The sequence below is a fragment of the Dipteris shenzhenensis genome, chromosome 26 (assembly GCF_047967505.1).
Source record: "Dipteris shenzhenensis isolate YYH24624 ecotype China chromosome 26, Dip_SZ_1.0, whole genome shotgun sequence".
NCBI classification, from domain to species: domain Eukaryota; kingdom Viridiplantae; phylum Streptophyta; class Polypodiopsida; order Gleicheniales; family Dipteridaceae; genus Dipteris; species Dipteris shenzhenensis.
In genome coordinates, this window is record NC_141621.1 from 41,822,715 (window position 1) to 41,894,803 (window position 72,089).

At 42.5% G+C, this 72,089-nt stretch overlaps 1 protein-coding gene across 2 annotated transcripts; it reads right to left on the reverse strand.

The window, feature by feature from the left end:
- Positions 1-2,795: 2,795 nt before the first annotated feature.
- Positions 2,796-26,965, reverse strand: LOC147885094 (Thioredoxin superfamily protein). 2 transcript variants are annotated; one of them, XM_087397762.1, is made up of 3 exons: positions 26,898-26,965; positions 26,474-26,755; positions 2,796-3,168 (listed from the first exon to the last, which is right to left on the reverse strand). In XM_087397762.1, the coding sequence occupies exons 2-3, from the start codon at positions 26,610-26,612 to the stop codon at positions 2,921-2,923; spliced, it is 387 nt and encodes a 128-aa protein (XP_087253888.1). In that variant the 5' UTR covers positions 26,613-26,755; positions 26,898-26,965; the 3' UTR covers positions 2,796-2,920. The 2 variants fall into 2 exon arrangements, with proteins under 2 accessions (XP_087253888.1, XP_087253887.1); XM_087397761.1 differs by having other exon boundaries at positions 26,795-26,963.
- Positions 26,966-72,089: the final 45,124 nt, after the last annotated feature.

A 72,089-nucleotide genomic window follows, 5' to 3' on the forward strand; every position in this document is an offset into this window, starting at 1 on the left:
GGATTTATTTGTAGTAGATGTTCCTGACTTTCAAGACTTAATGTATAAAGACACTTGTGCTTTTGGAGGATCTATCCTCGTGACTCTTGTAAACGGACCAACACTTTCAAGAGGGGATTCTTGTGTTTTTCTTGAATCTTAGACTTTCTCAATATACTGTAGGATTAGAGGTTGATATATACGATAAACATGAACAACCTGAAAATAATGGTTTACACATTATTAAAAAGCCTCACATTAACTCAAGCATTCCTGATTTAAGAAAATATGGAGTCATCTCTTTCCAAGATTTTCCCACCTTTGTACAACTAAGGAGTCTTTTATCACTCAATGTGGTAATTCGATCATTTTACTAATACATGAGAAATAATCCAAGAAGAATAATGAAAAAAGTACACACAAACTTAGATATGAAGTCTTTTATCTATGATATATCGACCTTAGGTATGTTTAGAATGGTTGAACATAAGCTGAAAACAAAAAGCAAGCGCTGAATAGCATGTTTTTCTTTTAATTTCAAATGAGAGTTTGATCGAGTATGCATGTGCTTTCCAAGTTAGGAATGCAATTTTGCATCTTTGTAAGAAGTGATACATAAGTATAAAGGATCCATTTAGTTTTTAATGTTTTAAAAGAGAGAGAGAGAGAGAGAGAGAGAGAGAGAGAGAGATTTTAGTCCTATTTTTTAAATGATTTTGTTTCTTGATTTGCTTGTTTATTTTTGCTTTGTCACCTTCTTCCTTTTTTCTTAAAAGTTTGTTTTCTCTCTTTTGTTTATTTGACATATTTTAGCAAGCATCGGGTTTTTCTCAAGAGACTACGCAGGTCTTTAGAAACCCAATATATTTGGTTATGTGAGCATTAATGATGATATAAGTATTGCTTTGCTTTCTAAGTATGTTTTCTTTTTGTTTTTCAACAAGGTTTTTGTTACCTCTTTTTTCTTTTCTTTCGTTTTCTCTTTTATTTTTTGTGTAGATTTTTGGACTTTAGAACACCAAAAATCGATATTTGTGTGATTGGACATATTCTAGTCTTACAAAGCTATATATTAGAAATCTGTCATTGATATTTGCAAAAAAATGTAAACCAATCACAATGGCCCCCATAGGGCCTAAATGTGACTCACGCACATACAGGCCATTTAATAAGTGTAACTCGATTGCAACCTTTGGAATCTTGTAGCAAGAATACGAGATCTCTTTCACTTTTGGGAGCTTAATAATTTGTGGCCAACATCTTAGCATACCCTACATAAAGACTTTCAGCAAATGCAACAAGCTCTAAGAAATTGAGATCTCAAGAGCGCAAATCTAAGAGCATATAAAATAGCCATCAATTTTTGACTACTAGGAGTGATCTCCATGTTGTTAGCCTCATCAGTAACAAAGTGATGAGCCAAATGTTTGCCCATTGATTTGTAAAAACGGAGCTAAGTAAGAAAACTGCCTTCAACGTAAATGAACAAATTAATAAACATTCAAGCAAGCATATAAACTAGAATGTTTGAGAGAATTCAATAATGTTGGGACATAAGCCATTCGTATGATATTCAAAAAAGCATACTAAGAATCTTGCCATTTATCATAGATATTAATTTCTAAACCTAAAGAAACGATTGATTGATGCTAATATCTAAGAGATTAGAATAACAAATTCACAAATTCAGGAGGATGACTTCCTCCACCAAATAGAAATTATACATAAAAACTTTACTTTTGGACTCTGAGATGAATGTCATCCATGTGTAAGAATGATCCAACAAGTCTCAAAAGAGATTAATGGTTGCACAAATTCAAGCTTCCACAACCTTTGTGCACCTTTCCTTTTCCAAAACTCAGTCTAATTTTTAAATTTTAAGACTGCTTTGTGTGCTACCCTTGGCTTCATATTGGATGGGGGAGACGGGAGGAACTGGAGGAAGCTGCTTATTTAAACATCAGTGTCAATTAGCCACTCTATAAATGCTATTACTTCAAAAGTCAACTCTGAGTTAAATTTGTCAATATCTTAAATAACGTGACAATTGGCACCACAACTTTCTTTCTTGCTATATACCTAGATGAATCCAGGAACATTCCCAAACTCATCCTCTAAAAACACAACATAGTGCAGTTTCAATCTCATGATAGTCACTCACAAGGTTGAAAACCATAAACTCCATCATGCATAGCAAGGACTAGCTACTATGACATCCCCACTGACGTCATCAGCGCCCAACAATGGGTGTAGACCATAGTATAAAAATATGCTCTCACACATACAAATCCACACACCCACACATACTCGAGCATCCATTTATACAAAGTCTTCGTACTAAGTTTCTGTCGGCACTCCGGAGGTGAAGGGAAGACTCAGCCATGATGAAGGCTAGCACTAAAGGAGAAGGCTAATCAAAAGGTAGTCCAAAATCTCTTCATTCAAGCTACAACTGCTTGTGAAGTCTAAACATTTTCATTTTAGTCTATCCCCAACGAGCATCTAAATCTAAATCTAGCTGATAGGGCAACGCACCATTTAAGATAGAAAGAATTATCACAATACCAGCAGGCCGCAACTTGGACGAAAACTTCACAAGGTGAAATTTGCATGTCCGCTAATACGGCAGAAGCATATACCTAGATGAATCCAGGAACATTCCCAAACTCATCCTCTAAAAACACAACATAGTGCAGTTTCAATCTCATGATAGTCACTCACAAGGTTGAAAACCATAAACTCCATCATGCATAGCAGGGACTAGCTACTATGACATCCCCACTGACGTCATCAGCGCCCAACAGTGGGTGTAGACTTTATTTACTGAATTAGACTCAGAAATTCATATTTACAGAATAGCAGAGCTGCCAGCTGCTCCTTGTGTTATGACTGCCATACCTGTCCCAAAACTCAGACTCTATTCAGACAATTTTGCATCAGTTCAATCTAGAAGCTTCTGAATCCGATGCTCCAAATGTGCTTCATTATCCTCTAGCCGGGCATATACACTCCCATTCTCCCACCGAATGAGTGTGGGTACTCCCTTGAGCATGAACCTCTTATCCAGCCTCCAAGGATGTGCTGGAATTTTCCATGTTGGCCTGTCTCCGACGTATGCCCTCAATAGTGTCACTTTCTTGTCTGTACCCTCCAGCACTTTGTATATAACTGGTTCTGCCCTAACACAATCTGGACACAGGAGAACCAAATAGACAACACTGAAGCATCATACTTTTCTATGCAAATAGAGTTCAAGAAGCTTGACAAGTCATGATCTGTCTCTACAACACAGGAGCTGAGCAAGAGACATACTAAGGGGGAAGGAAAAAGGTAAAAATAGTGGAGCAAGGAAGATAATAAAATAGACAACACTGAAGTGTTATCTTGAGCTGTCTCTGCAAAACAGGAGCTGAGGACACGCCATACTAGTGAAGCAAGACATGAATCAAAATAAAAGTTGTTATTAATCTTAATCTCTCTCTCTCTCTCTCTCTCTCTCTCTCTCTCTCTCTCTCTCTCTACACTGCCCCTGATATGCACACATCAGAGACGATCCTCCAACCAGAACAAATTGTATATCATACAAAGAAGAAAGGACCCAGATGCAAGGTTATCCGTAGATACCTTGTCAAGTTTAAGAATTATTCAGCACTTTTGATGCAAAGTGGGTAGATGAGGAATTCTTCTCAGAGTATCCTCAAGCTCTACAGTTGTATCAAGAAGCTTTTCAGTTGAGGACAACTGTTTAGAAGCCGAGGGGATGCCACCATTTGGGACTTCTACTAAGAAAATAAATAGTAATCTTTATTAGAATTGACTTCGGTCAAAGAATGGTGAAGTTGGTTAACCAAGAATAAGTTTTATTGTTTTTACAGATACTGGCAGACACCACTCAGATCTCGTCAATTCTCTCCACTGCCTCTCCGGCAGCGTTGGGATCTTTTGTCACTCGTCTTTTTTTGTACCGTCAAGAACTTGAAAATTCTTGACCCCTCCATAGCGGAGGAGATTTTTGTACTGAGGATTAGGTCCCATGGGTCATTTTTGGCCCCCACAGGACGATAATAAAATTCTACTTCTCTCTCTCTCTCTCTCTCTCTCTCTCTCCCCCCTTCCTTTTCTTCCTCTTCTTCTTCTTCTTCTTCTTCGTCGTCATTGTCTTCTTCTCTCTTCTTGGTCCGACGGTCCGCCGGGGGGGTGGGGGCGGGGTGCGGTATTTGCATTAAAAACGAAATTTGATGCTTTTTGTCTTACGGTACAGACTTATGATCAATCCAAAAAGCTGAATAGAATCAAGTCAAGACTGAACAATGAAGACAAAGATATGTGCTCATGAGTCGAGTCCTCCGTCAATGGTCATGACTCATGAGTGACTAAGTCTCCCTCAACATCCTTGTCATCCTCCTCATCGTCGCTCTCACATGACTCCTCAAATGTGTCAGACTCGTCATCTACTGCAGGTGGTGCAACACTTGTACTAGCATTAGATGCAAGTGGTGCAGCACTGGTACTAGCCCTCTGAGAAGATCGTGTCGCATGAGATGGAGCTGTAACCTCCTCATAGAGCATGGAGTAAATGTCTCTCTCCTCTTGAAGAATGTCTGGAATGTCCTTAGTTTTGTTGATGTCAATTTTATCCGGATTGACTTGCTGTGGCTCGATGAAATTTCCCTTCTGCTCTAGCAGCCGCAAATTGCAATGACAAAAAACAAGTCTCTCCAACTATGCACTGGAGAGCCTGTCAATCAATTGGAAAAAGGTGGCAGAGCGTCATGTGAGTATACCCTGATCCTCATTGTTGTCATTTGAGTATCATCGTTGTCTTATGTAATTGACGCTCTTATCTTATTTTCTAACTTGTTTCCTTCTTAGGGACACAACTTCGACCCATCCAGAGATCCAGACTGGATCTCAAGAAGAAGATGCAAAGAGGCTCGTAGGTCTGGAGGAGGGCGAGGGATCAGTCCTGTGCACAGCGCAGGAGGAGGGCAAGGAGGATGAGGAGAGTCACATCCTAGGTCTTCCAAGTAACAGCAGATTCTGTCTGAGGGTTTGCAATACTATCATAATTGAAGCTGAGCATCATTGCAATAAAGAAATATACTTGGGATCAGCCCAAGTAGGGTGTGTACCTCATTCACACCCCATGGGTGCCAGATTCTTCTTTCTTCCTTCTCTACCCTCGTGTGAGAAATTAGAATGATATGAGTGTGATTCATTCATTGCTAAATAAAGGATTCTAAGTTTACTGAGTAATTTAACTGGAAATTGTGCTTCTGCATAAGCACGATTTTGACAGAATGTGAGTGTGAGACTCCTTAGATGTGACACAAGCATCTACAGATGCCCACGATTTGGGCCTCTAGATGCTTTATGAAAAGGTACCAAGGCTGCTTCACATCAATGCTCCTAGATCAGTCATTTTGACCTCCTTCATCAAGATTACTTGACCAGCACAATCTTCCCCTTGGGATTGAAGTTCGAAGCCTCCACTCTTTTCCACTTTAGTCTCTTTTTTCCCCTTCAATTCTAAGTATAACACCAAAAAATCATTTACAATATTTTCATAGTGAAGACATGAAAAGCTCACCTTGGAAAGGGTATTTATTGTCTGCCTACATTATTGGTGAAATGCTTCTCGAGCAAAGTTGGTGTGAGTGAAACCTCTCGCTTATAAACTACTGCAAGAACACTCTCATAAGCGCTCTCTCTCTCCCTCTCTCTACAAACAGCTAGGGCCCAGGACAACATGTTGGGCTGGACCCCCCCCCCCAAAGGTATTTTATTTCTTGAGAAAAAGTGAATACACAGTTCAGCGTAGAGCTGCTCATACATGATTCCAAAACGTGAACCCATATTACATGAGCTCTTAGGCTCTCTTTCTTGGCAACAAGCCACTTGTCAATTTCTACATTACTTTCCTAATTACATGCCACTAAGGGCAACTCTAGAGTCTTCGAAGCACTTGGTCACGCAAACCGCCTCCTAGACTCTTGTTAGGCTCCATTGCGCTTAGGAAAATAACTCTTCCTAGTACCTGCAACAATTAATTAAAGCGCACCACCATGGTACCCATTATTTGTTAGCGCTTTGCATGCAAATAACACACTGTGGACTAATTCTAGTCACGGTGGGCATCCCCACTGAACACATGTGCACACATAACAAATATAAAATATATATTTATTCTCTGGTTGACCGAAGTCAACGCTCTTAATCATAATTAAGGGACTTTGACCAAGGGTCGAGGCGCCTTAATTATAGTCAAGTCTCTCCAACCGAAGTTGGCACAACTCTCCAACCAAAGTTGGCACATCTTGGTTAACCGCAGTCAACCTTCTTGGTATAAACCAAGTCTTCCTGACCGAGATCAAGCTTACTTGACCAAAGTCAAGTATCTGTGACCGTAGTCAATTCTTTGACCAATAGAGAAACTATTTTGACCATAATTAACCCAGATGGAAAAACTCTTTAATTATGATCAAATAAATGGTCAACTGTACGTTGACTTAGGATATTTAGATTGTGGTGACATCCCCTCGGCTTCTATTCAGTTGACCTCAACTGAAAAGCTTTCTTGCAAACATCCAAAAGCTGTGGATGATCAGACAACATGTCTTCATCCATCCACTTGGCATCCAATGCAGTATAATTCTTGAATTTTACAAGGTACCTGTAAAATTCTTTGCCCTGAGGACCTTTGCGTACGGTATGGTACACGATCTGCTCTATCTGAAGAACCTCCTCCAACTCATCCACTTCTGGTGGATCCTCTGAATATTGCTTCTGTAGGCTCTGGCCCGTGAAATTTATTTAGAAGACTCACATGGAATGCATTGTGAATCCTCCAATGCTCTGGCAATACTAACCTGTATGCAACCTCATTTATTCTTTCTGTAATCCTGAAAGGGCCATAGTACCTGAGAGATAACTTTGCATACACTTTTTGTTTGCCTTTAAACTTGCAGGGCCTAGCTTTCTCGAACTTTAAAAGTATCCAATCCCGTTCTTTGAGATGTAATTGTCTTCTATCTTTATCTGTAGCTCTTTTATGCTTCTCTTGAGACCTTTCAATTGCTGTCCGGACTTGGCTGTAAGCTATCTGGAGGTCTTTCACAAACTGGTCAGCTGCAAATATTTCGTCTTTGGTCCACAGGATAGGTGGCAGAATCACCTTCCCATAGATGACCTCAAAGGGGGCTTTCCCTGTAGAGCTGTGTACTATATTATTATACGCAAACTCTACCAATGGTAGGTACTTTTCCCTGTCTAAACCTTGGTCACCCACGTAGCATTTGAGCATATCCAACAATGAACTTAGGCATACCATGATGCTTAAAGATCTGCGCCATGAAAAGCTTAGCCATATGATCTGCCTTTATGGTTTTACGATTTTACAAACCGGAATGAAATGAGCTTGCTTGCTGAATCTATCAATAATAGTCCAAATCCCATCTTTCCTTGACTTTGATCTTGGCAAATCAAAAATGAAGTCCATTGTAATACTTTCCCACGGTCCCTGAGGCACGGGAAGAGGCATAAGTAGGCTAGGTGCCTTCCGTCCATCATACTTCACTTTCTGACACGTAAGGCATTCAGTAACAAACTGATGTATATCTTTCCGCATCTCTGGCCAAAAGAAATACCTCTCTAGTGCTAGAGTTGTTTCTGTAATTCCTCTATGTCCAGCATAGGGAGGTGCATGGCATTCCTCCAAAATCTTTTTCCTCATCTCCTGGGTGATGCATAGGCAGTCATCTTTCATTAGATAGCCATCTTTCAGGGAATAGTAACTGGTGGACTGCCCCTCTTGCATTTGCCGTAAAATCTCGGCAAAATCTATATCATTAGCATATTGCTCCATCATGCCTTCCAGAACCTGATGATAAGCAATAGTCACATTGTTGACTTGGGATCTTCGGGACAAGGCATCTGCCACTCTATTCCGAATTCCTGGAGTATGGACAATCTGAAAATGATACATTGACAGCATATTTACCCATTTCATATGCTTCTCGGAAAGTTTTGTCTAAGTTAGAAAATATCTCAGACTTTGGTGATCTGTTTTAACAGTAAAATATGCACCCAAAAGATAATGCTTCCATGTGTTCACAGCATGAACTACAGCCAACAATTCTTTTTCATAGATTCCCAAATATCTTTTAGCATCACGCAATCTTCAGCTCTCGTATGCTACTACATGTCCATTCTGATGTAATGCAGCCCCAATACACTCTCCACAGGCATCGCAATCAACATCAAAAGGTTGATAAAGATCCGAGACTACAAGAATAGGCTCTATAGTCAACTTCTCCTTGAGTGTATTGAATGCTTTCTTCTGTGATATTCCCCATGTGAAGGCTGCATTTTTCTTAGTAAGGTCATGTAGTGGAGCTGCAATATCAGCAAAATGCCTGATGAATCTCCTGTAATAGGAGCAAAGTCCCAAAAAACTATGGACTTCATGCACACTTTTCAGCTCAAGCCATTCTTGGATGGCTCGGATCTTTGCAAGATCCATTTGTATCCCATTCTTGGATATTATATGCCCCAGATAATGAATCTCCTCCAAAAAGAATTCACTTTTCTTGCTATTGGCAAAAGGCTGATTATTTCGAAGTTCTTGAAATACCAAAGTAAGATGTTTCCTCTGCTCTTCTTCTATCTTTGAAAAGTGCCCCAGATAATGAATCTCCTCCAAAAAGAATTCACTTTTCTTGCTATTGGCAAAAGGCTGATTATTTCGAAGTTCTTGAAATACCAAAGTAAGATGTTTCCTCTGCTCTTCTTCTATCTTTGAAAAGACTACGATATCATCAAAGAAAGTACCCGTGAAATGCCTGTACTTTCGGAAGATGCGATCCATCATTCTATTGAATGTGACTGGAGCATTTGTCAACCCAAAAGGCATCACTAAATATTCATACAACCCGAATGTAGTGCGAGAAGCTGTCTTATGCACATCTTGTGGTTGTATTCTGACTTGATGATGGCCACTCTTCAAGTCTATCCTGTTGAAAACTATTGCTCCTCCGAGCTGGTCAAGCACATCATCTATGCGTGGTATTGGAAATCTATTTTTGATAATCATCTTATTCAAAGCACATTCGAAAAGAACCATCTTTCTTCTGTACTAGAAGTACTGGTGAGCAAAAAGGAGATGAGCTAGGCTGAATCAACCCTTTGGACAGCAAGTCCTACACCTGAGCCATAATCTCATCTCTTTGAGTCGCACTGACTCTATAAGGTAGTCTATTTGGTGGCTCACTACCACGGTCTATCTGATGATCTTCTGGTCTCTCTGGGAGTAACTCCCCTAGCAAAGCATCAGAAAAGCAATCCTTAAAGTTTACAAGAAACAGAAATTTATCTTTGTCTGCATCATTCATTTCAGTATGCATATCATTCTCTTTTTCTTTTACAAAAACCATGTACGCGGAAATTGCAGACTTTATTGCTTTACCACATGTAACATCAAATACAATGGGGATAGTCTCCCCTTTATTCCTGACAACTAAACGCTAGTTTTTCCCCCTATGGATAAAACTCAGCACCCTCTCGGGGTATTCTATCGTTACTTCCTTTCGATGCCACCACGACGTACCAAGTACAACATCATGTTGCTTGAGAGGAGAGATTAAGAAGTCCTCATGATCTACATAGCTCTGCACATGGACACGAAGCTTTCCAATCAAAGGAGTAACTTGCACTAGATTCCTTGGAACATTTGATCAGCATCAAGAGCTCTGCCTAGCTCTTCAGTTTTTATCCATAATCTCAGGGCTAAATCTTCAGATATGAAATTGTCCATAGACCCTGGATCAAATAGGATTAATACTTGCTGATCTCTTATCTTTCCCCATGATAGCAAAAGCTCTTTTTCCTTTGGGTCTGAGGTACTACCCAAAACATCTGGGACTGCTCCCACCATTGGCCTCGGTGGTACTTGTGGCTTTTTCTACTCCTTAGAACCCGCAGGCTTCTCAGGATACTGGGCAGCCATATGCCCCTCTTTCCCACATCTAAAGCATTTTCCATCTTTGCGGAATTCAGCTATATGTTCAGGAGTGAATGGGGATTTGCCTTTATATGACTTTGAAAACTGAGTAGCCCTCAGCTTTCGAGGTTGAAACCCTTTCTTTTCAATCTTGGGATACTCTTTTTGAAAATTCAGTTTTCTTCCTTTCAGCACCTCCTGCATGCAAGGATAGAACCGTGGATGGATCTTGTAACGCACAAGACTAGCTACTGAAGCTGAATGCATAAGGTCTTGAATGTTCTTTGCCTCCAAAGCATTCACTACTGCCTAAATTCTTAGACTGAGACCTGCTTTGTACTTTCTGAATGTTCTTTGCCCCCAAAGCATTCACTACTGCCTAAATTCTTGGACTGAGACCTGCTTTGTACTTTCTCATTTAGGTTCTTTGGGAGATCTTTTTGAAAGGTGCAACCCGCAAATAAGCATCCCAAAACTTTTGGTTGTACAAATCCACTGTATCTCCTGCATCCATATGCAAACTGTCCCAATCTTGAAGAACATGATCTCTAAACTCTTTAGGCATGAACTACTGGTAGAAGGCTTTCTTGAACCCCTTCCACCTCTTTGGGGCTGACCCATCTGTGGTTTGTGCACTCCACCATGCACTAGCTGTCGCTGTCAAGTGCAAACTGACCATTCTTAACTTGGAGGATTCCTGAAAACTTTTATGTACTGAATGCAGCATCAAACTACTTGATGAACTGCAATGCTTTGTCTGTATGACCATATTGTCCATTATAGGTCATAAACTTGACAGATTTACCTCCGTCTTTGAATTCCTTGGTCTCTCTGGAAGACTTGCTCTTCCTAGACTTCTTGTGTTTCCTTCTTTTCCTAGATGGTTTATCTGATAAAGAAGAAGATACAAAAGTCGAGCTTGAGGTAGACGGTGAAGAACTGGGAGATCGGTGATGATGCCTCGATCTCTTCCTACTATGAGACCATCTCCTATGAGATCCCTCTCTCTCGGGCTGTACACGAGAGTGTGCCTCTGGCATTGGCACATCATAAGCTGCATTAGGCATATTTTCTGCTTGAAACAAATGCTGAGCTCTTGGATCCCTTCTGAGATTTTCCATCTCCTGCATACGAATGCGTACCATCTACTCAAATTCTTGCTGAGTTTGCTGCGCACTTCTCTGTCTTGGATGTGCATCCCTATCTTGTAAACCCCACTAGGTGATTGAGCCATTCTCCTTCAACTTGTCTGAGATCTGCAAGTTTCTCACACACACTGTGTATGCAACTGATGCACACAACCTTTGCTTTTCAAAGAGAAAAATTACCTCAACAAGAGATGTCTTGCATTCACAATCTATGCCAGTACCGGGCTGTCAACTCAAGGCATATACCCACAAAGTGGCCAAAGCATCAATGACTCTGTTGCCCCTTTCCTAGTTGCTACAAAAAGCACTCAGAATGCATTTGATTCATCTTTCCAGTGCACAAAGGCATGCCTTTTCTCTTTTCTGCAAATCTCTGATTTTACTGTGTTTCTGCTTTTTTTCTCTTACAGTAAATACTCTCTCAGGTAAGTGAAAACTGCTAGCAGAAACAGTCTCTGCAACTGTCCTTTTTTTTTTTTTAACAGTAACTATATGGGTAACTGCTAGTTACACTAACCAGATCAGTCCTGTTCTGGTCTGGTTACATTGACAGACTAGTTCGTCTGTAACTTGGCTACTAACTTAACCAAACTGGTTAACTGAACCAGTCTAGTCTGGTTGGGTCAACTAACTGGACCTCTGACCAGGGTTAACTAACCAGAGTTAAGTTAACCACTGGTCTGCCACATCAGCCGACCACGTGTCTTGCCACATCATCTGTAAGCTGGCTGCCATGTCAGCATCTGAGCCAGCTGCCACGTATACTGTCACCCTGTCTGCCACATCAGCATTCTTGCATGTGCTGCCACATCATCACGTGTGCTGCCACGTCACCTCTGAGCTGCATGCCACATCAGCTCTAGCTGCCTTGCCTTCACGACGTCTGCCCACCTCGTATCTCTGATATGATCCTTCCGTCGAGCCACGGACCTGCTCCATGTATGCCTTCATGAAAGGCTCGCTGATCGTTGCGTAGATAGATAACGGGACCGCCCACGCAATCCATAAAAGAAGTGCCTCATTTGCTCTTAGACCGTTCGTCTTCGCGTTAGCGTCAGCATTCATCTTCCGTTGGTCGTTCACCCACAAACCTCGACACAATACATCACTTCCCCAAAATACACTTAACGAGTCGGCATCTTCGTTCAACGCTTTCTCCTACCATTTCAAATGCCTTGCATCCCTTTCTGATGGCACGTCAAACTTCCATCTCCATCGCACCCTCTGCGATCATCTCGTCGACCTTGCAAGCAATTGGGCAGTCAGGCTATGAGCAAAGGCCTCGTTCATTCTCCCATCGTCACACAGGCGCAAACTGTCTTCTCTCATCGTGATTGCCATAGAAGGCAATTCATGCCTTGCTCTGATACCAATGAAACCTCTCGCTTATAAACTACTGCAAGAACACTCTCATAAGCGCTCTCTCTCTCTCCCTCTCTCTCTACAGACAGCTAGGGCCCAGGACAACATGTCGCGCTGGACCGCCCCAAAGGTATTTTATTTCTTGAGAAAAAGTGAATACACAGTTCAGCGTAGAGCTGCTCATACATAATTCCAAAACGTGAATCCATATTACATGAGCTCTTAGGCTCTCTTTCTTGGCAACAAGCCACTTGTCAATTTCTACATTACTTTCCTAATTACATGCCACTAAGGGCAACTCTAGAGTCTTCGAAGCACTTGGTCACGCGAACCGCCTCCTAGACTCTTGTTAGGCTCCATTGCGCTTAAGAAAATAACTCTTCCTAGTACCTGCAACAATTAATTAAAGCGCAACACCATGGTACCCATTAATTGTTAGCGCTTTGCATGCAAATAACACACTGTGGACTAATTCTAGTCACGGTGGGAGTCCCCACTGAACACATGTGCACATATAACAAATATAAAACATATATTTATTCTCTGGTTGACCGAAGTCAACGCTCTTGATCATAATTAAGGGGCTTTGACCAAGGGTCGAGGTGCCTTAATTATAGTCAAGTCTCTCCAACCGAAGTTGGCACAACTCTCCAACCAAAGTTGGCACATCTTGGTTAACCGCAATTAACCTTCTTGGTATAAACCAAGTCTTCCTGACCGAGATCAGGCTTACTTGACCGAAGTCAAGTATCTGTGACCGTAGTCAATTCTTTGACCAATAGAAAAACTGTTTTGACCATAATTAACCCAAATGGAAAAACTTTTTAATTATGATCAAATAAATGGTCAACTGTACTTTGACTTGGGATATTTACATTGTGGTAACAGTGAGAGCTGTGCCCCCCTGGTGATGGGTCCAGATGGCCCAATTCATACATCGTAGGAAGCGCAACTGACTTTCAATGTTAAGCATGGAGACTTTGAAGAGACCGTGAGAGCTTGGATAGAGCTTGTCCCTTCTGTGGGTATTTCTGTTGATGTCAATAAGATTGTTGATCCGGTTTAGATGTATGCCAAAAATGCAGTTATCATTTTCTTTCCTAGCCGCATGCTTGTGATGTAGAAAATTGGTTGACAAGGACTTTGGGGGGCTGTTTGGTACACAAAGTGCATTATGCCGCAAAGGGCTTCTTTGAGGTTATTCTCGAAGAGGAAAAATATGAGCAAATGCTCTTGGAATAGTCTCCTCTGTACTATGGTCAACAGATGGTACATGTCTTGCCCTAGGCTCCCACACACAATTATATCACTGATTAGGCATCGATGTCTTACTTCGGTGAAGGTCATGGACTTCCCTCAATGCTTGAAACAACTATTGCCAAAAATAACAGCTTCATTGTGCAAAGTTGTGTGTCCACTTTGGCAGAATGGCAACTGTAACCGGCCTTCAAAAAACTAAAGGGCAATAATCTTCGTCTACTCGATCATAAACCTCATAAATAGCCACAATGCAAGCTTCAATCACTTAACAACACTTAGAAATAAACTTCAACCACAACAATGATGAGGCTAGAATGCCCCTGCTCGGTGAAAAACAGTACACAACATTTTACACCAGGGGTTCACCCCCGCACTGTTCCTCTCTGCAAATCCTCTAACTGTCTTCTGGGCATCAAAACCAAGTGCACCACTAGAATTCAACTGGCAAGGCAATCTCAGGCATCCACTTCTGAACTGACCCAACTGAAAGGCATCCAAGCATCCAAAACACACAAACTATACCCTAGCAGCCTCAAGGCTATCACATGCATCCACATTGTCCTTTAGCCTTTGCCCAGGACCACCCTTGCCTCTAGGTGCTTGCTAGAACCTGAGAGAGACCAGAATGGACTACAAAACACCAAATGCACTGCAAAATGCTTCAAAGCAAGAAATGCAAACAAATGGAAGTACAAATCCAAATACCCGCTGTCCATAGCAAAGGGGCGAACTCTATTCATTGCGCCTATCCCCTGCAAGCTCCCAACAGGGTGTAGGTGACTTCCAGCTTCAAGGAGATGAGAAAAGGAGCAGACAGAAGGCGGAAGGGAAGTCCCTAGGGGCAAAATCTAGGTGCACCACTAGGTCCTAGGGGCCAGGCAAAGGCACTAGAGAGGGGTCATAAAGTTGGGCCCAAGGACAACCAACGTTGTCCTTGGCAGGAGGGTTAGGACTTTAATGAAGGGTCAAATGGCATGAAAGAAGTGCCATTTGTCATGCATGTGTGTGCATGTCCTTTTCCCCAACCTACCATCCCTCCCACGCTCTCCCTGGAGCTAGTCAGTCTGTAAGTGAGCCCTGCTAGAGATTTCCACGCCATTTTCTGCCTGTACACACACCTGCTGCTAGTTTTTCCACACTTTTGCTGGCTGCACTCTTCCGAAGGCAGTCCGTACAGTGCACGGATTGCAAGAGCTGATTGGTGTGAGCCCTTTGGCACGAGATTCAAGACAATTTCTAGGGCTTGCACGGTTCATCAGAGTGCAGATCGAGTTGTCTTCACTTGGCACGTCTCCCGTGGTGGTTTTCGCCACAGATCCTAAGGCAGAGCTTTTCCTTTGACACCTTGGGGCAGATCTGCTGACCATTACCCTCTATTGCTCTTTCTTGTGCACTTCCTCTAGCTAGTCTCTCTCAGCCAAACCATTACTAGACTTGACCACGATTAAACCCAGGTTAAGCGTAAGTTGAGTTACAAAGTACTTTACATCACTTTTCACGTCCCCGTGACATGCAACTCCAATCGTTTCTGCATTTTGTGGGATATGCATGTAGCCGCGATGGGCAGTGCCTACTACAAGCTCAAGTGGTGCCTTTTTGCTTGTGCATGTTTTAAATGTCACAAATTTGGGCACATAGCATCGCAACGTGCAGAAGATGCCCCTGAAGGTCGTATCTGTGACTGTGAACAACACAAATGTTCCTGGATCATCTGGCTCTAAAAGCAAAGACATCTAAAACAGCCCCGATTGTGGTGCATAAAGGTAAAGAAAAAGCTTCTCCCACAGGCAATGAAATGTCTCTGTGTCTACTGCTACTCAGCCCAAAGGAAAGGAAAAGGTGTCTACTGACGGATGGCAAATCCTTAAAAGCCATCCCCAATTCTAAAGACCCTTCCATCTCATACTTGGACTGGTGCTTCGTCCAATGTTACCAACTGTAGCTGAGAGCTTAAGTGCAAGCATTACTTGGGCTGCAATCACTGACCATCACGTTTTATTCCATGAAGAAGATGTCACATTTACATTGCTGAGGGCAGCCATATATAGTGGCTTTGCATAGCATAATCAGCATGTGTATGCAGGCCAGATGGGGCATTTTGCTGGCTAAGACATTTTTTATGTGAGTACTCATTTTCTGGTGTGGTTCTTATTGTAACACATGTGCTTCAGCTTTCTATGGCTCTGACAGCAGACGGATTGTTCTACAATGCCTCGTGCATGGGGAGATTGTTGAGTTCAGTTCGGTCTATGCTCCACAAGCTTCGCATCAAAGAGCACTGGTTTGGCAAGCCATGCTGCACTATCCTTGGAAACAGCAAGCTTTCATTTGTGGGATGCTCCACAGCAAGAGAATAACATATCTGCTCATACGCACATGTTGGCTTCTAAACATCAGGATTGGACCCAGCTGCTACTTTAGATGTATCTTGCTGACCTTTGGATAGAGTCAATACATTCAGCACAATGCACAATCAGCCTACAAGGCGAGGTTGGATCATTGGTACATGATTAATGCAAATTAGTATGATGCCTATACTTTTTCAAATGTGGGTAGATTATGCATTCCCAACTCGGATCATGCTCCTCTTTGATTGAGGTTGTCTTTTCATGAGATTAAAAAAGAAAGGCTGCCTGATAAAAGGCCTCTTATTGTCAATAATAGTTATTTACAGCATGAGACATATAAGGACATGGTGCGTGTGTGAGAAGTGCAGCAGATCTGGACAAAAATGGAGAAAGAAAGAAAGAAAGAAAGATGTATTAACGTCCGCGGGAGGCCTCACACACACCAAACTGAGAAGGAGAGGAGAGACCACACGAGATTGACCCCCATACTGTAGGGAAAACCTCTGCTCTGCATATATGCACCTGTGCTCCACATGAGATACCTACAATGAGGGAGGGGGGCCTATATTTAGGCTGCCTGCCCCTCCCTAGTCACTGGACAGTAAAATTGGCATGACCCACCTCCAAACCACAAGGGCAGCTCCTCAACCCTATGAGGAGGGCTCCACCAGCCCTATGTGAGGGCTGCCAGCCAACTGGCCTGCCTCACCCTGCATCCCTCCATGTAAACTACTCGGTGCTTTCTATCAATTCAGACAACAAATTTTGCAGAGGCATTTGAATGAAATGATTGTGAGTTGCCAACCACATATACTTGAACTTAAGAGTTTGCAATTAAGCTGGAGTTAAGACTTATACAGCTTAAACACAAAGTGACATCATTGGAAATTGCAATATGATTGAGGGGCCAAGACGGGGCCTCCCCCCTTATCCAGGCTCACTTTATTCTTGAAAATGGAGATACAAGACCAAGGTGCAATGCACCTTCCAAACTGATGAACTCAGTGAAAGCCTAGGACCTAGATACAAGACTCAAGAGCATATGTACAAGGTAGACAACAGAAAGGAGGACTCCAAGCTCAGGTTTCAACTCTTGGCTTGCCCAATCCAAAGGAAGAAGCCTGCAACAATCACCACTTACATCCAACATTAGAGGCAAGCACTAGTTTCTAGAAAGATAGTAGAAACAACATGAAATAGTGCTGTAAATGAGATATACTTGACAATACAGACTCCCTTCGTGACTTGACCCTTTTGTAGAAGAAGTCCTTGATGCCTCTGAAGCTACCTTGGGTGAGGAGAGTGTGGAAATGGGGCTGGAATGAAAACAGCTTAGAAAAACAGCCTGTAGGCTAGAGAGAGAAAGCCTTTATGGAGTGATAGCTGTAGAGAGAGAGTGCCAATGCTGATCCCAAGGGAGGGGATGTAAGAGAGGAGCTGCTGCTGTTCCAAAGGTGCACAGAAAGGCAGATTTCTGCAAGGGGAATGGGCTGGAACAGTAGAGAGAGAAAGTGCTGCTGAGGGGAGAGAATGGCCTGGGGAGAAGCTGGCTGCACCCAAGGAGCTGGAGAGGTTCTGCTGCATCAACCAAAAGGAGGGAGAAGAAAAGTGATGAATTTTCATGTAGGGAATGAAGGGGAGAGGCCTTCTTTTATAGGCTCACCCCCCCCCCCCCCGGCTTAGAGTGGACGGTGGACACTTGTCCCAGATTTTTGGTGGGCTGCAGTCCCAAAGAGGACAGCCCACAACCTGCCCCAAATCTACCAGATTTGGGGCCAGACACTTGGCCTGCATGCCCTGCCACTTGCCATGCATGCTGCCACATGTGTGGGACAAGTGGACTGACCTGCCAGCTTAGATTCCATGTGGCAGTCTGCCACATGTCAGCTGCCACGTCACTCCCAAAAACCCTAAATTTTCAAAGTTGTTGATCGCACCCACGGGTTCCTAACAGCTTGGACTATCTATTGACGTACTCTAAGGTCATAATTGAGCCATACTGAGCTCATTTGTTTGTCGTCTTATCTTGTATCTCCATTACTCTTGGCATGCTGCCAGGTCCACACCCAAAGCTCAGGGAACATTCTCTTGAATGGTTCCTAGGTCAGTATGCAATCTATGCATTTGATTGGTCCCATGTTTGGGTACTCAGGTGGGGTGTGGTTTCCAGATGTCTCTCTCAAAGAGAGGCCATCACTCTTGTGGGTCACTAATGCCCATAACCCCAAGCAAGGGGGTCCACCCTCAAATGCTAGACCTAGTCCCCATTGTCCGTAACTGAACAGTAGGAAAACATTTCACTTCTTAATAAGCATACTATTGAAAAACAAAAAGAAATAGTACCAAGCAAGTGGATACATGTTGAAGCAGGATGGCATTCCCTCCGTCTTTCATTCGGTTGTCCTCAACTGAAATGCTTCCTCATAAGCATCCAGGATTTCAGGACACTCCTGAAATGTAGCTCTGTCCACCCATTGGGTGGATGGGAGCCCTCTGAACTTCAAAAGGTATATCTTGCGAGTCGTGCCTCGACACCCCGTAGTGAAGTTATGCAGAATAATTTGCTCTGGGATCAACAAGATCTCAGTGTCCTCTACTTCAGGCGCATCGTCTAGTGTGGGCTCTTGAGGTGGTTCCCCAATGAAGGGTTTCACCAAGCTTACGTAGAAGACATCATGGATCTTCCAATGCTCTAGAAGTCTCAATCGGGCTAAGACATCATTTATTACCTACAACACCTAAAAAGGACCATAATATCGAAAGGATAGCTTGAAGTAGATGCGCTTTTTGCCTACTTTGGTTTTTAACCGGGCTTTCTCAAATTTCAATAAGACCCATTGGCCTTCTTTCACTGCAAACATCCTCCGTCTTTTATTTGCAGCTGCTCTTTGTTTCTCCTGTGCCTTTTGAATGGCTGCTCGAACCGTGGCATAAGCAGAGTCATAATCCTCCACGAATTGATCAGCGGCAAAGATTTTCTCTTTTGTTTGCATGAGTGGAGTTGGTAAAGATCTACCATATACAATTTCGAAAGGAGATTTTCTAGTGGAGGAATGAATTGTGTTGTTATAAGCAAACTCCACAAGAGGAAGGAATTTCTCCCAAAAGGTTTGCTGGTCATGCACATAAAATTTCAGCAAATCCAAGAGTGTACTATTAGTAACTTCAGTTTGGCCATCCGTTTGAGGATGAAAAGCTGAGGAGAAACTTAGAAGAGTTCCAAGGTTCTCAAACAAAGCCTGCCAGAAGTTGCTAGTGAACTTTGAGTCTCTATCTGATACTATAGACTTGGGCATGCCGAGAATTACATCTGATCCTTGAAGTGGTGCCATTTGTGGAGGTGCTTCCACCTTGTTAACTACCAAAACTGGCTTTTCGGGGGCTTCTTCTTTGTTGCTGCTGTTTTTGGCAGCTTGAGGGCATTCATAGAAGTTGTGGCCTCGCTCGCCACACTTGAAACACCGCCCTTGGGAGTAATACTTTTGCTTCTATTGTGTTTTATATCCTTCCTACTGAATGCTTGAACTTTTAACAAAGTATCCCAAAAACGATCAACATACTCACTGACTTTCTCTTCTTGGCGTTGGCAGAGGATGTCCCACTGCACCATTGTATCTCTCTTAAACTCCTTAGGCAGGAAGTGCCTCATCAAGTTCTTCTTGAAGCGCTTCCAAGTGTGGGCTTGCTGTCCAGTGTTGACCATAGCTGCCCACCAGAGTGAAGCACGGTCTTGCATGTGCAGGACGGCAAACCGGATCTTCGCCTTGTCTTCGTACTCGTCCCCCTCAAAGAAATACTCGAGGTCTCGGATCCAGGCCAGCAAGACCTCGGGCTTGTCCTCTCCCTTGTACTTGGTAAACTTGAAGAGCTTATCTCCAAGAGGTACCTTATGCTTTGCACACCTTCATTTCCGTGGACGTCTCGAAGGAGATGGACTCCGATGACGCCGTCTATCTCAAGGAGGGGAAGAAGAGGATGATCTTCCCTCCTTGTTGCAGTTGTTGTCCACACGACCTCTTCCTTGGGATTGGGGCCCTATGTCATGAGTTTCTGCTTGGTTGCTTTCCAGCACTTGAACCTGTTGAGCGATGTTTCACAAGAGAACACTCAACTCATGCAGGTTAGGAGGAGGGTCAGGTCCATTGGCTGCCATGATGACAAGATAACTCAATGAAGAAGAGACTCCACAAGAGAAAGCACAGAGTACCGGACCACTACCTAAGCTCTGATACCAATGTAAACTACTCGGTGCTTTCTATCAATTCAGACAACGGATTTTGCAAAGGTGTTTGAATGAAATGATTGCGAGTTGCCAAACACATATACTTGAACTTAAGAGTTTGCAATTAAGCTGGAGTTAAGACTTATACAGCTTAAACACAAAGTGACATCATTGGAAATTGCAATATGATTGAGGGGCCAAGACACCCCCCCCGCCCCTTATCCAGGCTCACTTTATTCTTGAAAATGGAGATACAAGACCAAGGTGCAATGCACCTTCCAAACTGATGAACTCAGTGAAAGCCTAGGACCTAGATACAAGACTCAAGAGCATATGTACAAGGTAGACAACAGAAAGGAGGACTCCAAGCTCAGGTTTCAACTCGTCGCTTGCCCAATCCACAAGGAAGAAGCTTGCAACAATCACCACTTACATCCAACATTAGAGGCAAGCACTAGTTTCTAGAAAGATAGTAGAAACAACATGAAATAGTGCTGTAAATGAGATATACTTGACAATACAGACTCCCTTCGTGACTTGACCCTTTTGTAGAAGAAGTCCTTGATGCCTCTGAAGCTACCTTGGGTGAGGAAAGTGTGGAAATGGGGCTGGAATGAAAACAGCTTAGAAAAACAGCCTGTAGGCTAGAGAGAGAAAGCCTTTATGGAATGATAGCTGTAGAGAGAGAGTGCCAATGCTGATCCCAAGGGAGGGAATGTAAGAGAGAAGCTGCTGCTGTTCCAGAGGTGCACAGAAAGGCAGATTTCTGCAAGGGGAATGGGCTGGAACAGTAGAGAGAGAAAGTGCTGCTGAGGTGAGAGAATGGCCTGGGGAGAAGCTGGCTGCACCCAAGGAGCTGGAGAGGTTCTGCTGCATCAACCAAAAGGAGGGAGAAGAAAAGTGACGAATTTTCATGTAGGGAATGAAGGGGAGAGGCCTTCTTTTATAGGCTCAGCCCCCCCCCCCCCCAGGCTTAGAGTGGAAGGTGGACACTTGTCCCAGATTTTTGGTGGGCTGCAGTCCCAAAGAGGACAGCCCACAACCAGATTTGGGGCCAGACACTTGGCCTGCACGCCCTACCACTTGCCATGCATGCTGCCACATGTGTGGGACAGGTGGACTGACCTGCCAGCTCAGATTCCATGTGGCAGTCTGCCACATGTCAGCTGCCACGTCACTCCCAAAAACCCTAAATTTTAAAAGTTGTCAGAATTCAATTCTGATCGCACCCACGGGTTCCTAACAGCTTGGACTATCTATTGACGTACTCTAAGGTCATAATTGAGCCATACTGAGCTCATTTGTTTGTCGTCTTATCTTGTATCTCCATTACTCTTGGCATGCTGCCAGGCCCACACCCAAAGCTCAGGGAACATTCTCTTGAATGGTTCCTAGGTCAGTATGCAATCTGTGCATTTGATTGGCCCCATGTTTGGGTACTCAGGTGGGGTGTGGTTTCCAGATGTCCCTCTCAAAGAGAGGCCATCACTCTTGTGGGTCACTAATGCAAAAAACCCCAAGCAAGGGGGTCCACCCTCAAATGCTAGACCTAGTCCCCATTGTCCGTAACTGAACAGTAGGAAAACATTTCATTTCTTAATAAGCATACTATTGAAAAACAAAAAGAAATAGTACCAAGCAAGTGGATACATGTTGAAGCACAATGACACTCCAAAAGGGGCTGCTGCGCAGCCTAAGGGGGCTGATCCTCTTCTCCTCTACCAAACTGGACTGCGGCCGACCCCCTCCTGCCCTCATGGACTGCCTCATGGCCATCTAAGGGAGGTGAACCCCCCCTGCCAGGCCTACCACAAAGGCAAAGCAGCCAACAAGCACGTCGGCCCACCTCAGCCGACAAGAGGCCTCCACTAGGGCAGCTATCCAGGTCCAGGGACAGCAATGCAGGTCCCCCAACACTGGTGTGCCGCTGGAACAACTGGAGGAATCCATTGTGTGATGCTCCATTGCTGAAGACCGCTGAAGAAGCCCCCTGTTGGCACGAACCATCTCAGCACAATCACTGGAAACCTGGTGTGTTGCTCCGAAGCCACTGGTGCTACATACACTCCTCTAGTACAATAAGTCATCTGGTACAACTACCCAACTGATACTGCCGTTGGTGCAAGGTTTGCTTCCTTGCACCGGTACCCGTATCTCAAAGCTAAACAATCCCTCTGAAGCCCCCTCTCAAGTCGAAACTATAAACGATCCCCAAATCAATGAACCTCAGTGCTCCAATAACAATGGGCATCAAACATCTCACAAGGATCAATCAATTGTGTCTGGATTCCCACACTGGCAATCTTCTGACCCCTCCGGATCCCCAGCAACTCATCATATAATAGCTGCAACATAACACAAGGAAGCCCCCTCTGGAATCATGACGTCCAAACAAAATGCATACGAGTAACATACTGCCACCTAAGTCAGTGGGAACAACAGCCTGAAAACCTGCCTCGATCAAAGACTCTTTCGCCACTACACCTATCTGGCAAGGACCGCTACCACTAACAAGCAAGCAATCCTCCATATGGATCCAGAAAGCTTGCTGGCAGCGCATCCTGCCGGATGCCGCTAGAAGGTTGGAACAAACAACGTGGTGGCTGTAGAGCTACGACTCGTCTTTCTGGTCACTGTCCCCTCACTGACCTTTTGAGGACACTAATGCCAGTAATGACCTTTTTGGCCACATCGGTTACATGTACGCAAGGCCTTGAGTGCTTCCCGTTCCTCAGCTGTCAACTTCTACTGGCCTTTCTGCTTAGCTGCAAAAGCCTCAGGTTGACTCTCATAGGTACGATCTATAAATCTCTCCTTCTGGCCAAGCATCACCGGGACCACTTCCTTCCAGGTCAATGTATTCATCCTTCCATTGGTTATCAAGGACAAATAGTGTTATGGCCATGTCCTCGGAAGATATATGCTTCCCCACTAGAGGATCTCCTGCGGAAGTTCTTGTAACTTGTTGATGTATTTCCGCATCGAAGAAGACTTTTTGGGATCCAACAATCTCATCTAGACTTCCAAGGAGAACCTCTTTATGGGAGAGGTTCGATTGTACAAGGACGCCCAGTGCTCCCGAATACTCTTGGCCTTCGTCATATGCTTAAAGTGATTATTCACTTGAGGAGTACAATTAAGAAATATGAATTACTTTACCCTCGCATTGACACGGTCCCATGGCTGAGCCAAGGTCTCAGTCTCCTCTGCTGTAGGATCCCTTGATTGGACGCAAGGGGATCGCACACATCAACTCCCACCAATATGAAGCCTACCAGATCATAAGACTGTAGCACACACTCTATCATGACCCTCCAAACACCATAATTGAGGCCATCCAATTGGCAGTCGATCAGGAAGGTGGGCAAAGCTTGAATTATTTCCTGGCTCTCCGCCATCTCAGTCAGGGTAGACATGTCAGAGTGAAGAGCAGATAGAACTGGAAGAAAGAGTGGATGGGAAAGAAGAGAAAGAAGGTGAGTGATGGAAGAAAGGAGAGGAGAGGGCTGAAAAGGATGATCCCACAACGAAGGCCCTCACTCAGCCTACCCTAACCTCTTAGCACATCCACAAACAAGCCCTCTCTCTCTACAATGCCATCACCCCTCTTTGGACGTAGAATCTAATTGATGTTGATTATACATGGCCAGCCTTTACTCACCTCACCGTATGCAATATTTTTTTCGTGTGTACAGGGCGAAAATAGAGGTCAAGAACACTTGTCATGAATTGACAAAACTTAGTCATATTCTAGATTTGTCTCTGGATGAGGAAGAACGCCTATGTCAAGCTTGGCATTTCTTGCAATGCAATGATAACAAGAAGATTGAAAATGGGAACCTAAAGCCAAGCAACAAGCCTTCTCTGGTAATCGTTGTTTGTCAAATGAATTTTTCAAAGGATTGCACTACAACAATGTAACAACATTTCCCATGTTAAAGATGCTAATGGTTGTTGGACCTACTCACATGAAAAGTTGGCCCAGGCTTGTGTGAGTCACTATGCATGTAGTTTGGGCATGTCAAATTCCCTTCTTATGATGTTTTGTCAACCAAGCATTAGCTAGCTTCAACATGTGTGTCCGATTGTTTCTCCAAAACAAGCCATGCAAGGCATAGTCCAGCCGATTTTGATCACCTACATTCAGTTCTTTCTGCCTTTGATGATGTTTGGAAAGCAAGACATAGCGAGTTTGATGTCTGCTATTTGCTTTCCATGGAGCATCTCTACTCGCTAAAGATGCATAACATTGATACTATTCAAATACATATCCTTACTCACAAAGGAAAAATGATGCTAGAGTTCTTGCAAGGTAATCAGCCCTATACCATCTTGACTACTACCTTTGGCCATTGGTAGCCATCTCCATTGGATTTTCTTCCTGGACACTTGGATGGCAGAGTTAGAGGATGTCCCTTTGTGACCCACATGCTTCTTAATAGAAACACATACTTTTCCATCTTGAATGGAATATTCGGTCACACTTTATGGAAACTCTTTGTGTGCTGAGAGCTTTGCATTGGTCGAAGGTGTCCCTCCATTCGTTGGCTATACAAAGCCTGAACGTTCACATTTTATCCAATCAAAAGGGATCCATACTGTGGGAGATGTGCTTGATGATGTAGGGGTTGTGCTTTCCTTTCCTACCCACCATTTTAGTAACTTCTTTTCCAAATTCTGCATGACTTTCAACCGGTGCCCTGACTTGAGCTCACGAAAAGGCTGAGTGATTGGGCCCTCTACTCCGACCTTCCAAGCTATGGTCCGTTGCTGTTGGGTGATATTATAGTGGCCAAATTGTAAAAGGTTTTGTTACCACCTCCTTGGATTTCGAAGTATACGAATCGCATCTAGGATGCACTACCCACCATTTTAGTAACTTCTTTTCCAAATTCTGCATGACTTTCAGCCGGTGCCCTGACTTGAGCTCACGAATAGGCTGAGTGATTGGGCCCTCTACTCCGACCTTCCAAGCTATGGTCCGTTGCTGTTGGGTGATATTATAGTGGCCAAATTGCAAAAGGTTTTGTTACCACCTCCTTGGATTTCAAAGTATACGAATCGCATTTGGTCTACAGCACGTGATGCACATTGGTGACGAAGACGCTTGTGATGGCAAGTTATGGTTGGAGTCTTCCCCATAGGCCAGCTTTTGGCACGTCGACATATTGCTCCAGCTACATGTCACAGATGTACGGCCCCAAGTGAGTCCATGGCACATCTTTTCTGGCATTGTCTTGAGACACGAGATTTTATACACTTCTTTTAACAACTCCATGCACGCTTTCCACGTGTCCCTTTGCCAAGCTTTTATGGCTTTTGGTGTCAACCTACCTAGACCGGACTACGCTCTATTCTTTGTGTGGGTTTGATACTGGGCACTTTGGACTCTATGGAAGGACCCAAACCATAGAGTATTTGGTGAGCCGCCTCTAGCAAAATGTCATTTCTTCCTGGCTTCTGAGACAATCGTTCTTAGATCGTCTCTCTACCCGTGATGTAGATTACCTTGCATACTCGTCATACATTGCTATCTTTACCTTGTACTTGTCATACATTGCTATCTTTTGACATTGTAGCTGTATGCCCTCTATTTGAGGGCTGCCTTCTCTAATAAAAATGCAAGTAGATTCCTGGAAAAAAAAATAGAAATGCTTCTCGAGCCCTTGGATCCCTTAACGAACCAAGTTGTCGGCCTTCATGGTTTTGTGGCTATATATGATCAACCAAGGTTTAAATTAAGACTTGGGTTGGCCATTTTGGACGATAGCCTTGACCGAAGTGGCCAAATGCCTTAAATTTTTAAGTAATAGATACATGTCAAGCCTCCGCCTGTTGAATGTGGAAGAACTTAACTACCGGTGTTACAACTCTCCAGCAATGGCACTGCCCGTAAATATACAGAATAAACTAGTGACACTTTTTATTACAAAAGTTCTAGAAAGTAACATCATGGGGATTATCTGCGACCGGGCAAATGCTCGAGATCTTTTATCAAATGCAACAAAGAAACAAAGCCTGCCTCTGCTCTGAGAAACGATAAATGTCACCGGAGCTTAACCAGGGACGACGGCTACGGACGAGACTCTCAAAGCTAAATCAACTATAGCTACAAACAATGGAAGACGTGACTAGACGAAAAAATTCTTCCACGTACCAGGACACCAGCTGTGGCCAACGGCTGGGTCACGGTTGGCGAGAAAGAGGAGGAGAAGCATGCCAGGACCCTGAGCTTCAGCAGCCGCGAGAACTGAATCGAAATCGTGCAGGCCTGCGTCCACAATGGCAGCAGGCATCTCGGGAAGGAAATTGGAAGGGGGATGTACAATTGCGAAATGCAAAGCTCTTACCACTTTTAGTGCTTTACAATTGCGTAAATGCAATTTTAAGCAAAGCTCTTTTTGGCTTTAAAATTGCGTAAATGCAAAGCTCTTTTGGCCTGGGCTTTACAATTGCGCAAATGCAAAGCTCTTTTGGCCTGCCCACCGAGTAGCCTTAGCAGGACTCTCTTTGAGCAAAGCAGAAAATAGTGTTTTTTGGTTTTAGGTTTTACAATTGCGCAAATGCAAAGCTCTTTTGGCCTGCCCTCCGAGTAGCCTTAGCAGGATTCTGTTTGAGCAAAGCTAAAAATATTGTTTTTTGGCCTGCCCTCTCGATACAATTGCGAAAATGCAAAGCTCTTTTGGCCTGCCCTCCAAGTAGCCTTAGTAGGATTCTGTTTGGGCAAAGCAGAAAATAGTATTTTTTGGCCTGCCCTCTCGATAGCCTTAAGCAACGGTTCTACTTTTGCAAAGCTTTGCAATTGGTCCACTAGTTATTACAAGTGCACGTGTTGGAGGCTCCATCGTCGAAGTGCTGTAATGCCTGAGTTGCCCTCACATATTGTTTTCAAACTTGGCCTTTTAGTTGTGGATTTTATGTGGTTTGGGTTGACTTTGATAACAAGGTAGAAGGTTATACCGGCCTCTTTGGCAGTGTCCAAAACGTGTTTACACCCACATTTTCTAGGTCGACATCTGTAGCAAAGCAAGCATAGTCAGAGGCTTGGCATCTTGTTCTTGTAACGAGGCTTCATTTCTATAATGGCATGTTATGTATTGGGTTGTGGGTAAAGCCATCGCAATGTATATTTTCGCATGCAATGTAAACTTCGACAACAATTCAGTGTTTCACTTAAGCAACATTTTGCGAGGCTCTATGTCCATCAACCAAAGTGCCTATCTCATCCTTGTCTACCTCCCTCAGCCAATAGATCCTTGATGATCCTCCGTGGCCTAACCGACGTAAATACAATTGTTTGAAAACCCTCCCCACTGCATTCCCGCATGCATGCATCAATTTTGTACATCAGTTTTGCAAGAAGTTTGGAATAAATAAGACATTGGATTTTCTTGGTTTGCAAGTGTTTGCTTTTTATTTGCTAGTAATTATGGAAGACTTTTTCTGCTTTTGTTGCTAGTAGCAAGTTTTGCATCAGAGAAAATTTCATGTTTACTTTTTTCAATTGCCTCGGTGTTTTGAGGTGGATTGCTTGACAACATAACCTTTGTTTAGGTGTCCCCGCCACTGCTTCTACTTGTTCCTATGCCAAAAAGAATGCATCCCCACCTAGTACAAGGTCAACTCCATTGTTGGTTGGTACTCCAAGTAGGCCCCCAAAAGAGAATCTTTTGAAAAATGTGTAATCAAGAAAACTCCAGCCCAATTGTTGAAAAAATCCATCCAAGAAGTGGCACAAGAAGCGTACGTTCAAGGTGATTGCATTACTTTCTTTTTCTTACTTAACCTTTTGAAGAAAAAATGTTTGATTAGTCTTTCTTTCGTTTGTGTATCAGTGAAGAAGCTTATTCGCAAAAACCTGGAGTATGTTGGCTTTAAATCTACCGTAACCTCTCGCGTGCAATGTAAAAGTATATCTAAGAGTTTGAAACATGAAGAACACAAACCTTTCCCACCCAAAAGAGGCATGAGCGATGTTATTGTGATTGATTGATCATGTTCAGCATTGGAATTGCACTATTTTGAAATTGTGATGACCACATAGTCTTTGAGAGGGCATTATCACTTGAAATGTTAAAATTTTCTTGTTCATGATATGGAATTTTTTTTGTTATGCAATTTCTTATAAATTGGTCCATTGTGAACACATTGAACAATCAAGAGTATATGAATGTTATCATAGCTTTCATTGATATGTTTGCACAATTTAACGAGTATCCATTTTGACTTGTAATGTGAAAATGTGGATATGCTTCGTGAAAATAATAAGCAATGTGGTATTTACATTATAATCAATATCCTTAAAAAACATAATGTCTTTATAATGTAATGAAAGCTAGCATTGTAGTACTTTTTAATAATGTTCCTCTAAATAGTATAGTACCTGACTTGCTCTCGCATTTGTATTTGCAGCAAGCAAACAATTGGTGTGCAAGGAAGAAAATGATGAGGTTAACCCTCACAATGGGCCTAATCATGCTAATAATGTGCAACCATCACCCCATCATTTTCCATCCACAGCAAAAGCAATCATTCCATCAAAGGAGAACTTTGTAGGGGGTGATTTGTAGTGTTGCTTGCAAGTTGCCATAACTCAACTATCAAATTGAACCCCTCAAAGATTTGTTTTTGAGGGAAAGTTGCTTTGCAAGTATGGTACTTACAAAGTAACAAATTCAAAGTTGCTTTGTTTTCGAGGGAAAGTTGCTTTACAAGTATGGTACTTACAAAGTAACAAATCCAAAGTATCCCACATTTTTGAAAGGGGGCTTCATTGATAGGTTTCGAACTCACACAGTCACATTGCTCATCTCGTCTACTTACATTCATCAATTTGTTAATTTCTTGCACGTTGAGGAGTTTTAAAGAGTAGATGGAGCTAGCGTTGTTTTAAGAGGTGCAACTAAAGGTGGAACTTCTAGATTCTCTCTACTTCTTGATGCAACCACGTGCATCATTACAGGAGAAGTAAATGTTCATTTGTTACCCAACCATTTTCTTTGCACATATGTTCCTTGGGTTGCTAAGATGATTAACCATGGCAAATTAAATATATCAAATGTGATGGGAACGGTTGCAATTGTGATCATCAAAGTAGCAACATCAAAGTAGCAAATGAAGAAGGAATGGTAGATCAAGTCATTGTTGCAGATAGACCATGAGATGAGGACAGAGTTACAGTAAGTTTTAGTCCTTCTTATTTTCTTCCTTTGCTTTCATGATGATGAATTGGTGGAAATTTGTCTTACATTTGCATGATATTTGTTGTGTAGCTATCATTTATCAATGAGAGGAAACCCACATTGACACACCTTGTCCAAGAATTTAATGAGGAAGGTGTGGTTATGTACGTCTTGAAGAATGTTTCATTCTTGAAGGCAAAGAATACAATTTGTGTGTTTGACTTCACCATTTTGGCAAAGGTCCCGATGGACGGGTTGAAACTACCTTTCTCTAGCCAAGTTGCTAGGCTATGGGACCAAGGTGCCTATTCTACTTCTACACTTTCTATGTTTGTTCACACAACATATACTTACAAATAAGTTTTTTCAAAGTTGCAGGTGTCCAGGATTTTGTACTTCACAAATGTGAATACTGACCTTGTGGAGCACATGTGTGAGACGTGGAGAATTTCGTGTAAGTAGGGATCCACTTCGCCGATTTTGCTATTCTTGCAAAAGCCCTAAAAATATTTTACAAGTTCCCAGCCTCTGACTGAAGACATAGTGCAGCGCAATGGAGAGCAAGTTCCAGTTCATATTAAGGGGCCATATGTGGACATTGTACTTTGCTTAGGTGTTCCTTTTCTCCAATTGTATGAAGAAGACCTAATGATGGCATGAAGTAAACTTAAAAGTTGCAAGCCTGGTGGAAGCTTCACTATTAACAGCTCTAGCTTTGTCATTGCATTCGAGCCGAATGCATGATGTATGTCTCCATTTTCATAAGATATTTTGTTGGTCTTCTATATTGAAACCAAGCAAGTGCCTTTCAATGTACTTTTGAAGTCATTCATTTGTAGTTGGATATTTCTTTGATGACACTATGGATATACATTTTCTTCTTGAGAAAAGCCAATTAAAAAAAAACCAAGCTTTTATTGCTCAAAATCCTATACACCAATGTTCTTGTGTGTCTTCTACAATTCTTTCCAACTCTAAGTTATGACCAATTATTAAGTACTCTATTTGAGACCATTGTTTTCGATTGTAGGAGTTCTAGCATGCCATGGCACATCTTCCAAACAATTTCTAATGAATCATTGTTCACAATTGACAATGTGCAAAACTTAGTGCAGAATTCTTCAACATCCGCAGCACTAGTTGTTGACATTCTAGAATGCTTTAATTCTGTCTTTAGAGAACCATTTGCTTCGTTATGGTATGCCAAAATTAACCTTCAGCAAAGATCTTAGATACTCCAGCCTTCCCATGTATTTGTTGTGGGTCAATAAAATTCTTCTCAAAGATGAAGAAACTCAAGCAACATATGGCTATATTCTTGCAAAGCAATGGAATAAATATTTCAACAACCTTCTTTGAAAATAATTCCGTATGCTCTCTTTGTTGGAAAGATGTAAGAAAAGAGAAAGTGCCATTACTTAGTTAAAAAATCCTTGCAATGGTTGACAAGAAAACATACACAAGCAACCTGAATGAGATAGAGGCTCGATTGTCTCCATCTGAATACCATTTGCACAAATTCGATATACAAAGGTCAATATGGACTACACAAAAGTGTTGTAAAAGTGTTTGTAGATGTTGATAGAGCACAACATGTGTTGCCAAGGTTCATGGGCCAGAATGACACAGTTGCTGTATCAATTAAGCACAATCTATCAGATAAACATAGTTACATGAGTGATGTCATGTGACCGACTTTGACTATGCTTTCCTTAACCGAGTTGTTAGGCACTCCTCTATACCAACAATACAATGTCAAGGTGAATCCTCTTTGGGAAAACCACATTAAAAACATGTAGCAAAAAGAAGAAACTTTGCAAAAGAATGCAAACAAGTACAATGAAACACAAGAGGAAGATCTAGCAACCGATACTTTAGTCCATGGAATATATGCAAGCCAACAAGTGATTGACTTTGAAGATCAAACTATTGTTGTTGCTCCCTCCAAAGGATTTTCTCCATTAAATATTTTCAAAGACAAATTCTGTGATGAGTTAGCATACCCCAAACTATTCTTTGGCCATCAACGGAACTATAGCATCCCCGAGCACACTTCATACCAAAACATAGCTTGTTGGGAGCTAATGAATGTCGATCGTCAATTCACACTATCAATAGACAACCTATTCTTCAAAACAATGAAAATTTTGGTGTGCCAAGTGCTTTCATATTCTTGGGTCCACATGCGTAAAGCACAAATGAGGGGCAAAACTCTGCATGTAAAGGATGCTCTCTTGGATACAAACATTGAAAAACTTCTACCATCAAACATAGGATTTCGAGACTTCACCCACCTAGGAACTTCCATTGACTATACGTACCATCTCAAAACATATTTGCAATGTTGAGACAACTTGGCCCCCCATGTTTCTTCATCACATTATCAACAGAGCAAAAGAACTATGGCAGCCGCTAATGGATGCTCTTAGATAGCTAAACCCATCACAAGTGCCTAGCAATTTAAACTCAAATATGGAAACACGTAACTTGATTCGATCAGACCTAGTGACAATAACACAATATTACATGGATAGATTCCAAGAACTTAAAACTTTCTATAGAAGGATCACACTATACTAGAAAAAGTGCACAGCTTCCTCTTTGTAACATAATTCCAGAATCGAGGAAGCCAACATGATCAGAGCATGATCATGGTTGCTTTGGGTTGAAAATGTACATGTGTTTGGAATAACATCCAACCATGAGATCGAAGCCTGTGTCGATACATACATCTCAATAGGCATTAATAAATTCCCCTTGAGAGAAAAGACATACAAATGCACAAACATCGAAAAGCATGCTTCAAGAGGAAGAAAAAATATAGATTTGGATTTCCATGTCTACCTATGCAAACTACACAAGTCTTATTACCACTACAAGAAGATTCCCACCACAAAATCCTCAAGGAAAAAATGATTAGCTCGTTCCTGATGGAGGACAAAATGTTGTCTCTGGACTACATGTGCTTCTTAAGTGCATCAAACATATCTGAAGAAGAATACATCCTCCCTATTCAAGCATCTATTTCACAGCTAACATTATTTTTGAAGAGGGACCCTAAAGATATATACACAAAAAACTTCCATCCAACTATGTCCAAGTTATGGGGAGCAAATACAGATGTCCAATTCATCCTCAACCCAGAGTTGCTGCATATTGCACATCATACATAACAAAAGTAGACAAGGAAACCATAGAGGCAATGAAATCTACTCTCATGCAAAGCATTTATTCCAATGCTCTACCTAATGAATGCATTCGTAGAGTTGGAAATGCCATCTTGAACACTCAACATATTAGCTTGCAACAGGCTATGCACTTGGCCCTATCGTTGCCCTAACATCCTCCATGAGATAATTTCAATAATCAATACAAACCCTCCCGAAAAACAAACATACTTGCTAAAACTTTTGAAACAACTACAACAACTCCATTGAGAAAGCACCGACATCTTCTTCGATGACATTATGGCGAAGTACCTGAAGCGCTCTCCACAACATTTGCTTGGCAACATTTGCAAGTGAATACACAATTTCACCATCTAAGCCCAAATAAAGGAAGAAGAACAAGGTCATCCACTTCAATAACTATAGCGAGATGAACGATCCCGAGAATTACTATATAGAAATATACATTTTGTTTCTTCCATATCATAGTGTTCAGACAAAACTTAAGCAAAGTACTTGTACATGGCATCACATGTATAATGACAACAAACACATCATAGAACCCGATAGAAAAAAATTTAACAAAGTCATTCCAAAGCTCCCCACAAGGTCAACTAATACCTCCAAAACATTTTCCTCATCTATTGGGTCTGCATTCTCAAGAACATTGACACTTGCGACATTGGGATTGACATGTAGAACAAACAAAAATCTTCTCAACATCAACAAAAGTCCTTGCTAACAAACAAGATGATACCTAACAATAAGTACTACTCCACGTTAAGGAAGCTAAATGATGAGCAACGTTTGATTCTTGAGGACATCATACTAAAGAAAAGATGTCAACCTACAAAGCCACATCATCTCTTCTTGACAGGCGATGCAAGAACCGATGAAACATTTGTTTTGCTACTCATAGTTTAAGGACTTTTGCGACACTATTCCCACAAACAATCTACAAGCTTGGAGCTCCCAAAAGTACTCCTCCTTGCATACACTGGGAAAGCCGCATTCAACATTGGTGGCACGACAATTCATGCAGCCCTTAATTTACCTCTCATGGCATCCCGTTACATCAGCCTTTCAACATAGAAATTGCAAGAGTTATCACAACTATACAAAGACCTTGAAGTCATCGTTTTCGATGAGGTCTCTCTCTCATTGGCCACAGCACGCTAGTTGTAGCCAGCTGACATGCACTTGCGCAAAATCAGCACAACCATCTAGAGCCCTTCGGAGGGCTAGACATTATCCTATGCAAAGATTTGTGCCAAGGCAGTCCTACAAAAGATTCATGGGTATTCATGGACCAATCATCAAAATCAACAACAATGTCATCCTTCTGGAAAGACAACGCCCTTCTATATAAACTAACAACACCAATGCATCAACGAGATAGTACACACATAGGATTATTCAATCGAATTAGAACTTGGAAACACACTCTCCAAGACATCTCTTACCTTAACAAGAAATATCATTGTCAACAAGTAGAAAAACAAACTGTCCCTCACTTGTTCTACACAAATGCACCAAAATATGTTCACAATCAAGAGGTCTTCACATTGCTTGAATGTCACTTGAACACGATCCACACATCTTAAAAGCAATTGACAAAAAACACAAGACATGTAGCAAAACAATAACAATTCCAAAAAACACTAGGCTTGCAACCAAACCCTACATCTAAAGCCAAGTATGATAGTCAAAATATGTTCGGGTGATTTGGATATTCCTGATGGGTTGTTCAATGGTGCCGATGGCATATTCCAACATTCCTGCACGAACAAGGTGTGGTTTGGGTTTTGTCTAACAACAAAGCCATTGGAGCAAGAACACGGTATAACAACTCATACCTATACCAAAACAATATTCCACCACTTAGACTCCAATGCACCCAATCACAAGAGAATTTCAAATTGGGAAGAACTACTTGAACACAATCTCCAGACATCAATTTCCCATACAACTAGGTGCTGCAAGAACGATCCATGGTAGAACAATCCATCGTTCCTAGGGTCTGCCAATGTATTACCTTGCATTTAAACCCTCCTCCATTACGACACATGGCCTTACATACACCGGACTTTCATGTGTATGCAATCCTTAGATCTTTTCATCATCAACCCAATCCACCCAAAGCACATCAAAGTTGACATCAATGTTTTGCAAGAAATTCAACAATTGAGAGGTCAACGAAAAATGGGTTTTGCAACAAATAGACTTCTCTCACTACACAAAGACACACATGACATTGCAATCTCTAAACACAAGAGCATTGAATTCCCACTATGAAGACACACTTCATGACAAAAGTCTCCTAAATGCTACTATAATCTCCCTCTAAGAGCTTCATTGCAAAGAAGCAGATTCACTCTCGCTACTTGAATTCACATGCTTGCAAAACAACACTAGGGTTGGAATAGCAACATGTTACAAACAAAATTTAATCTTGCAGACACAAGAATACATCCCTGAAAAAAAATGTGATTGCTCTGTAACAACATTTTTGTGTATATCTTATATGTTAAGCTTCCACACTACACTAGAAGCATTAAGAAGAGAAGTTTTTCTCGAATGAAGGAACTTTTTTTGTATGCTCACCTTCCAAAATTAAGAGTTGGGCCATACATTGTTTCTCATACAAAATATTTGGATAACTTGGCTCAAACATTTAGAATATTGAAATATAACTTGAATTATTAGAAATGTTTGAAAATCTACATGTCACTATAGATGCTACCACATAGTAGCCCAAGATCACCAAATACATGGGTCCCACACCCTTCCTCCTAGCCATGTAGTAACCTCCTCACTCCCCAAAAGGTCCCGGGAGGGATGTGAGGAGGGACTTCATTAATCCTTTATATCCAAGGATCCATAATTCTCAAGCTTGCTTATGGGATTTCTCCCTCATTCCATGTGTCATCATGCACCCATTAACCACATTAATCCTTAGCACCCATGAGGGGGTTTAGACCACACCAAGACCCCATTGGTCTCTATTTCCAACACCCCCCCATGGTCCAAGAACCACGAGCGAACTAACCAGCCAAAAAATGATGAGCACTCATTAAGGACCAGATCAGCCTGGAAACCTGACCACCCACACATAGGGCCGGGCTAGCTAATAATGTCGACTACCCACACATTCAGGGCCATGTCAACCAATCACAATTGCCAGACAATTCCTGTGGACTAACATAGACCATCACTTCCCATGCCAAGTGCCATCTTCAACACTAGTTGACACTTTTCAAGTTGTGGTCCACTGTTAGATCAGCTCTGTTCATGTGCATGGGTTGCCACATCCCATGGAGATGCACAGTTAGTCAGATCCGCCACAAAGAAACAATCAATATAAGCCACCATAATCAATAACTCACCATGCAGATGCCACGTGCCCTGCTTTCATACCATGTTAGAAAATATACCGATCACTGCAAATGCTACCACATGGTAGCCCAAGATGCGTCGAGTATGGGGGTCCCACACCTCTATAGTCAACCTCCTCACTCCCCAAAAAGTCTCAATAGGGATGTGAGGAGGGCCTTCATTAATCCTTTATATCCAAGGATCCATAGTTCTCAAGCATACTTATGGAATTTCTCCCTCATTCCATGTGTCATCATGCGCCCATTAACCACTTTAATCCTTAGCACCCATGAGGGGGTTTGGACCACACCAACGCCCCATTGGCCTATATTTCGAGCAAGAAAATGGTGATTATTACTTTTTATCTAAAGAAGACCCCTTCTTGAGACACCTTCTGGTTGAAATATTTGATTTTTGTTTCCAAATGCATCATTCAAATAACAAAGGCCAACATGAAACTATACAAAGTTGATAGTTTGTAAAACCACCAACACAAGAACTGCAGTTGTTTATAAAACATCTTGAAATCTTAAAAAGAAATGCTTCTTTTATTGAAAAACATGCTTGAAACAAGTATAGACATTTCTATAACAAATATGATGCAAATTCTATATAGCAGAATCCCAATAATATCAATATCTACAAATGCAACAAGCCATAGAATTTTACAAATTAGAACAATAAAAACAAGTACTATGAAGAATCATGAAGAGAAGATCACTAAATATAATCAAGATAATAAAATAACTCATGCACAAGCGAAAAAAGTCAATGATATTCCACTAAGAACTACAAAAAAATTAGAACTACAAAATTAGAAATTTAAAAAAAGGAAAGAATAAGCAATAAATGAGTGGATAACTATACAAAAATACTTGAAAATGTTTACAACTTCCTTGAAATATACAACGAGGAATTGCATTACTACAATTAAAGACACTCCAATATTTTGAATTCTTATCTTGTGAGCGTGTACCGTTCAAAACAAACAACATACATAAAATAAGAGATACATAATTGGATAACAAGTAGAAAACAACATACAATACCTTTCAAGATAAAACAACATCAAATGAAGTATTTTCCATGTCCTCAACTTCAAATAAATGATGAATTGGCTGATTTGAAACTCTTAAATGACATTGAAGAATGGTTGGTTAGTCCAAGAATAACATTCAATCAAATAAGACAACTAACCTATGATGGGCAATATGGAGTACAAGGTAGTATCATTAACGTAGTAGTAGCTGATACATCTAAAATACAATAGTTAGTATTAAGAAAAAAATGCAATACAAAATAGAATACTTAATTGGGAAAGTCTAATTAACTATATTTACGCAACCAATAAATGCATTTAATATCCAAACATCATTGTATGGAAGCAATGCTATATGCATTAATGAAAATTGGATTCATAAGCTTTGTTGCACTCAAAAGAAATTGTGTAAGATTAGGAAGAAGGAGAACAACCCAATACAGATAATGCTGATGAAATTTTATTACATAACTTAATTGCTGTAGAAGAAGTAGTTGGCTATGAAACAAAAATTAAATAAGTAGCTCCTTGCGAGAACAATACACCATTAGGAATGTTTCAAGACAATGTATAGAGAAGAGTTAAGCTTCCCCATAGTTTTCTTTGGCTTATAAAGGCAAATTAGAAACTCTAAATTAATGTATCAAAACATTGCAAAATGGGAGCTAACACATAGATCCTCAAAATTCTCACAAAACATATCAAACCTTTTCTTGATATGAATCAAAATCCAAATTAATCATGTAATGCAATCTATTTGGGTACACTTGTGAAAAGGAGCACTACAAAACAAGGTGCTATATGCAAAGTTGAACAACACCTACATTGAAAGAATTTTGAAATCCAAAATTGGATATAGAGAGTTTGAAAATATAAGAACTTCTCCAGACCATAAAGAGAATCTCAAGAAAGAATCTCTCACTGCCTGCCATCTCCCTCCTCCATCTAGCCCTCTTCTGCCTCCTCCTTCCCTCACCATCTCTACCCTCCTTCCCCGCCTCCCCCTCTACCTCCTTCTTTGCTTCCCCTTTGGCCTCCTTTCCTATCTGGCCCTCTGTCTCCTTCTTGCCCCCTTCTCCACCTCCTTCCCTACCTCCCCCCCCTCCCTGTCCTTCCCCTCCCCCTGCCTCCTCACCTCCTTTCCCTTCTCTACTCCCCTTCTCTTCCTCCTTCTCTGCTTGCCCCTCTGCATCCATCTTGCCCCCCTTCTTTGCCTCCATCCCTGACTTCTCTCCTCTGTTCCCTCCTTCTCTCTCCTCCCTCTTCCTTTTTTGAAGGACCTCCTTACAGCCTTCTAACCCTTTCTTCACTCCTCGGGCCTTGGGTGTGTTTAGGTTTGGGTCACAAGGGCTTCTTTGAGGTGCCTCTTTCTTCAAAGGATCTCCCTAGCCTTTCTAGGGAGTGAGGCAGCTTCCTTGCCCACCTTCCAAGTGGCTTTTCTTTTTCTTTTCCCCTTCTTTGCAGTGGGAGATTTTGTGCTTGTTCAGAGAAAGACAATCTTGGTGGTAGTGAACCTTGGTCTAGCCAAAGGGGCTCTATGACAGCACCCTCAAATCCCATAGCCGATAAGGTTATCTTCTCTAGCCATTAAGCAATAGATGCAGCATGCAGTCCAGTAAATTCATGACAAGGCAGTCGTGGGTAGAATTGTGGGCCTCACTCCCACAAGGAGACATGTGAGAGAGTGGATCCAGGTGAGTTGGCACTAGAAGGCAACCACATCTAGGAGGTCACCATCTATTGAAGAGGCATCTTCCTCATCTAGCTGAGCTCTCCCACTACTGCCTTGACACTTATGGGGCAGATCCCTAGCCTCCTTGCCCCACATCTCCTTTGTATCATGGCTTTATAGTGGAGGACATGGGAACGGCACACCATGTTCCCCAATTCCGAGTGACACTTTGCTTCTCAGAGCTCCCAAAGGAATACAGAGCCATTATCCCCTCCATTGGTAGAGCATTTGGCATGGTGCTAGATTCCCCGCCAAATCTAGCAACATCAGTGGTAGCAGAAAAATGGGGTCCCTAGGATCAAATTGGTGATTGAGAGACCAGAGTCCCTCCCAGAGTTGATCCTCCTCAAGACCCATGAGGGGGGTGCACTTCGTCAGAGAGTGGATATTTTCGGTTTACCAGGCAAGTGTCTTTGTTGTAGGTAGATGGGCCATCTAGCTCAAAGCTGCCCTCGTGGTTAAGGTCGGGCTCCTCCCCCCCATCCCCATAGGGCAAGAAGAGTCAGTAGGCCTAGGCCAAGGCCAATACCCCCTGAGAGACAGGAGTAGTAGGAGTCTCAGACTGTGGCTGACACCTTCAGAGGGAGAGTGGACCCAAGTGGGCAAAAAGAAAAAGAAACAAAGAAAATTGGCTCGAAAGCACCATAGGTAATGGGTTCAACGTAGGGAGAGAGAGAGAGTAGGTCGAGAGGCACCCGCAAAGGAGTAGCTATAGGAGCCCTTGGTTGGATACCCCTCCCCCCCAGTGGTAGGGGCCACTATTTAGCTAGGTGATCCTCCCTTAGTGGAGTTCTAGTGATCATAGCCACCCATGCATCAGTAGGGTGCCTCAGGAGCTTCTGACGTTGCAATGGTGGAAGCTACAAAGGGCAACCTAATAGCGGTTGAGGGGGAGGGGATCCAGAGCCCTAGTGCAAGTGATCAACAGGGTGGGCTTATGATCGCCCTCTATCCCTCCTCGCCCCGCTCCCCCCCTAGATCGCTCTCCCTCTCCACTCTCACCCCCTCCTCTTGAGCTCCCCCCACCTCCTCTTCCCCCTCTTGCCCCTCTTGCTATGGTCATCCTCACCACCCTCCCCCCCCTCTACCTCCGTCCCTCCCTTTGCCTCCGCCCTCCCTCCCCCTCTACCCCCCCTCCCCCTCCACCCCCCTTCCCCCTCTATAGTAGCTTCTTTAGCCTCCCAACCCCCTATTAGACCTACTTCGGCTCCCCTCCTAGTAGTATTAACTAGAAAAGAATTCGAGGCGTGAGGCTAGATGCTAGGCATGGCGACGCTTGAGGGCCATGGAGGAAAAGGGAATGTGAGGGAAGAAGTGTTAACATAGGTGGGGTAAAAAGATTAAGGGGGGTGGGAATGAAGAGAGGGACTATGGCACAAGGGGGAAGGAAGAGGGGGAAAAGGAGCATGTACATGATGGGAGGTAGAATGTAGAGATGGAGACATCAAGGGAAGAGAGTCATGCTTTATTGGAAAGATGGGGGGGGAAATCAAAGTACTAGCTAGGTGGCTTTACAAGAATGAGCGTGTTCCATCAAGGAATAGCCCCCTCCTTTTATAGCCAAGAGAGAGGGTCTCTCCCAATAAATGCATCCTCCCACATGCATGGTGTGTGTGGAAGAGTGTCCCATGTGGGCTATGCAGTTAAGCACTCTCAATTGTGTGCGACAACCCTTTGCCTCATTTTTCCACATACATCAACCCCCATATCCCAAGTCTAAGATACTCCCTTGGTCTCTTCCCAATTTTATAATATGTTCAAACATCTAGGAGGACAAGTGAGGGTTGGCACAAGGAATCTTGCCACCTCATCCTACTTTCCCATTATTCAACTTGCATTCTTGGACTTTCTACACCCCCCCTACATGGCCTATCCTACATGGAGGGAATAATCCAATATAATATCCATCTCCACCTATTTTATATTACTTCTCCCATGGTCCTTGGGCCATATCTCACTAAATGTAGGCATGGGACCACCTAGGTGGAGGGATGGTGCATGGAGGACCCATGCCACCTTATCATTTTTTATTATTACTACCATGGATTATGTACAACACACCTTATGGGTCCTCTTACATGGAAGGGTGGCACATGGTGATGCCCTGCCACCTCAACCCTGGGCCTTATGCACACCATATTTTATGATACTATTGCCACACATATAAGCACAGATACATATTTACACCTTTTACTTTGGTTAAATTTATCCATAACAGCTCCCCTCCCCAGGCAAGGAATGCATAGCATTTCCATGCTTGGGACCATCACGCACAAAGAAGGGCTTGAGATAATGCTTGTTGATCACCTTCTTGCCATATGGCTCATGCAGCTCTTGAACTTGTACAGACCCATTGCTACATTCCTTGATGACTTTGTATGGACCAGTCCACAGTGGCAGGAACTTCTTATCCATTTGGTGGTCCAATCTGTTATCAAAGCATAGCACAACATCCCGCTCAGCAAAGTGTCTTTCCCATCCCTTGCAAATTTTAGCATCCAAGTAGGCCTTTTGTCGATTCTTTTGGATCGCTGTTTGATCTAGTGCAAGGTGTGGGGTTTCATCTAACTTCTCAAGTTGTACCAACCTAGCCTCTACATGTTCATCTTCTGTCATCCTATGTTCTTCGTGCCAATCTTAAGCCCAGAATCTCTATCTCTAGTGGTAAAACTGCCTCAGTACCATACACCAACTCAAAAGGAGTGTGACCTGTAGACGTTTTATGAGTGACGTTGTAAGCCCACAAAGCTTCAGTGACCTTTTGATCCCACTAGCTCCTGTTCCCTGTGGCCATTTTTCCCATGGATTTACAAAGGAGGCCATTGGTCCGCTCCGTTTGTCCCACAGATGCTGGATAATAGATGCTAGAAGTGCAGTGATCAATACCCATGCGATCCATGAGCAACTCCACTGCTTCATTTAAGAATGGACTCCCATGGTCAGATACTATTTCCATGGGTGTCCCAAACCTTGTGCAGATATGTTCAAATATAAAATTTGAAACTGCCTTACCATTTGTAGCAGGGAGGGCGATAGCTTCAGCCCACTTAGTGACATACTGAGTGGCTACCAAAAGATACTTGTTTTTGCGGGCAGTCATGGGTAGGGGCCCAACAAAATCTATTCCCCACTTCTGAAATGGATGGATGGACATCACTGGGTGATGTTGCCCAGGACACAAATCTTTCCTACCAAAGAATTGGCATGGTTCACAAGTTTTGCAATACATAGTGACATCCTTGAACAAGGTTGGCTAATAGTACCCAGCATTAAAATCTTCTTAGCTGTATAGTCACCGGCATAGTGGCCTCCACGAAATCCATCATGATAATGCTTCAATACCTTAGGTACATTTGCATCAATGGCCCGTCTTAGTACCCCATCCAGGCCTTGATGGTATAACACCCCATCAAAGAGAGTGTAGCGCCTACTATCTCTATGGATTTTCTTTCTCTCATAGCTAGTACTTTTTGGAAGAAAGGAGAAAGCAGTAAGAAACCTGTAGATACCACCATACCATGGATCCCCAACTTCTATGGCCGCTACAAGGGTTACATCGAGGCACTCCTCTAAATCAATCAAAGAATTCTTCAAGTTGGAACAACCCTCTTTTACAAATTTGAAAGAAAAATCATATTCTTGTAAAACTGCCAACCATTTGGCCAACCGGCCCATGGGATTTGGTGATTGAAGAACCTGCTTTGCAAGACCATTGCTACAGATTATGATGGACTTTCTAGCCACTGATCACAAGCCTCATCCCAAGAGAAATCAACATCTTTTAATAGCATAGTCATGGGTCGCATCAAAGCATCATATTGATCAATGAAGCGACGATAGTATCCTACTAGATTGACAAATGAGCGTACCTCACATTTGGTTGTTGGCAGGGAGAGCTTGAGGATACCTTCTATCTTCTTGGGGTCAGGCTTGACGCCCTCAGATGAGACAATATGTCCCAGTAACCTCCCTTGAGTGGCTCCAATGGTGCATTTATTAGGATTGAGGCTACCATTTGCATCATTGACCCTTTGAAAGGCCAACCTAACCTTCATGACATGCTCCTTATGTGTCGAGAATATACAGAAATCATTTAAAAACACCTCCAAGAAAACCACCAAATAAGGAGCAAACACCATCTACATAAATCTTTGAAAGGTAGCAGGAGCATTGGTGAGGCCAAATGGCATTACTTTGAATGCAAATGTCCCCCAAGGTGTGGCAAATATGGTTTTAAGCACATCCTCCTCAACAATTCTGATTTGATAAAACTCAGAGTAACCATCACAGAAAGTATACATCTCATGACCACTTACCTTCTCAAGAATGAGGTCTTGAAAGGGAAGAGGATGATGGTTCCTCTTGGTGGTTGCATTAAGTTTTTTATAGTCGATGCAGACCCGCCACTTGTTGTTTTTCTTTGGGGTGACTACCACTGGTGAAACCCATTCAGTATTATGAATCGGAACAATAAACCCAGCTTCTACAAGTTTCTGCAACTCTGAGCCCAAAGCATCAGTCTGTAGGGGCCCTAATCTCCGATACTTTTGAGCCACAGGCTTAGCATTAGCCTTCAGCTCTATCTTGTGTTCTATGGCAGTCACATGGCGAAGGTGGTGGTAGCTAGTTACGAAGAGGTCAAGGAAATCTTTGAACATTTCTAGGAACTCATCTTTCTCACTCATAGTGAGGTCAGGGGAAAGCATAGATTCAAGATGTTGAGGACTAGCTATTACCTTTTCTGTAAGTGGCGGGGTTGGAGACACCCCCATCATGTAAACTTCCTCCTCTGAGATCTCCCCCCCGTCTGATTCTTCCATTGATTTAGACACCGAGGACGAGAGAGTATCACTGTCTTGCTCCTCTTCTTCTTTAGGTTCAGTGGCATCTGGTTGCACCGAGATCTTCTCCTTAGAAGCATCAAAAGACATGTGTCCTGTCTTCCAATAGCTGACTGCATCACTCTTTCTCAACCATGGTCTCCCGAGTATGGCTGGGTAACTTCTGCTTGTATCTTCGATGTCCACTACATAGAAATTGATGGTGGTGGTCAACCCATTGATAGTGATTGGCAAATCCTCAATGACTCCTTGGGTGGCGAGTCATCGACCATCTGCTACCTTGATTCGAGTGGAGGAACGCCTTGTGCATTTCAAATTCAATTTCTTCATGATTCGCGGAACCATGATATTACATGCAGCTCCCCCATCAACACACACACTTTTGACATGGCAATCATCTATGATGACATCTACTGTATGTGGGTGCCGATTGATTTCTTCAAAGATAGAAGAGACCTCTCGTACCTTTCCCTTTTTCTTGCTCCTCCTTGTTAAGAGCCCTTGTTGCAGTTCACATCTCACCTTAGGGCTTAATGCTATTAGTTGAGGGAGCGTGATGTTCAAAGGCCGATGAGCAAGGTCTTGAATGACTGAATAGTCCTCTTGCCTCGAGCTGATGGGAAAATTCGAGGGTGACCACTTACTCATGCGAGATCTTTTAGTCTTCTCTATTGGTGGGTCTGCCATCTTAGCATCTAAGGGCTTTGAGAAGGACACATTCTTCCTAGGGTGGCCTGGTCCATGGTTTGGAGAGCGGTCCAAGGTGGTACAACTTCTTTTCTCGAGGTCAAGGATCTTTATGATCCCTGATGAGGGGTGGGGTATGCCCCTGAGTTAGACCCCCTAGGTTGTTGTTGCAAGAATTGAGGGGGTTGTGGAGGGACAATCGTCTTCTTTGGAGTGGGGTCAGACTGAACTTTATCAAAATTTTGAGCAATCTCACGTGCTAGCACCATAGTTTCTGGATTCTCCCATTTAAGCTTGAGGTAGAATTCATCACTTGCTCCTGCTATAAGGTAGCCCAGCACATGTTGAATCATTCCAGCTCAAAATCTAGCATTGTCCTCTTGCGTGGCAATTAAATGGTCTAGGAGCACGGCCGCTTGATTCACATATCAATGCGCCATCTCACCTTCAGGCTGCTTCAAGTTTACCACCTGCAAGTACACATTCTTCAGCTCCTCTTCTTTGCCGAAATACTCAATTATCACTGCTGTTAACCTTGGCCAGCATTGGCAAACATCGTTGGCCTACTTCTCATTCCACACTTGAGCTTTGCAAACCCTCTAGAAATGTGGGAAGAACCAATAGCCATCTATCTTCAGTAAGAAAGTTGAAAGAAACACAATGGCGCTTGAAGGCCACATGGTACTCATTTGGATTTTCTTCAACCCATCCACAGAACACAAGAATGTTAGCCATGCTTGGAAAATGGAAAAGAGAGAGATGAAATGAGGCTTATCTATAGGCAAACAATGGAAAGACGTAGCTTGAATTGAAAATCAGGCGAAGATACATCCACAAAGCACACATAGGCAGGGTAGGGTGTGACTAGTGTATTGTGAAATACTACATGGGAAGAATGTTCAGCATAGAATAGCTTGTAGAAAATCTTAAAAGAACCAACCCTCATGATATCACATACATCTTTATAAGCAAGGGTTAGAGACGCGGTGCTACATGAGGTTGTTCATCAAGGTAAACAAGAATGCCATGACAAATGTCAACAGTTGGAGAGCTTACACATCACCCTTAGCTTCTTCCAGTTCTTGTAATCACCATGCTATTTCTTCAAGGGGTGTGTGGTCTGGCATCCTTCTTTTGAGCAATGTCCTTGAGGACCTTTCTAATGATCTTCCAAAGTTGGTAAACTTGTATTAAATATGCCCAACACTTAGTTTCATGATGACCACAACCTTTGCATTCCTTACAAATGATCACCCTCCATGGCTGGCAGCTTTGTTGGGGCGGTTCTTCCACTTGCTTCATGCATGATTGAAGTACAAGCTTCACGTGCCAAGAAATCAATAACTATATTTTGAGCTCGAGGGATATGCTGAATTTTTACCTCTTCAAATTGTTGGTAAAGTTCCAATGCTTGTTGATGTCATGAACCAAGCCTTTGCTTTGCACCTTCCACCTTCCACTAACTTGTTCACACATGAGTTGAGAATCTCCTTGCAACTCAAGTTGCTTGATGCGATGTTCTTGTGCCTTTTGTAGCCCAAAAATGAGTGCCGAGTACTCAGCTTGGTTGCAAGTGCTTGCTAGTGTAGACTTGCTATAACAATACACCTCACCCCCTAGTGAAGTGAGCTTCACACCCACACTAGTAGCCTTGGTCGAAGGTTTGTATGTGCCATCAAATTGGAGGAGCCAAGATGTCATCACACCAAGACTAAAATCTGGAGATCCCAAGTTTCTCGGTAGTCCAAGCCAAGATAGGTAGAAGGAGAGGGTGGGGAGAATTCAATACTTGAGCAAGACGTTCAACACCAAATTGATAGTTTATCTTTAGACAAAAAAGAATTACAACTTGAAGCTCAAAATGAGGCACAAAAGGTTGATTAGGTACAAAGGGATTCCTATATGAGAGCATGTACATCAAGCCTTTGAAGCTCATATATTCATGTCCAAGTTTGAGATGAAAAAAATCAATTAAGGGCATTTACATCAACTGTTTCATCTTGAGCCAAGTCTAAGGTGCCAAACAAGTCTATCTCCAACTCTATACCGAGTTGATCTCCTATATCATCATTGTACGTACTCTAGCATCGTACGTTCACCTAAAAGTACTTGATCATTGATCATCTTCTTCAATAAAGTGTGGTGTCCTATGGGAGAATGTTCTCTAAGTTCTCTCCCTCCATGTTCATACTTAACCTAGAAAATGACAACAATTAATTTGTAACCACAAACAATATTAGACAATTAAAAAATATTAAACCTATACAAATAATATTAAAATATCTATTGTCGCATCATTTATCATATTTTAAAATTGGACCATCATTTTTATCACATCATTCACTTATACAAATAATATCTAAACATTAATTATTGCATCATTTATCATATTTGACAATTGGATCATCATTTTTATCGCATCATTTACTTATACAAACAATATTTAAACATTACTTATCACATCATTTATCATCTCATTGTAAATATACAAACTTAAACAATGGAGTGGATCCAGACTTGGATGATATACAAAAATAACAATGTTATAGGTATTCATGATCGGTCACTCATATTACAAATTGTCCAAGAAAGACTCAATCATTTACTGGTCTAAGTCCTTGGTTTAGACTGAGCTATATACCACATCTAGGAGCAATGTCAAAAACCCCACAAAAATCAGCAGTACTTGGATGTCTATTCGGTCCAATTGACTTTCCTTGAACCGTAAATCATTGTAGACGCCTGATTAGAGCTTCTGTAGATCCCGTACTTGGTGATGGTGCACAAATGTCCAAGATCTTCAAGATGTGATGAGACATAGCATACAAATCTTGTGCAACATCGAAAGGTGGGGGATTGGTGCAGAGGCACTCTGGAGCAACGTGGAAAAATATAGCAATGAAACTCCACATAGTGTTGGGGCTGTCACTAAGTAGTAATGCAGAATAGTGCTTCCTAGTGCTATATAGGGTCATCATTCCCCACTCACAAATGCCCAGATACACTTCCTTAGATGACTCCGAGAAGTGTAGCATAATGTTTTGCGCATGGAAATCATTATGCAAGACATTGTGTTGGTGCATGTAATGAATAGTGCGAACTAGTGCACTTAAAATATCAAATACATGTTGATGGACCCGTGGAGCTCTAGTAGACATTTTCACATCATCTCTATGAAACACTAGAAATGGTCTCTTTCCGTCATGTCTGAGGTAGGTTAGCCATCTTTCCAAATGATTTTCATTCCAAAAGGGAAATAGTATCATTGGGTTATCATCATGGACTAGACCTATTGCTCGGATGATGCCTAGATGTACGAGATTGCCCAAGCATGTGGCTTCTTCCAAGGCTCTGGCATTCAATGCATCAATGGGCACAAAAACCCTCAGCACCTTACATGAATAAATCTTGTGCGGATCAAAGGGAGCGATAAGAATATTGCACATGTTGATTATTCCTTTCGTGCCTATGCCCATAGCTACACTAGGCGTGAATCAAATGTCTCATCATTGAAGCAGTATGGGTCTTGCCATTACTACATGATCACGCAAACCATGTGATGTGCATGGTGCTTGTGCAGGTGAGAATGGAGTGAGAATGAAAGAGATGGAAATGTATCTACTTGTGTAGATAGATTGTGCATTCTTGGTGCAGGCAAGTATGCAGGAGATGGAAACTGGTCTGTGCATGCAGTAGGAGACACAAATGGAGGCACGGCTAGTGCCCTCAATTTGAGATCCTAAATGCACAGCCAGTGCCCTCGATTCCTCTCCTTGAGAGTATTGATCTACTGCTCAACCTTAGCGAGCAGCTTCTTGTCCTCATGCTACTATAGCTATAAGGTAGTGTGCTCTAACTTAAGCTTTTCATTGCTCTCAGCCAATTCTTGGAACTCAACCCACAACACATTGTAGTCCATTTGGCTCAAGGGGTTCATTACGTGTAAACCCTCCATACCAAGCCCCTTGTCTAGATCTTTTTAATGAATAAAACAAACCCTTTATCTATTCAATCTATAAATAACCCCTTTAATTGGTACCCTTTTCATATGAAATTTATAAAAATGGGAGTTAGAAAACTCCTTCTATTGAACTCATATTCTATGAGCATAAATATTTATGAGTGGCCTCCTCGAGCCATTTACAAGTCTGACTAGCCGAATGCACCTGATTGTTGGCAACCTACTCCCATTGCACAATCTTGGCAAATTGTGGAGGCATTGGGTAGCGTGAGACATGGTACATAGTGTGTATGGCATTGGAAACTTTGGTACCCATTTGTCAACGCATGTCTGCATACTGGTGTGCAACTAGGTAGGACTCATCAACAAAGAAATTTCACTAACTCCCTAGCTCTTTGAAAATCCTATGGAGGAAAGGTAGTCTGGATCGCTAGGATTATTTGGCCCATCTAAGGTGCTCCCCTAGTTGAAGAGGCTAGATGAATGGAGATTCTAGTCCCATAGCCAAGGAACTAATAGCAAGGATTGAACCAATAACTAATGGAACCGCTAGGGGCAAACCCCACTATTAATAATAATTGTAGTGTATGCCAGTTGATTTTCTCCTCATGGTTCAAGAGCCTATACCAATGGAAATCCTTGCCATCTAGTCTTAGCTTAAAGTCATTGACTTTATCTAAGTCTCCAATGTCCCGAAAAGTTTTGCAAATGTGGTCAAATCTCTTCACATGGGACATTGGGTCTCCTTCACCTAAGAATTTTGTGATAAATTTGGAGATCATGATTGGCTTACTCCTCAAAGGGTTAGTAACCATTCAAGTAAACGTTGGTGGCATGGCTCCCCTTCTTAATTCTTGCATTAGGATCCTCGTAGCTTTGTGGTCTGGGAGGATTTACTGGTGGGGGAGGCATTGCCCCATAAGTAGGTTGTCTTGGTGGAATATTATAAGAAGTGGTATGTCAGACAAAGTTAGAACTGGTACTCATTGACCCTTTAGGTTCTAGGGCTAGCATATGTGGCGGGCTCAGTCTTGGTGGTCTAAACATATGCACACTTAAGTTGGGCATAGGTCTATAAGAAGCAGCCATCAGATAGGGGATGTTCTCTAAGCCACTTTCTCAAATTGGATACAATGCGAGCCCAAAAGCCGATATTCTAAACATAGGCACACTTAAGTTGGGCATAAGTTTATAAGGAGTAGCCATCAAATAGGCGATATTCTATAAGTTGCTTTCTCAAGTTGGATACAATGCGGGTCCAAAAGCTGATGTTCTGGGCAATGTATCCTCCCTGGATTCATTCTGCTCATTGGCATCTATGCCATCGGATTTTGTGATCGACAATCACCTAGCATCCTTGGCTCAAAGGTGTCACTAAATGAGGGTCCTCTCACATAGAAGGATACATCTAGTATTGTGGTACTCACTAGTATGTTGGGAATTAGTGCACTCCAGATAGCCTTTGTCATGGTTGGTTGGGGTTGTCCCTATGGCTACTTTGGCACTATTATTTTCCTCGCAAATGGATTTACCATTTGATCTAGTTCTGATAGCCCAAACATTCCTGTCATGTTGGAAAAAGTTTCTTGGAGCCAATAGGTCATGGTAGAAGGAGCGGGGGAACGAGGTCAGACTGAGCAAGAATTGGGAGTCACGGGGTTTCCAAATAGAGATATCAACTCGGAATAGTCCATGCATGGAGTGTGAGGTCAATGCTGAATCTTTGGTTGAATTGAAGTTAAGATAGGCACTTGGCCCAACATAATATGGTTAGAAGCACTATCTTTTGATTCAAGCTCAAATCTAAACCCCAAGGGGGCCACTATGTAAACACCCCATATAGCACGTGTGATCAATGGATATTAAAAAAACCCCTTACCTATGGATTTTTATAACTTAGATACACCCCTTTTGTAAGCAGATGCACCAAATCTCCCCCCAAGTTTGGGAAGCATCCCACCCTTCGAAGAATGTCACCCTTTTAATTACCTCCAATGCAGCAAGTAGCTTGATCACCACACAATGAGTAGAATTGAAATCAAAGTCCTCCCAGTGTATCACTAATTGTTCACCTTGAATCATCCATGGTGTATCATCCCACTGTCGTCTCCTTGAACAATGCATTATATAATCAGTTGTTGAAGATCGACATCAAGATCAAGAAAGAGATCTCTCCGATTGGTAGCCGTAATGAGCGGAGGACCAAGCACCAAATCCTTGAACTCATCGAGAAGTGACATAAATATCCACCCTCATCGTGTGGCATGCATTGAAGGTATAGTTCATGAGATTTCACCATATAAGTAATATCTTTACACTTTCATCACTTCCTATTTGCTGGCCCATTGGTAAATCTTCCTTTTGTGAGTGGGGAGGTCTTGGGTTCAATTCCCACTCCTTAAGAAAAAGAGAGGAGAGGAGAGGAGAAGAGAAGAGAAGGAGGAGGATAGGGGTGCGAGATCTTTTGTAGGAGCCTGAAAAGTTTGTCCATGATGCACAGGTGCGCCAGAAGACGTAGGAACCCAGAAAAACAATCACGATCTATCCGCAACACGCAGATGCACCCAAGATGCAGGAACTCAGAAAACAGTCGTGATTTGTGATTTGTCTGCGATGTGTAGATGCGCTAGCTGCAACCAGGGGGCATGTAGGTGTTGTAGATGCGCATGAGCGGTTTTATAGGCACGGTTGACTAGAAGATGCATGGCACTGCACAGGAACCCATAAGATGCACAGGAACCGTAGGCTAAAGGCACAAAGATTGAGAAGTTTTGCAGCCATAGAGATGGAGAACTATGAGCAAAATATATGTAGATTGGAGGCATAGAAGCAAAGAACTGCACACGGAAGGTATTGAAGAACTACACCCAGCCGTAGGAGTAACAAAATTTACAGCACTAGCTGTGGAGATTTCGATCCCAGCAGCCACACCAATTCTATAAACTAGAAAAGAATTCGAGGCATGAGGCTAGACGCTAGGCATGGCAATGCTCGAGGGCCACAGAGGAAAAGGGAACGTGAGGGAAGAAGCATTAACATAGGTGGGGAAAAAGATTAAGGGGGGTGGGAATGAAGAGAGGGACTATGGCACAAGGGGGAAGGAAGAGGGGGAAAAGGAGCATGTACATGATGGGAGGTGGAATGTAGAGATGGAGACATCAAGGAAAGAGAGTCATGCTTTATTGGAAAGATGGGAGGGGAAATCAAAGTACTAGCTAGGTGGCTTTACAAGAATGAGCATGTTCCATCAAGGAATAGCACCCTCCTTTTATGACCAAGAGAGAGGGTCTCTCCCAATAAATGCATCCTCCCACATGCATGGTGTGTGTGGACGAGTGTCCCATGTGGGCTAGGTAGTTACACACTCTCAATTGTGTGTGACAACCCTTTCCCTCATTTTCCCACATACATCAACCCCCATATCCCAAGTCTAAGATACTCCCTTGGTCTCTTCCCAATTTTATAATATGTTCAAACATCTAGGAGGACAAGTGGAGGGTTGGCACAAGGAATCTTGCCACCTCATCCTACTTTCCCATTATTTAACTTGCATTCTTGGACTTTCTACACCCCCCCATATGGCCTATCCTACATGGAGGGAATAATCCAATACAATATCCATCTCCACCTATTTTATATTACTTCTCCCATGGTCCTTGGGCCATATCTCACTAAATGCAGGTGTGGGACCATCTAGGTGGAGGGGTGGTGCATGGAGGACCCCTGCCACCTTATCATTTTATATTATTACTACGATGGATTATGTACAACACACCTTATGGGTCCTCTTATATGGAAAGGTGGCACATGGTCATGCCCTGCCACCTCAGCCCTGGGCCTTATGCACACCATATTTTATTATACTATTGCCACACATACAAGCACACACACATATTTATGCCTTTTACTTTGGTCAAATTTATCCATAATAGTAGGCAAGGACATGACTGCGTCCTCTTTCACTTCCTTGTCTTAGCATCATGTCCCCCCTCCCCTCTTAGTACCCCCATTTGGGGTTGGATACAAAAGAAAGGGGCTCGTCCTCCTAAGCAGCAACTCTCAAAATCTAGCTGGGCCACCCTCTTTTGAGGAAATTTTGGAGATTGGGGCCCTAGAATTACCTAGAGAACCCGGACTCACCCCTTCTTCCATAGGAGGTGACACTTATGATCTTATAGCCCTGGAAAAGGGGTTCGAACAGTGTGGTGGGCTCCCAGATGCATCCAATTTGGCAATCCTAGTTTTCCTACATAGGGTTAGAGAAGTGGACCCCAGCAATATTTGATGCTATGCTGGGGGATCAGATCTCATGCATGATGGAAAAATGGATGGGTACATAGGGACTAGATCTTTGGCATGCCCATGGTGCTGAAGTGAAATTTTAGTTGAGCTACACGTTGGCAAAGCCGATTTGTGGATTGACAGTAGGGGTTATCAAATTGCCGCTTGAGTAAATGATTGATCAGGCACAATACTAGCCACTCCAAAAGTGTGTTGAGTTGTTCAGAATGGACATCTCCTTCATGTTGCAGTGGGCACGAGAGATTGGCAGAGAGCTGGTGTCCACCCTAGTATGCCGACGTATGGACATGGACTACACTGAGAGTGCTCTCAACGGAAGCAAGAACGGAAGAGGGAGAGAGAGCGAGAGAGAGAGACAGAGAGCCACACAAGTTTTGGTGGGTGCAGAACCACCCTAATCTTCTTTTTCATTCATTTATATATGTGTTTGAGTATTGTACATAACTGGGGTTAAGGCACAGTGACCTTTAACCCCCACAACCTCCCACTTAAAGGACAATGTGCCTTTAAGGGAGAACAACCAGTGAGCATACTATCCAATGCCCATCAATACACGACAATACTCAAACCGCTGACTAGGTAGACTCTTCGTCAGCATATCTACAGGGTTATCATCTGTATGAACCTTGACAAGCTCTATGCGCTTGTCCTCAAGTACCTCCCTGATGAAATGGTACCTGACCTCAATGTGTTTGGTCTTTGCATGAAAGACCGGATTCCGTGCTAGCTGAATAGCACTCATGGAATCACTATGCAATGTCGGTACACCTATATGAATCCCCAAATCTCCACTAGCCGATCAAGCCATATAGCCTCCTTGCAACCCTCTGTGGCTGCAACATACTCAGCCTCTGTGGTAGACAAAGCAACGCACTTTTGTGCGCGAGACATCCACGACACTGCACCACCTGCAAAGGTGAACACATAACCAGAAGTGGATCTCCTACTATCCACATGCCCTGCATAGTCTGAATCTGTGTACCCAAGTACATGCATGTCTCCTTTACCAAAGCAAATGCACATCTCCTTGGTACCCTTCATGTACCTCATGATGCACTTAACTGCCTCCCAATGCCTCTTTCCTGGATTAGCCATATACCGGCTAACAACTCCCACTGCAAATGCAATGTCTGGTCTAGTAGCTATCATAGCATACATAAGACTCCCAACTGCTGATGCATAAGGAACCTTGGCCATCATGGCCCTCTCCTCATCTGATTTGGGACTATCTGTATGACTCAGTTTCACATATGGAGGCAATGGAGTACTCACTGCCTTCCCCCCCTCCATATTGAAACGCTGTAATACTTTTGTAACATACTCTTTTTGTGAAAGCCAAAGGAGTTTCCTACTCCGATCACGCGTGATGCGCATACCAAGAATATGACCTGCAAGTCCCAAATCCTTCATATCAAAGGCCTCATGCAACTTGGCCTTTAATGCATCTAGCTCATAAGTATTCTTGCTAGCCAATAGCATATCATCCACATATAGTGCCAGGATTATCAGGCTACTATCCTTAGCCCTTTTAGTGTAGAGGCAGTGATCAATTTCACTCCTTCGAAAACCCTGGGACCGAATGAAAGCATCAAACTTCTGATACCATTCTCTAGGTGCTTGCTTAAGACCATAGAGACTCTTCTTCAGCTTGCAAACTAAATGCTCTTTGCCCTTTTCTTCAAAGCCTTCCGGCTGCACCATGTAAATGTCCTCATGCAAATCCCCATGCAAGAAAGCTGTCTTGACATCCATTTGCATAAGCTCCATATCCTCTACTGCCACTAGTCCAAGCATGCATCTAAGTGTGGTCATCTTCACAACCGGAGAGAATATCTCATCAAAGTCCACACCCTTCTCTTGCTTGAACCCTTTAGCAACCAAACGGGCCTTGTATCTAGGCACATCATCACCTGTGACCTTCATTTTGTAGACCCATTTACATGGCAATGCTTTCTTTCCATGTGGCAAAGAAACCAAGTCCCAAGTCTTATTCTTCATAAGTGAACTCATCTCTGATTGCATAGCATACTCCCCCTTGCGTTGATCCTCATGCATCATAGCCTCTTTGTAGCAAGAAGGCTCCCCGCAATCAATAAGCATCACATAGTCTACCCCTGGAACAAACCTATCAGGCGGTCTAGACACTCTAGATGATCTTCTCAAGGGCATTTCAGCTTGCTGTCCCACTTGCATATCAGCCACATTTGGCTCATCATTTCCACCAATAGATGATCCATCATCTACCCTTGATTGTATACCTGTGGGAGTACTTGGTTGTACCATTTCTTGCACATTTGGTGCATGGACAGCTTGCTGCCTATCAACATATGCAGGTGGATTCACATCCTGGAAAGTGATTCTCCTCATTTCCACATCCCTCATGGGTGCCTTATGCATCTTCTTCTCATTGAAGACCACATCATGGCTGCGTATGATCTTCTTTGCTTCTGGATCCCAGAGACGATAGCCCATCTCTCCACTTTCACCATAACCTAGAAAGATGCATTTCCTAGACTTAGGATCTAGCTTCTTTCGAAGCTCTTTTGGCACATGTGCATATGCCTCACACCCAAATATATGCAAATGAGAGTAAGAGGGCTTCTTGCCACTCCATGCCTCTTCAGGAATACCACCATCCAAACTCTTACTAGGTGATCTATTGATCACATGCACTGCAGTCTTCATTGCCTCAGCCCAAAAACCACCAGAAAGACTTGCATTGGAAAGCATGCATTGCAACCTTTCTTGAATGGTACGATTCGTCTTTTCTGCAACTAGATTCTGCTCTGGAGTACGAGGGGATGTGAGCTCCCTCTTAATCCCACGTGTATCACAGAAATGCTGAAAGTCATGAGAGAGATACTCTCCACCATTGTCAGTCCGTAGGCATTTAAGCGTTCTAGCTGACTGATTCTCAACCAAGGCCAGCCATTTCTGAAATACCTAGAACACATCACTCTTCCGAGCTATAGCATAAGCCCACACTTTCCTAGTTGCATCATCAATGAATGTCACATAGTATTCAGCCCCGCCTGTAGGCATGGGACCACATACGTCTGAATGCACCAAATCAAGCATTTCAAACTCTTTCTTTTCCCTTCTTTTATGGGCTGATTTAGTCTACTTCCCATAGAGACAGTGCTCACAAAATTCAAAATCAGAGAAACTCAAATGCGGTACATAACCCAAACGGCATAAGAGTTTCATTCCATTCTGGCTCATGTGCCCCAACCTGCAATGCCACAAAGAAGTGCTTGGCTGCTCGGTTACTGCAACAACATGATCAAATACCCCTGATACATGTAAGGGATACAAACTCCCACACTTGGCACCCCTGGCCAAAAGCATAGAGCCCTTTTGAATTTTCCAACTCTGAAAGCCAAAAGTGGTGTGAAAACCAACATCATCTAGCTGACCCACTGAAATAAGACTCTTGGTCAACTTAGGCACATGTCTCACATGTTTCAAAACAAATGCAGACCCGTTTGCAAAAGAAAACTTTATGTCACCTGCTCCCACTATGTCACATGCATAGTCATTTCCAAGATGCACACAACCTGTCTTTCCACTATCATAAGTGGAGAACCATTCCCTATGGAGAGTAACATGGAATGAAGCACCAGAATCCAAAATCCAATCCTGGGAATATGCATCATCTGAAGTGGTAAGCAACTCTGCAGATAAACTAGACATGAAGAGAACATCATTGTCACTATCACATGTGACTGCATTGATCTCCTCGATCTTCACTTTTCCTTTGTCCTCCCTTGGACTCTCTTCCTTTTGATTTGCACCCCAATTTGCATTCTTTTTCTTATCCTTTTGCTCTCTTTTCAGCTTGTAGCAATCCTTTTTCATATGGCCCTTCTTGCCACAATGGTAACACTCAATGTTCCGTGCCCTGGATTTGCTACGAGACTTCCCTCTTTCTTGGGACTTCCCCCTGAACTGTGATCTGCCCCTTTGCACATTTAAGGCTGCATCCTGCTTGTTGCCATCCATAGACTTCCGTCTAATCTCCTCAGCCAACAAGCTAACCACAACATCATCAAATTTCAGTACTCCACCAGGTGCAGAGTTACTGACAGCTGTACGGAAGGTATCCCATGAGGATGGCAATGAACATAAGAGAAATATTGCCTTAGTCTCCGCATCAAAATTCATTTTCTGAGCCTGAAGCTGGCTGAAAATAATATTGAATTCATTCAAATGAGAAGCAATGGAGACCCCTTCCTTCATCTGTAGCTCAAACAACCTCTTCATGAGGTAAACTTTATTAGAGGCAGTTTCCTTCTCATAAGTGGCACACAGTTTCTTCCACAAATCTTCCGTAGTCTGCTCATTTACTACTGTGAAATAAATTGACTCTACAAGATGAAGTCTAATAGTAGACTTTGCTAATGCATCCAACTCATTCCAATCATCCTCAGACATATCCGTAGGCTTAGCTTCAATACCTGCCAAGGGTTTAATCTGCTTCTTTTGAATAAGCACATCCCTTATCTGTTCTTTCCACAAAGAAAAGTTTGTCCCATCAAACTTTTTAATGCTGAAAAACTCCTTTTCAGGCATGGAAGAGGATGCCATGATGCAAATGAAACAAAATCCCAAATGCTAGTCCTTGCAAGAGAGAATCACACCAAATACTAGGTGCACCCAAATGTGTATACCACAATAGAGTGAAATATCACCAAAACTCAAAACTCAAAGCATCTGACTCATGTGCATATACTATGCATCCATATGAGCAAATCTGGCCCAAAAGAAAATGCGAATAAGTGCCAAATGACTCAAGCATAAACACTGTCCACTAGCATATGCATCAATAATGTCTCATCCAAGAGAGCATAGCACTATCAGTGCATCACCAATAATGTGTCAAAGCTGTCCCTCAGCATAAAATAGCATCCATGTGCAAAGCGTCCATAAAAAATAGCATCCCACAAGGCAATTTGGGCCTATCAGCGCATCCAACAAGGACCGCAATGCATCCAAATGGCCTATAAATCATCCACTACAACCCAATGCATACCACAAATGAGCGCACACTGCTCAAACTGCAACCAGAGTGATCTGCATAAGGTATGCTCAAGAAATCATAGTCCCACGGTAATGAGCGCTACTGAAAATAGAACCTGAGATGCTTCAAAACATGGGCGCCATTGCATAATCGGACTCAGCGAGAAAATCTGCAAATATCTCTCTTCTGCCAGAACTCCAAAATCCCAACCGATGAGTGAGAAATGGGAGTCAACACTTATCCACTGCCATGTGGCATAAATCTAAGGTTTCAAAACCTTAGTATGAAAAATGCATAACAGAGAGACGAAATCGAATACACAGAGATTTATAACTCTGAAAATCCTCCACCGAATCACGCAAGAACTGATAGGTAGGGGTTTTTGGGCATCCAGAACGCAATGGGATAGACGGTTTTGGAAACCGTGGTCTCAATCACTGGGTCCAACACACGGACTGAAAAACGTTTTTGGAAACAGAGCTATTTGTAAACTCCACCGGAGTGCGAATGATGAGCAACATAGAAGTTTTAGGACCTCCTGAGTCCACCGGAACTGACAGATCTGCAAATGGTTGCTCCAAACTTGAGTTCCAACACCCGGGCAAAAAACGCAGGAACTGATTCAGTGAGTCAGAAATCCAATGAAATGATCCTAGATTCAAGAATGAAGGTGTTTCCAAGCTCCTGAAGTAATGTGGACACCAAAAGTAAGCAATAGTTGCCTCTACAAGTCAATACGGAGTCTCTGTCATCGAACGGAACAGGGAAAAGCTCAAAAAACGACTTTTTCTTTGAAAGCTCTTAACAGGCTCTCAAAACCACTTCGCAAAGCCAAAGTGATGTTTCCAAAGGTTCCTCCAAGGTCTCTGCACACTCGGATGCAAGTAAAGTCACCCACAAAGCTTCCCACAGAGCTTCTCCTTCCTTCCATAGAGCTGCTGAGCTTCAAGCATTCACGCACGCTCAGCTAGATCACCCGGGCTCTAATACCAGTTGAGAGTGCTCTCAACGGAAGCAAGAACGGAAGAGGGAGAGAGAGCGAGAGAGAGAGACAGAGAGCCACACAAGTTTTGGTGGGTGCAGAACCACCCTAATCTTCTTTTTCATTCATTTATATATGTGTTTGAGTATTGTACATAACTGGGGTTAAGGCACAGTGACCTTTAACCCCCACATACACGCCCTCCAAGCCTCTTCAAAGTCACAAAATTTAGTTGGACCATAGTGAGTTGGAACGTGCATGGGCTCCATGATTGTGCTCATAGTCAATCGTAGTACCTGATCCTTTGGTAGGCATTGCAAAGGGCAGTGGTAGGGCGAGCAGTGGACTAAGCTTGCAACTACAATTAATGTCTCCTTCATCTAGCTCCAGTGGTTTCTATGCAATCTTGAAGAAACTATGGGGGAAAGTATCCATCATGTGACTCTTCAAAATAGCTAGAGCTGCATTGAGTTTTCCTTGCATTCTTGCATCGGGTTGTTTTCTATCAATAGAACGATCGTCGAGGCTCTATGGCCTACTTGTGAGAGAAGAGGTGAGTATAATTGAGTGCAAATTTGGAAGTTAAATATTTGTGTTTTGAATCATGACTAAGTTCAAGAGGTATAAAGGAATTGCATTCATGAGACTTTTGAGGTGAGCTATCTATAAGAGAATAACTCAGGAATGAGTGAGGAAGAATCCATAGAAAGATTATGTTAGTTTGAGCTTGGAATGCCAGAGTGTCATGTTCTATGAAATGACAAAGGATTCAAGCAGATGGTATTTGTCAACTGTTCATTAAGTCTCAAAAGTTGTTGCAGCAACGACAAGAGGCATCTATAGTGTTTTCAACACCCTACATTTGATTTGACCGGACCAACCTTGGCTTTGGATACTATAATAGCAATGAAGTGTTTGTTATATTCAACTCTGAATGACAACCAATATTTCATGACATGCCACATAGGCCCTTTTTGTTAGGCGATGTAGCTTCTATTTATCTATCTTTGTTTACTTATTTTTATAGTACCACATGGTACATGCCATGTGGGACCTCCTTGGGGCGTGATTTGCCTAGCATGCTTCAAGTTATACGTTATGAATCTCCTCAAGTTAAATGCCATGTGGGACCTCCTTGGGGTGTGCTTTGCCTAGCATGCTTCAAGTTATATGCTCTTTTGTGAGTTTTATTAAGTTACATGTTATGAATCTTAAAGCAAAGGAGACTGCCACACGCCAAGGTCATTATGTCATAATTTTATGTTGTGCCAGCTAGCCATAGTTTCTTATTCGTAAGCCAAGGTTCACAATAATTAACAACCTATGTAATAATGTGACTTGCAAGGCAAGATGAAAGAATGTTGTAGGATGAAACTGATTCATTGCCATTTAATACAAGCATAATGCCACACTTTCTTGGACAAGGCTCTATAGTCTAGATTGTGGATCAAGCATGGCTACATGCAAGTTTTGGTGGTAGGGGCACACACCTACATAGATATGCTCAAACGTATACTTAGAATCAATATGTTTGCATGAACTCCATAATAGTCTCTTATCAAAGGAAATGTTAAGGAAAAAATCTAAGCCTATCTTGCTAGATTGGTTGTTCGAATGTAAAAGGTCGCAACCTCTCTCTAATCTTTTGATATTTGGAACGGAGACCCAAAAATTGTAATGTATCCACAAAAGGGCAAGAATAGTGATTGATTCCTAAAATTTTTATATAAAAGTGACTAAGTTTTTGATTTATCATCCGCATTGATAAGATCATGTAACATTCATGTTGTTTCCAAAATCTAAAGTAGGAATGAAGTATGGGACCAAAGGTACACAACTCGATTGAGGTGGTCCTTTTGGATGGTTGTACTTTGCCACATGTCGCTTGATTGTGCATCGCCATGTGGTAGTCTACATGTACTATGTTGGGATATGTGTGATTAAGGGCTTGCTAGGTGCATCCACTAGCAGTCATATGGTTGTGTGTGTGTGTGTGTAGAAGAGGCACACTTAGTGCCATAGGCCAGGACACCTCATTATCTTCTTCTCTACCCTCCACCTTCTTCCTCATTTCTGCCCTCTTTCTCTCTAGATTTTGCTTCGCTCTGTTCTCCTCCATTAAGCAACCATTCCTAGAGCCCTCTGAGCTGAAGTATCCTCTCTTGGGATGCACCTTTAACACCAAGCATTCTTTGAAATTTTTCTTCGTTTGCCCGTGCTGACACGGATCTCTACTCGACAATCTTTCACGCAATTCTACCTACAAACAGAACATTTCGTCAATTTCTCTGAGCCACAGGTGGGCGACACTATGAGCTTGATGCTAATGAAATTTGAGCTCAAATGCTTGCTAGAGTAAGGAGAAACAATCAAAAGACCAGTTGGAGAAGGCACTACTATCATGAGCAATTCTATGCATTTTTTGGGTAATCCCCCAAGCTCTATGAAGCATAACTGAGAGGGCTTTTAATGCGCATTTGAAGAACTTATACAAGAGATTGTCCCAAGCCCTCCAAATTACTCTATTTTTTACTCTTCAGTTTTGGGCATTTTTGATTGTTGAATGCTTGATGCAAGCTTGGAGATGACTTATTGACAGAAAATTAATAGTTAATAATGCCTAGCTCATTTGCATCTTCCAATGCTTCATATATTGTGAAAGCAAAGAAGAAGAAACAAGCACCTAGATATGTCAATAGGAAGGTAACAAAACTTGTGATGGAAAAGTCACATAAACCATATTATTATTTTGATGCAAAAAGTTTAGGATTTTCTGATTTTATGGCTTGCAATATGCACTTGTATGGTTGAGACTCATAAGCCATTTGTAAGAGAGCAAACACTATCTAAACATAAAGGTAAGACCCTCTCATGGCCACCTTTAAGATAGGCAAGTTCAATGGCCACACTTGGCAAATGAAAATTGAATTTGTGCTTATGAAAGAGAATTTGTGGGACTTGGTCAAATTAGGGAATCAATCATCTCAAGAAGGCGAATCCACCACAACCAAGGTAAGGGAAGGTAAGTGACTCTTCTTCAACTACACCTGCAGATGCTAAAAGGCTAGAGAAAGCTTATGCACTTATTGCATTAGGTTTGGGAGTTGATTATGTGCATCATATTTCAGATTTGGAATCCCCTTTTGAGGTCTGGCATAAGTTAGATGTGTTATTTGGTGCTAGCTCTCATACTTCTAAGTTAAATTTGAAAATTAAGTTCTTTGAACTTAAGATGGATGGAGATAATGTTGCAGCTCATATTAATACTTTGAGGAGTCTTATGACACAATTGGCCTCAATCAACTCTCTAATTACTGAAGATGATGTTATGGCTATGCTCTTGAAGAGGTTGCCTCAAGACTATGATTATGTTGTGACTACCTTGAAGAATCTGCCCCAACCCACACTAGAGGGCATCATAAGAGCTCTACAAGAGGAAGAGAGAAAGAACACTTCAAGAATGGGTGAAGTGCACACACAAGCACTTGCAGTAAAGTTTTCATCAAAGAGCAAGTACAAGGCATGCAAGCATTGTGGCAAGACCAATCATGTTGAAAAAGATTGCTACAAGATCAATCCTTGCACTTATTGTGGCAAGAACAATCATTCAGAGAAGTTTGCAATCAGAAGAAGAAAAACATAGCAAATCTGGTTGAAGAGAGGACTCCATCAACAAATGAAGAATCAAACTTTGTGGTAGAAGATAAAGACTATGCCTTTTGAGCACTTTGTCTTTTGAACTTTATTTATCATCACTTGGTCAAATTTTTGAGGTTCTCTACCTGGAATAGTACTCGAAAAATAATGTTATGTGTTTTGTATTTTGTAAATCACCTCTAGTCACCATATGATGTAGGCCATGTGATATGTGTTTGCTCCCATGGTACCTCTTAAAGACATGAGAAACTAGGTCCACACAAAGGCCTAAGATTCATCCTTGTACATACAAGGGAGATAACCATTTGGGGGGGTCTATCCCTTTTTTGTAAACCTTAACTTTTAGGCACCTTTGCTAGGATGATATCTTAGCCATAGATTTGTCCTTGATCATCATGAGATGGCATGTGAAACTATGTGACTAGATGTATCCTTGAAATAGCAAAAGGCAAACCCTTGAGGGGGGTATGTTGGGATATGTGTGATCAAGTGCTTGCTAGGTGCATGTGTTCATCCACTAGCATTCATATGGTTGTGTGTGTGTGTGTGTGTGTGTAGAAGAGGCATAGTTAGTGCCATAGGCCATGACACAAGTGATGATGTAATGCAAAGGCCCCCACATGGGGTGATGCCTATGATTGTGGAGTTCCTATGATTTAGGAGTTACCTCCTTTGATGTAGGCAAGGTGCCATTGATTTAGGCCACCCTCTCTCCCATTCTGTAAAAGAGAGGACTTCCTCTCAACTCAATGGAACATTTTGCCATTTGGTTCCCACGGTCTTCTCCATGATGTCCATCTTCTCTCCCACTCTCCAACACACTATCATAGTGGGAGGACATGGTGGTGAGAGGAGATAGGGCTAAGGGAGAAACCATAAACAAAGGGGAGGGGAAAGCAGAGCAAAGGTGAGGGGAGGACATGGTGCTAAGTGGAGATAGGGATAAGGGAGAAACCATAAGTAAAGGGGAGGGGGAGGGGGAGCAAAGGTGAGGGGCATCTAGAACAAGCAAAGGGTAGTGAGCAGAGGTCATAGGGCTGAGGCAGCACTTGCAAGGAAGGGGGAGAGGGAGGGGGAGTGAAGGTGTGGGGACCATAGAGAGCATCCTATGAGATGGTGGTGAGCAAAGATCAGGGGCTAAGGGTGCAACCATGTCGCAAAGAGAAGGGAGGGATTTGTGAAGATACGTCGAGGGGCCCGGGGAGGCTTGGAAAATGACCTACAAACTCACCTCCTTGATCTTCTAGTGTGATAATGACCTCTTATGGGACTTCCAGTAGCCAACAAAGCAAAGCCAAAATTCTGACATTGATTTGACCCGTGAGTGCACATATTTCAACTTCCTTATAGGAAGTGCAAAGGATTGGATGGCTGGAATTGAATTCTAGCTGACCGCGGCCCTTAATGGTCTGCTAATGATAGAGGCACAGGTATGCACTAATGGATGGGAAAGATCATGTTGTTATGGCCTCGATTAGGAAAAGGACATGACTATCCCAGATTTTGACTCTGCACAGGTATTTTAACTAATTTGGTGAGCTTGAATTTTTCTTGTGATCGCTTCTCTTTCCGTGACGTAAGAAGAATTTCTCTAAGGTACCATTTTTGCAATATGGAAAGCATTAGTATGATAAAAATTATTCACAAAATTTACATTTGCTACGAAGAAAATTGAAGAAAAGCCTTCCACCCGTGAGACTGTAAACTAAGGCATGGCATATATTTTAACTAATTGGTGAACCTGAATTTTTATTGTGATCACTTCTCTTTCCATGAGATAAGAAGAAGGTCTCCAAGGTACCATTTTTTGTGATATGGAAAGCATTAGTATAATAAAAATTATTCACAAAATTTATGTTTGCTGTGAAGAAAATTGAAGAAAAACCTTCCACTCGTGAAACCGTAAATGGAGGCATGGCAAAGATATCTCTACCTAGAATAAAGCTTCGAATCTTACATAGCTCCAAATCCAAAATCAACCCTATACGTTGTGTTGCCAAAACAACTTCACAATAAGCTGTCACATCATTGCAATCGCTCTTTGGTATGGCAATCATCTCATATATTTTTTCCACAAGGACGTCCACAAGCGAAGCATCGATAGGGATGATTGGTGGAAGTGGTGCCCCAAATTCAAAGTCCCTCCATCGCACGAGCCCCTCATAGGAGTCCTAGTTGTGAGGGCATGGCCAAGGATGAGATTTTTGAGTCGATGAAGGTCTCCAAGGTACCTTTTTTGTAGCCCTTTCCTTCCTCTTTCTTCATCTCGTCCCCCACAATGCTCCTCCTGGCAGTGGTCAGGCAAGCAGTGGACTTCTTTTTGATACATGAGCACATGTTCTCAGCATCAGACATCCGTTGGTGCCATCGCCTTCTTTTGAGGAGAGGCTCGGAGGTGTGGTCTCTTGTCGTAGGACAAAGCGGAGTGGTTTGCATCTCGGTCTCCCATGTGGTGGCTCTAGAGGTCTACAATTAGGGTGAGCTTATCCTACCTGGTAGGTAGTTTGGATGGGCGTTAGGATGGGTGAGTCCAACATTGGGATCTTGAATGTGTATGCAGACATCACTATCCAGCCTTTTGGAGGAGGCTGACAGATTGTCTTCCGGATGTTGACTTCTGGATTGTTGGAGAAGAATTCAACAATCTATAGTTTGGGGAGGACAAGCAGGGTGGTGCCTCCTTCTCTGAGATGCCAGCAGTAGAGTGGAGCGAGACCCAACAAGATCCCTGGTAGCCTTCTCTTCTCATTCAATAAGAGGAGACATGATGGATCGCTTCAGAGGATGGATCATGTTTCTACGTTGGGGAGTGGGCACTCCACCAAGGTGGCTCCACATGGACTCTAGTAGGCACCATGATGTCAGACCACTCTCCAGTAGTATTATACCTAGAGCATCCCCGCCACGGTCTATTGAGGAATATGGTGCCATGAGCACATAATTAGAGGTGAAGGTATGGTATAGGAATGTATTAAAGTAGCCACCCTAGGATGTGGACTACATGATGCGAAGATGTGGATCAAGGACATCCACAAGGAGAGATGTGGATCGATAGAGGATGCCACAAGTGTTAACTATTCTAAAGGCTCTCTCTATATAAGAAGCCTATCATGTATTGTTGATATACACACACTCAAGATTCTGTTTACGAGTCCAAGCTAGTATATCTTGGAACCTAATTGACTTGAGTTACATGTCATGAGCACTCTCTTCATCATGTCTACGCATAGGTTCCATCCATCTTAGACACTCCATAAATCCTGAGGCACTCCATTTTTAACATGGCACCATGTTTTCACATGGTATTAGAGATTAGGTCTACTCTCCTAGATTAGTTGTAGTCATGCCTTAGGAGATTATGTTTTCTCCAAGATTAGTTTTAATTTTAGATTGAGAGTTCTCTTCTACCTAGAGAAATCTCTGTCGTGCATTTCCATTCATTAGAGATTTCTGTTTCCATCCACTCTTCTTCTTAGAGAGTTTGAGAGTGTGAAAGACAGAGATAGGGAGAGAATCAATTTCCTTTGAGGGGATCCTTGAGCCTTGTAGTGCTCTCTCTTATAGACTAGGGCATCAAGGCAACACAAAAAAAGATGCGCCTCTCAACAAATGCCTTCACAGTGGCAACACCATCACTCAAAGAGACTCCTCTGATAGCCCAATACATCAGCGACCTCATTGTCTCTGACTAGAATGCACTTGCAACCGCAACCTTCTCATTGAGAAGAGAGTTAATGGAAGAGCTCTTGCCAACCCCTCCTTTGCCCAAAAGTAGAATTGCAAGGTTTTAGACATTGTACTACCTCAAATTTTGAGGAGGGAGTGCAATGCATTTTGGTGGCGATAGGGAACTTTTGCAATCCTATCCACTCATGAGCTTGGCCTGACACCATATCTTTCCTTCCAACAACAAGCTCAAGCTCAAGATCAGATCAAACCTTGAAGCCTCATGCTTTAGTACCCATGGCCACAATAATCTATAAAATCTAACGACAAATAGCATTGAACTAGTGGGGACACTAGCAAGCTTCTCCTTCAATGCCTTCATTAGCTTCTAGGACCTAACATCTGGTAGAACTTCACCATCACCTACAACACTAGTGCATCTACAAGCTCTTGGAACACCCAACTGACTAAGCAATTGGGAAACTACAACCTTCTATTGCATCAATCACTAACCTACTATTTACAAGACCCATGTGGATGGTAGCTCATCAATGCAACTAGCTATGGGCCTAGCCTAGCCGACCAAGAAACTCCAACACTCTGTCTCAACATCAAGGTCCTTCCAAGGTCAACGATGATAGCTAGCACATAGCAAAAGCTCTAGTTGCTCCAAATTTGACCTACCCCAAATGCAAGCTTCTATTTGACAGTAGCGTTGGAAGACTGGCTCTCTAGGCTCAACGCCTCCAACACAAAACTCTAGCGATGAGCGCATCTCCAATAATAGCTCAACAACACCAAGCTTCAAAGATGCCTCAATTGAGGAACCGACAACCAAACTGATCCAACAACCTAGACTGCAACCAATGTTCACAATAGATGGAGGTTGCTCAATGTTTTGATAGCTTCAAGAAGTTCCCCAATGACACACGGCCCAAAATCTACGTAACTGCCCGCGACATGAGCAGAACCTTTTTCTTTTTCAATTGCCCTAGATGTTGTGTAGCCTTTGAGAAAGCCTCTTCCAGGTGATAGATAGGAAGGTTAACTCAGATGAGGATAAGTTAGTCAATTGTGGTTGGGTTAATCTAGTCAATGGTCTCCAAAGTGCCATGTGGCAAGCTATCCACAGGTGCCACCTAAGCACACAAAACCTTGCTAAGCACAAATTTCATGCAACATATGAGCCCTTGTGCTACATTATGAAAGGCCACTTCTTAACAAAACTTTGATAGGCCATAATTTGTAATCCAAAAAGAATTTGCATGCACTCCAAAAAGAAAAGTGTTGTCCTTTGAGCTCTACGCACTTGTCAAGTCAAAAACATTGTTAGCAATTAGACACTGCCAAGGAAGCAAAACTAAGCTCATGGTAATACCTTTGCAACAAAATGGAAGAGCCATGCATGAATGCAAAAAGAATGACAAAAGCATAAGTGCATGAGGAGATGACCATAGCACAAAGCATGGCATCCACACCTAATGCATTAAGGCACATAGAAGAATAAAAGCATCATGTAAAGAGAAGCAACAACCTTGCCACCTTTAGCCCACATGTTTGTAAATCAAGCCTAACCACCTGAGAGTAGCTATGAAAGCAACTAGGGGAGGATTTGATCTTGTAATACCCACACTTAGCTGTTAGATATCAATGCTCCACTCTCATGTAACTATGTAGGAACAAGCTAACTCTACTTGTAAGCCCCCCATATGAGGAGAAGGCATTTGAGTAGCTCGATTATCCGGTAGGTCTTGGTTTGGACACCAGATGGGGGCCATGTGTGGCTTGATGGCTGGATGGCTTTAGATAGAGTTGGCACACCACCAACTACCTACTACATGCAAGTGCGGGAAGACATCCCTTGACTGATTGCACTGAGGGTGGATGGAGCATTTCTCAGGGTAGCCCACACTCTCGGGTTGCGAGGCCCATTTGGAGCCTCAGATGATCTCGGATGGCTCTAGGCCGAACAGTAACTGTAGGTTAGTTGCTCTGTTTTGCACACCAATTCTATTGTATGGTCGGTGGCCTATTTCAGGACTGACCCCCAATCGACCATTTTGGGTGGATTGGGTCGGTCACCCAATTGAGCCTAACCGACTATGACTGGTGGCTATATAAGAGTAAACCTGTGAAGCCCATTTCATCATTGGCTACATCAACCTTGATTCCTTAGCATCCAGCCTCCATATTCTACTGTTTCTAGCACACCATTGAAGCTTCTTTCACAGGAGCACATGGTTGGGAGGCAGTGCCATCTATTGTATCCATTCTACAGTAATCAAATTTTTGATTCTCCATACTATCTTATTTTCTCTCTTGCGTACGAGATCCTGTTATCTGTTGAGCACAGACGTTGTATTATTTTCTTACATGGTATTAGAGCCTGGACTCTAACAAGAAGATTTGGTAGTGTGTTTCTATTTGCAAGCAGATTGTAAGAGATGGCCCAGCCCGTAAGACTTCAAATCCCACTGTTCGGCGAAAGGGAAAAGTTGGACGGCTCTAACTATCCACTCTGGAAGTTCAAGATGAAGACCATCCTAAGCGCATACAAGATTTGGGACACTGCTACTAGGGTGGATGTGAGGTGGACGTGAGGTCGGTTGTGAGACCGAATCTAGCCGATGCAGGACAATAGATAGTACCAACTACGGATGAGATTCTCGCATGGACAAGAAGAAATGTAGATGCACTGTGTTCTATTGTCCGCAGTGTTAGTGATTCCATCATGGCATTAATTCAACATGTTACCATAGCGGAGGAGCCATGGATGGTCTTGAAAAAGTAGTACGAGCCCACGAATCAGATGTAGATTCAGAATCTGGAGACTCAACTCGCGAACGAGAAGTTGTCTGAGTCTAAAGCGGCAGAGAACTTCATCACCAAGGTGAAGAATCTGCGTGATCAGATGACTGCAATTGGCATCACCATCACCAGTGAGAATCTAGCACGAAGGTGCATACGGATTCTCCCACCAAAGTATGACGGTCTTGTTATGGCACTGAATACGTAGAACAGAAATCCATCCCTCAACTTTGAGGATTTCAACGTAATGCTTCTGGAGGAGGAGATGCATCAAAAGACGAGGACTGGAGAAGATTCAGCTTTTTGGACTAGATCAAAGAAAGGAAAGGGTAAGGACTCTGGTAACCCATCATCTTCTGATGATAAAAAGAGAAAGAAGAAGATCAAGTGCTTCTATTGCAACAAGGTAGGGCACAAGTAGAATGAGTGTTGAAAGAAGATTGTAGATGAGAAGAACGGAGTAAAGAAAGAGTCCAGCAACAGCGCACAGGCAGTACCAGTAGAGCTGTTTGTCGCAATTGAGGAGATTTGCACGGAGGCAGTTCATGTACCTGTGGATGAACCGTGGATCATTGACAGTGGTGCATCACGCCACATGACCAGTCGGAAGGATTGGTATACCTCCCTACAGCCGGTAGGGAATGACATCCCTACAGTCGGCAATGATGCAAAATGTCTAGCAAAAGGAAAAGGTACAATTGCTCTCAAGTTAGATGGAGTTGTAAAACAGTTGTCCGATGTTCTTTAAGTGCCAGATATCAAGAGGAACTTGTCCGTTTCTGCGATCACGAATCGGGACCTCAAAGTTCAATTCGATAAGAATGGTGCACAAATTCTGGATCTTCAAGGGAAGGTCATTGGTAAAGGTACACGGCGCAACAACATTTACAAACTCTCAGCTTTCAGTGCTCGAGTGGATGTGAAGAACACTAAGCTGTGGTATGAGAGATTTGGTCATCTAAACCTTAGTTCTTTGAAGGAGATGCATAAAAATGGAATGATTGCAGACCTACCAGAAATTTCAGATCTGCCCGATGCATGTGAAGCTTGCATGATGGGCAAGCAGCATCGGCATCCCTTTCCTAAAGAGGCCAGCAGGGCAAAGGCTCCTCTAGAGCTCGTTCACATGGACCTCTGCGAAAAAATGGAGACAGAAGCCTTGGGTGGTTCCTACTACTTCATGACGCTGTTCGACGACTATAGTAGAAGGATATGGACATACTTCCTGAAGACTAAGACGAGGCTTTTAGTAGGTTCAAGGAATGGCATGTAATGGTTGAGAAAGAAACGGGAGGAAGGTGAAGAAGTTGAGATCAGACAGAGGTGGAGAATTCACATCAATTGAATTCGAAAGTTACTGCAAAAGTCACGGAATCAAGAGACAGAAACCCCCACCACATACATCACAGCAAAATGGAGTAGCAGAATGTAAGATGCGCATCATCTACGAAATGGGCTAGAGTATGATGAAAGGGAAAGATTTGCCGAAGACTTTCTGGGCTGAAGCATGTCACACTACAGTTTACATCCTGAATCGTAGCTACACGAAGGCTGTGAATGGGATGACTCCACTGCAAGCCTTTTCTGGTAAGAAACCTTCAGCTGCACATTTTAGAGTTTTTGGATGTGACTGTTTTGTGCATGTCCCTGATGCTACTAGGACCAAATGGGAACCAAAGAGCCAAAAGTGTATTTTCTTGGGCTACAGTGAAGAGGCAAAGGGTTACCATCTCTTTATCCATTTGCTCATTGAAATAGAAAAAACATTTAGACTTGAGCTTTCTGCATACTCCTCAAGAGATCCATCATCATCATATGAGATCTTCCAGCAACATCAGTGGAAAGATTGTCCACTAAACAAAGACCGTCGCATGGCCAATATGATAATATCTGAATGTGATGTGGAAATGCAGGAGAGTCCCAATGTGGAACATATGCAGATGCAATTGGCAGGACCTTCTCAGAGGTTAGTACCTGTGTTGTTAAGTCTGTCTGTTACTAAGCTAGGAAGTGGTGCACCCGATAACATCATTTCAAAGCTTGCAGCAATGGGGTATACGGATTTCGATGAGCCCGAGTTGATCAAAATAAAAGGGCAAGTAGCCAATCATGATGTGATTGTATTGTTTGACTCAGCATCAACACACAGTGTAATTAACTTGAAGCTTATTAAGAGGCTCAAGTTGAAAACTAGTCCATCTGACTATGTCATTGCTTTGACTTGCTTTAGAATTAAAAACATATCCCAAATCTTTTTTGTGGTAAGGGCTTCTATAGTCAGGCTCCTCAAAGAATGCATTTGGATTGATCTTCTCTTTCTTCCACATCACATCAATAGCAAAAGTTGGTGCAAATGCATAGCATGCACAATCATCATATGAATCTTCAATATTCTCATCATTCTTTGTCAAAAAGCAATCATCTTTATCATGTTGCTCCATTTCTCTATGAAAAAATCCAAAACTAATTGGCATTGGATAATCCTCACACATACTTGACTTCTTTGGCTACCCATACTTGCTTTCAGAATGTTTGAAGTTGCTTTCAGACTGTTTGGAATGACTTTTTGATCTGATCTGATTGGAAACATCTATAATTTGATTAAAAACTGAAATATCTGAATAAACACAGCAAATACCTTGCTCATCTTTGGAATCATCTTCAAAATCTAAATTGGAATCAAAATCATCATCTTCCTCATGAGAATATTCGGACTGTAAAATCTTGAAGTTCCAAGATATCAGCAATATATCGAAAAGATCTGCAATCATCTTTATGAAATTTGGCATACCAATCCTTTGCATTATCAAGCAAAAATGAATATTTTGAAAGCTTATCCAAGAGCTTTGTGACTTTTCGGATTGCTTTTTCTTCACATAAAGCTGAAAATATTTTATAGAACTTTTGCTCCAAAAGATCAGTGCAATAATTTCTTTGATGACTTGGTTGTTTGCAATGCTTGCACAGATACATATAGCAATCATTTTTACCATGATCAACACTTCCACATAAATGACATTGCTTGCTTCGACTCTTCTTCTTAGACTTTGCCATGATTAGAAATCAGAAAAAAATAGAGATAATTGTACCTTTGATGATGCTTCAACTTGTTCAGACTGTTTGCACTTCATATTGTAACCCAAAAATTAGATTTTGTCAATTGTTTAGAATAAAAAATAGATCAGACTTTGAAAATTTTTGTACTCAGGAGCAAAGGGAGTACAGTCTTCATAGCAAGCTTTCTAGTTGTCATCAGCCAATAGTTTCAAGATTCAATCTTGCTGAATTCAGCATCTTTGCATGCATCTCAACCTAGATGGTATTGAATTGGATGCAAAGTGGTGCACCCATCCG

Coding starts and splice junctions, on each gene's coding strand:
- LOC147885094 (XM_087397762.1), bottom strand. CDS start 26,612: ATGCCTGCTGCCATTGTGGACGCAGGCCTGCACGATTTCGATTCAGTT. Junction 3,169..26,473: donor TGGCCACAGCTGGTGTCCTG/GTACGTGGAAGA, acceptor TCCTGTGTCCAG/ATTGTGTTAGGGCAGAACCA.